General features: G+C 45.7%; 1 protein-coding gene across 8 annotated transcripts; it reads left to right on the forward strand.

Annotated features, from left to right (window-relative positions):
• The first annotated feature begins 11,763 nt into the window (after positions 1-11,763).
• DAB2 (DAB adaptor protein 2) lies at positions 11,764-59,073 on the forward strand. 8 transcript variants are annotated; one of them, XM_088653085.1, is made up of 15 exons: positions 11,764-11,932; positions 32,263-32,453; positions 33,412-33,551; positions 34,496-34,594; positions 36,070-36,201; positions 37,965-38,048; positions 40,182-40,208; positions 40,382-40,429; positions 40,763-40,825; positions 43,260-43,913; positions 44,810-44,960; positions 46,737-47,393; positions 48,155-48,267; positions 49,253-49,327; positions 57,697-59,073. In XM_088653085.1, exons 2-14 carry the CDS (start codon positions 32,357-32,359, stop codon positions 49,316-49,318), a joined length of 2,331 nt encoding a protein of 776 aa, XP_088509211.1. In that variant the 5' UTR covers positions 11,764-11,932; positions 32,263-32,356; the 3' UTR covers positions 49,319-49,327; positions 57,697-59,073. The 8 variants fall into 8 exon arrangements, with proteins under 8 accessions (XP_088509211.1, XP_088509210.1, XP_034956384.3 ...); XM_088653084.1 differs by having other exon boundaries at positions 57,773-59,073; XM_035100493.3 differs by having other exon boundaries at positions 46,737-47,276.
• The last annotated feature ends 1,875 nt before the right edge of the window (positions 59,074-60,948 follow it).

Genomic DNA, 60,948 nt, shown 5'->3' on the forward strand with positions numbered 1-60,948 from the left:
TGTTTTTGGTCTATGAACAACGGTGTTGGAATCTTGGCCTGTTAAAGGATATGCTGATCCAATTGGGAGGAGGGACATTGGGGGGGGGAGGAGAGATTTTTATAGTTTAAGGTTAAGAGCTTTCTGGAGGGAGTAAAAAGAATGGCTAAGGAAATATGTTTAGAGTTTGTTTTTGAATAATTTTGGTGATCAGGTGTTTGGGTGGAAAACTGCCTGTCTCCCCCTTCTTACTCTTGGTACCCAGTGGCAGGGGGTGCCTTGAGGGGAGAGGGAAGGGTGGAGGGAAACCCAGACACAAAAATGGAACCTTTTGACTGCTGGACTCCTCGGGCTACCCCAGTGGCAGGGGGGGGGGCTCAGAGGGGGACAGCATGAAGAAGGAGGAGGATTGTGTTAATATTATAAGAATAAGATTCTGAATTGGATTAGAAAACCCGCCATAACTATGTAAAGAGGTTGGGAAATCCAGGAGGAGGAGAGTCGTGGAAGCCATTAATATTTTTCCTTTTTCCTTTTTTTTTCCTTCCCTTTTTTTCCCCTTTTCATATTTTTGCTTTTTTTTTTCTCTCCTTTTTTCTTTGTTTTTCTTTTTTCCAGTACAGTGAAGAAATAGCTGGGGGATAAGCCAATCCCCAGAGATCCTCCGCCTTTGTCCTCTCAGTGGCAGGGGGGGGGGATGAGGGGGGAGGAAGGAGGGGGGAGGTCAAACCCAGCTTAAAATGGACCCCTTTGTTCCCCAATACCCATGGGGCTCACTGGTGGCAGAGGTGGGCTTGTGGGTGGAGGGAAAATGAAGGGACAGAGTTTATGTTGTATATTTTGTATGTGTTTTCTTTTTCTAAAAATTAATAAAAATTATTCCAAAAAAAAATAAGATGCTCCACTCCTTAAAAAATTATGGAATCTAAGGGATTCCTGAATACTCTCTGACATTTTCCTGTTGGCATGCAATTTGCTCCCATTGAGGCCCTGGTGTGCATTCGGACATGCAGAATATTACGTTAGTTTTCCTAGTTACAATGCTTCTGTTCCATTTTCTAATGTTCCTTTCACACTGAAGTACCTACATTATAGAACTGTGGCTTTCTTTACCAATATACCAGCATGCCACGCTAAGTTTTATCCACACCAGTAGATATAGTCAGTGGCCGAGCAAGCCGATCGGGCGCCTGGGGCGGCGTCCGTTCCCTGTGCCCAGGGGCAGGGCTATCTCCCCATGGGGCGAGGCAAGCCAGGGCATGGCGTTCCGCGGGGCCTCTGAGGAGTCTGCCTGCTTCCTCCCACTTAGCTGCCCTACAGCTGAGGGGCAGGCAGCGGGCAGATTGTTTGGGGCAGCGTGGAGCTTGTGAGCGCCCAAGCCACCGCATCACTCCCAGGAGAGATGCGTGGCTCGGGTGCACTGCAGGTCCCGTGGCGAGTGCCACCTGGCATTTTGACACCCCCCCTCAGTGGTTACACCTGGGGCAGCCTGCCACCCCTGGATACGGTGCTACACAAGAATGAGCCTCATTGGATGACTTTGCCCCACCTTTTCTCCACATAGGCGCTTCGGGTTCCCCATGGTTCCCTCATGAAAATGACAGGAAAGAACCATATACTGCCCCAAATGTTGTCCCTTCACTCCCACAATTTTCCTGGCAAAGGGGTTGCAATTGATTTTTTTTTGGGGGGGGGAATCAAATAACATTGGTTACGAGCACTAAATATGAAAGTACCAATATAATGTAGAACATATTCCAATATAATGTAGAAATTAACGATTACGGAAAATTGAGTAAACTGCCGACATGGTTGACCTGCACTCTGTGTGTGTGTGTGTGTGTGAGAGAGAGAGAGAGAGAGAGAGAGAGAGAGAGAGAAAGAGAGAGAGAGAGAGAGAGAGAGAGAGAGAGAGAATCATGAGGAACCTCAGGCCCCTCTGGCCTTGCTATGTGGCCCTTGGAAGTTTCCCCAGGCCGCTCCTCTCGCTGACCCTGCATTGCTCCTAAGTTTTATTTTACTTGCTGCAATGTATCCTTGAACTCTGGTGGTGTCTTCTTGCATTCCCAGAAGGACGATAAAGAGGAGCACGTGTAGAAACTATACGAAGGTAAAATTTACATTCATTGCTCCGCCCATCGTTGTTCCTGGCCCTGCCCACAATTGGCATATGGCTCCCAGAAGGATTTCCAGAAGCGAATGTGGCCCCCCCAGGCTGAAAAAGTTCCCCCAGACTTTCTATGCATTTTAGGCATTAACAGAATTGATTTGTATTCTGTTACTTTATGTCGTACATCACGCTGACCTCCTTTGGGAGAAAGGGTGACACTTAAATATAATTAATTGCATTATAGCATATAATTGCTTAATTAAATGTACAGTAATTAAATAAATGCATTAAGCAGCAAAGAACTTGCCGTCTGTTACCAACATCAGGGCAGCTCCTTCCTATACTCTTTCCAATGCCTGAGAAAAACATTTCAGTTTAGGCAAATGCAGAATATTGGCATGTGTTTTAATCTGGATTTCAGTTCATCATTTATTTTGATTACTTTTTAAATGTTTCAAATAGCTATTTTTAACTTTGCCTTTCATTGTTTTATTCTTCCTGTAAACCACTTTAAGGTTTCTATTTTAACCAAGCAGTATATGAACCTCGTGAAGTTGATAATGAAAACAAATACAGTACCAATGCAATGTTTTTAAGGTTGCATAGAAATTCGCATTTGCAGCCACATGCTGGTCTCTTTCGGGGGGGGGGGGGACTGCTAGGGTAGTTCGGCCATCAGGTTTCACAGGAAGGGGAACATGCCACCCCGAATAATCTGCAACTTGATGGCACAGCATAGATTCACATCCTGGATTGCAGTGTCTGTCTGTTCTTCAGATTCACTTGCATCACTTCCTCTTTTTCCCCTCACTTGCTTTTTATAGCCTGATCTTTCTGGCTCTCTGGTGGGGCTTAATTTGAGCCAGAGGAAATGGTTTCATAGAATCATAGAATCATAGAGTTGGAGGAGACTACAAGGGCCATCCAGTCCAACCCCCTGCCAAGCAGGAAACACCATCAAAGCATTCTTGACATATGCCTGTCAAGCCTCTGCTTAAAGACCTCCAAAGAAGGAGACTCCACTACACTCCTTGGTAGCAAATTCCACTGCTGAACAGCTCTTACTGTCAGGAAGTTCTTTCTAATATTCAGGTGGAATCTAAAGCACCATAGTTTGAAGCACCATAGCTCAGCCTATATAGGGTGGCCATTTCTGCATTGTTACCTTTTTACAGGAGAAAGAAAAGTGAGGAGGTCTCATTGCACAAGTGGAAATCCTTGCACTGACAGGACATGTTAGCTGGATACAACCCAAAGGCAATTTAATTAAGTCCATTTTTTACTGCCTAGGAAGGGGAGAGGCACTTGAAGGCTTTCTGCCACAAGTGCCAAAACTATTTGGTTGGATTTGGATTTATTTATTATTATTATTATTATTATTATTATTATTATTATTATTATTATCATTATTATCACAACGCCCTTAATCAAAAAATCTCAGCAGGGAGGTAAATAATCAAACCAAGCCAACAAAACAATAACTCCTTTCTTCCCACAGACACCTTTAAAAGGCCATAGAATATTAATCCGCCCAATACTGATTAATGGAATGCTCTCCCCAGGGAGGTTCGCCTGGCACCTATGACTATATAATGAAGGTGCCAGGCAAATCTCCCTGGGGAGAGCATTCTATCAATGGGGAGCCACTACAGATAAGGCTCATTCTCGTGTTGTCACCCTCCTATATGTGACTTGGCTACTCTGTTCCAATACATTTTGGGTCTGGTGGTGGGGCCCTTCTATGTACTTAATGGTCTCATGGCAAGCCAGTCCTGCTGTGCTTTGGAGCCCTGATGGACATGCTGTGGAGTGGACCCCTCCACCTCTTCCCCAAAGTCCTACCCTAAGGGCACCACTGCACTACCTCGGTTTACAAACACAATTGGTTCCAGAAGTCTGTACTTAATCTGAAGTGTACTTAACCTGAAGCGAATTTTCCCATTGAAAGTAATGGAAAGTGGATCAATCTGTTCCAGACGGGTCCGCGGAGTACTCAACCTGAAGCGTACTTAACCCGAAGCATGGGTGTAATTGGTTCTGGAAGTCCGTACTTAACCTGAAGCGTACTTAACCTGAAGCGAACTTTCCCATTGAAATCAATGGAAAGTGGATTAATCTGTTCCAGACGGGTCCGCAGAGTACTCAACCTGAAGCGTACTTAACTCGAGGTATGAGTGTAATTGGTTCCGGAAGTCCATACTTAACCTGAAGCGTACTTAACCTGAAGCGGACTTTCCCATTGAAAGTAATGGAAAGTGGATTAATCTGTTCCAGGCAGGTCCGCGGAGTACTTAACCTGAAGCGAACTTTCCCATTGAAAGGAATGGAAAGTGGATTAACCCGTTCCAGACGGTCCGTGGAGTACTTAAACTAAAACGTACTTAACCTGAAGCGAACTTTCCCATTGAAAGTAATGGAAAGTGGATTAATCTGTTCCAGACGGGTCCGCAGAGTACTCAACCTGAAGCGTACTTAACTCGAGGTATGAGTGTAATTGGTTCCGGAAGTCCGTACTTAACCTGAAGCGTACTTAACCTGAAGCGGACTTTCCCATTGAAAGTAATGGAAAGTGGATTAATCTGTTCCAGGCAGGTCCGCGGAGTACTTAAACTGAAAATACTCAAACCAAGGTGTACTTAAACTGAGGTATGACTGTACACATATTCATTATGACATCTGCATACCTGCCAAGTCATCGGCAGCCGCGCGACACCAGAAGTTGCGTAGACGCAACTTCCGGTGTCGCTTTGCCCATCTATGGGCACAAAAAATGGCCGGTGCTAGTGCCGGAAGTTGCGTCTACGCATGTCTGGAAGTGCACGCATGCAACAGAAAAATGGCTGCTGACAGGAGTCAAAATAAAGGAGATTAATGGGAGATGAGCTGAAATGGGAGACCGCCGGGAAACGGTAAGGAAAAATGGGGGTTTCCTGGGAAATACGGGGTACTTGGCAGCTATGCATCTGCAGAGTGCATCCATATGTGGGATCATTTGTGTCTGTCATAATGAATGAACACTGCTTAGAGATGGAGCAGCTCACACATAAACACACAGATTGCTAGTTATTAGAATAATAGAATTGTACAGTTGGGAGGGACCTAGAGATTGAATCCAACCCCCTGCAATGCAGGAATCTCAACTCAAGCACCCATGACAGATGGCCATCCAAACTCTGCTTAAAAACTTCCAAGGAAGGAGAGTCCATCACCTTCCAAAGGAGTCCATTCCATGATTGAGCAGTTCTTACCTTCTTCCTGATGTTTGGTCGGAATCTTCTTTCTTGTAACTTGAGACCACTGGTTCAGGTCCTACCCTCTGGAGCAAGAGAAAACAAGTTTGCTCCATCTTTCATGTGACAGCCCTTTGGATAGTTGAAGGTGGCTATCATATCACCTCCCAGCCTTCTCATGTCATTGCTGTCCCTGTTATCTATCTATAAAGTAATTCAAACAGTGTGGACCTATCAATTGGTTTAATATTTTACCAGATATACTCCTGCCACTTCATTGCTATGAACCAAGGTGACTCACCTGAGTCCAGGTTTCTGAGTTCAGTTCATTCCAGGGGACTGTGCCATTCTCCATTGCTTACTGCCCTCCCCCATAACTCCTCCCACAAGCTACAGGTACAGTAGTTCTCATTTTCATTACTTAGTAAATAAGCCTTCATCTTCTTCTTCTTTAATCCCCCTAATTTGCTATAATTATCTTAACGCATCTGCCTTAAATGCTCCTTAATTGTATGAAAGACATGCACGGTATCTCTGAAGTGCATGTATCCCATGGCATATACCACTGAAGAATGCTAAACCTGTATCAGATACTCTGCATAACAGGTGATGGGCACAATCCTGTAACATATCGTATAAGGGTTTAATTCTGACAGAATTCAATGGCTCTACAAGTCTGAAGATTAAGTCTGAGGTGACTTGTTAATATTTAGCAAAACAAAAAACTACAAGGGTTTCAAAGCTCCAAACCATTTCCAAAGGAGTTATCCTACTGCTGGATCAGAACAGTGGCACATATTCTGAGAATGATATTGTTTCTAACCCTGGAGAGATCATATAGAGACTTCTTTGGCGATCACTCGTAGCCGAGTAAGATTGTCTTCCATAAACACGGTTTTAACAATGGGTCTGTAAGTGACTGTGAAGGCCAATTCTGGATCCACATGTCCTTCCACAGTGGGGACATTGGTTTCCAGGTAGGAGTTGATCATGTTGTGGATTTGCCAAGCGTGCCGTCCTCTTAGCACATTTCTCCCTTGCATCCTGAGATTGAGTTTCTCCAAAGCCCATGACACCTTTGGTAAAGGCTATTCTCCAACTGGAGCGCTCGCAGGCCAGTGTTTCCCAGTTGTCAGTGTTTATACTACATTTTAAAAGATTTGCCTTGAGACAGTCTTTAAACCTCTTTGGTTTAAAGCATTACACTTTCCATTTTTAAGTTCGAAATAGAGTAGTTGCTTTGGAAGACGATCATCAGGCATCCGCACAGCATGACCAGTCCAATGAAGTTGATGTTGAAGAATAATTGCTTCAACACTAGTGATCTTTGCTTCTTCCAGTACACTGATATTAGTTTGCCTGTCTTCCCAAGTGATGTGTAAAAATTTTCAGAGACACCGTTGATAGAATCTTTCAAGGAGTTGGAGATGGCATTTATAAGAGGTCCATATTTCACAAGCATATAGTAAGGTTGGTAGTACAATAGCTTTGTAAACAAGCATTTTGGTTTCCCTGCGAATGTCCCGGTCCTCAAACACTCTGCACTTCAATTGGGAGAAAGCCGGACTCGCAGAGCTCAGGCGATGCTGGATTTCAGCATCAATGTTGGCCCTTGTGGAAAGGTAACTCCCTAGGTAGGAGAAGTGATCAACATTTTCCAACGTTGCACCACTGAGTTTGGATTTGTGGAGCTACAGAGGGGTTATTTTGTACTTGTTGGTGCTGCACTTTGGTTTTTTGGATGTTGAGTGATAGGCCAAGCTTTTCGTAAGCTTCTGCAAATATATTTAGGATGGTTTGGAGGTCATCCTCTGAGTGTGCCCATATAGAGACAGTATATATATGATAGATATCATACAGACTTCATGATTAGCAGCCCCCGTTTGTTCTTTAAAGCCATCGAAGTTGGTGTCCACCACCGGATCTCATGGCAGCAAATTTCACAATCTGATTACACACAGCATGAAGGACTACTTCCTCTTTGTCAGTCCTGGATGAACCCATTCACCAGATGAACCCAACTTCTAGTATTCTGAGAAAAGAGTGATACAGGCTGCTTTGCAAAGAAGGAAGGTGGGGTTCGAGAATTTATGGCCCTTCAGATGTTGTTGGGCTGCACCTTTCATCCACTCCAGCCAGCATGGCCAACAGTCAAGAATGATGAGGGGTTGTTGTCCAACAACATTTGAAGGGTCACAGGTTCCTCATAACTGGGATAAGGGATACTGAATCTGGGATGGGGGCTTACCAGGGCTTAGCATCAGAACTTTCTGCTTCATGGCTCAGGGGAGTGCCTCTGAGCATGTGTAGAATGTCTTTCTTTTTCAGCAGCAGTGAGGGATTTGTGGCCTTCTAGATATTGCTGGAGTTCAACTCCCATCATCCCCAATCATTGGCTATGTTGGCTGGGATTGATGGGAACTGGAGGTATCTGAAGAAGTGTGCATGCACACGAAAGCTCATACCAAAATAAAAAACGTAGTTGGTCTTTAAGGTGCTGTTGGAAGGAATTTTTTATTTTGTTTCGACTACGTCAGACCCACACGGCTACCTACCTGTAACTAGCACCCAAAGGGTCACAGATTCCCCACCTCTGCCTACATATATTTCTAGTGTTGGGGGCAGAGCAAGAGTTTCTTGTTTAGCCCTGGCTCAGCTTTGGAGGACACCAGCCCTATAACCTATTGTTTTGTGGCTGCTGTGTTAGGAAGATTACTGGATAATAGCCCAGAAAAGTTGATTAATGTTGCATCATTGAGCGCCAATGGGTTAGGCAATTGTGTCCTGATAGCTGGAAATCTCTGTGTTTTTGAATGAGACACCCATCAAGGGTTTGGAGGAGGCAACATCCCTCCAGCTGAGGAGGGGGTCCAGACTCCAGACACAAGGTGTGAAAAGGGTGTTTGCATTTTGGAAGAGAAAGTTAGACACAATGAAAGAGAGAGAGAGGGGGAAAACTCAATACCGCTGCAGGTATTAGCTAGAAGTGAGGGTGCAGTCTTGGAGGGCTGCCCAGGTTCCTCTCTGGGGGATCTCCTGCCTCGAAGGAGTGCCAGTTGCCTCCACTTGTGTTGTACTTGTAGATTAGTTAATAAGACACCATGAGTCTACAGTGCTCTCTCATCCAAAGAAAACCAAGCCCTGCCCTGCCCACTGCTCAGAGAAGTGGGGAACGTGGTACACTTATAGCATGGGTAGGCAAACTAAGGCCCGGGGGCCGGATCCAGCCCAATCGATTTCTAAATCCGGCCCTTGGATGGTCCAGGAATCAGCATGTTTTTACATGAGTAGAATGTGTCCTTTTATTTAAAATGCATCTCTGGGTTATTTGTGGGGCCTGCCTGGTGTTTTTACATGAGTAGAATGTGTGCTTTTAATTAAAATGCATCTCTGAATGGGGCATAGGAATTCATTATATATATATATATATATATATATAGAGAGAGAGAGAGAGAGAGAGAGAGAGAGAGAGAGAGAGAGAGAGAGAGAGAGAGTCTGGCCCCCCACAAGGTCTGAGGGACAGTGGACTGGCCCCCTGCTGAAAAGGTTTGCTGACCCCTGACTTATAGTAATAGGAGCAGTAGTAATGGGACAACTAACCACTCTTGAGACAGTTGAAACCTCTATGTACACGAGCTATGATAGCACTATGTTGAGGGGTTTTGACTTAACCAGGTGTGATGGGGGAAATGCCAACAAGGTGGTTCTGATTACTTCTTCCCTCCTGCAAAGAACCAAAGTAAGAATGGATATTTCTGCAATTTCCAGTGCATGGAACCTAGTGAGAATCAAATCCTATTACACAATCTGTATCCTTGGCTGAATTCCGATGCTATTTTATTTTATTTTGATTAACTAATACATAACAATACTTTTATTACATATTTCATTCGCATTAATGTATATTGTTGTTCACTGCTTTGGGAACCTTGAGTTCAAAAGCGGCATATCAATAAACCACACCACAATGACGATGCACAACATTTGTATGGCACTTTTGACTATTTAAAGTGTTTTACATGCATTTTCTAACAATCCTCAAAACAAGTAAATGTACACGAAGAGGAATTAGAAGTGTGTTAGAAATAGCATGCCATTTAAATGCAAATTTCCCACCTTTAAAAATCCACAAAACGCAGAATGGAATGGACCAATGACTGAGCCCATGACAGGCACGGAACAGAAGCAAGCTGAAAAAACAGCCTTGTAAGGCAGGGATGGGAAAGGCGCAGTTGGTGTCAGATATTTTATTCCCCCCCCCACACACTTTGACAGGTAGGTTGAATAAACTTGAATAAACTATCGGGAGGGCCCAGGTAAGCCCCCCCCCCCATCGATCACAAAACTTGGCATGCACACACCATTTGAATGACAATGCCCATTAACTTTGTAGGGGGCCTGGTCCCCTCAAATGTTTTCTGGGGAATGAAGGGACCTTGGCCCCTAGGAGTTCACTTGCACACACACACACACCCCCAAAAAACCCCAAATATCCCAAACTACAAATGACTTTTAACATTATGACCACAATCCTCAACCCTTTTGGACCTCAATCCTACAAGCATCACTGAACTCCTTTGTTACTCATCTACAGGCCCTTTTAAATCCCATTGAATTTGATGGAATACAATGAAGGATGCTAGGTTGAAGAGTGCAAAGGAAAGAAAGCAAAGTGACTGGGGCCCTGATCCTGAACAGAGCATCTCACAGAGCCAGGTTTTTTGGAAACCATTGAGGCTCCCAGCCTGTCTGTGTGTGTGTGTGTGTGTGTGAAGAAATGCACATGGGGAGGGTGCCAGACTGGGTGAAATAAAGTCTAGTTCTGCCCCTGCATAATCTTCTCAAATGCCCCCTCCCCCTTATAGATTTAAAGGAAATGGCCCACCATACGAGGGAAGGGCCATAGCTCAGTCTATGGTGGAGCACTCGCTTTGCACGTCAAATGTCCCACGTTTGATCCCTGGTGTCTCTGGATAGGGCTGCCCTCTGCCCGAAACCCTGGAGAGACACTGCCAGTCAGTGCAAATGATATGGAGCCAGATGGGCAATACTTAGAATCATAGAAATGTAGGGTTGAAGGGACCATGAGGGGTCATCTAGTTCAGCCCCGTGCAATGCAAGACTCTCAACCCATGCCCCCCCCATCCAATCTGAAACTATACCGGATGGACCCTGCTCAGTTTTGCAAACCTGCTGGCAGTTATATTGCTGTGCCATTGGGGACTCGGTTTGGGCAGCTCCCTGGGCTCCTTTGAATTTGTCCCATTCATAACATCCAGATCCTAGACTCCGCCAAACCCTTCTCCCCCCCCTCCAGCCCCAACTCCCCCTCCCCGCTTGCTCTAACCACTGATCCCTCCAGCCAGGGCCGGATTTAGGTTTGATGAGGCCCTAAGCTACTGAAGGTAATGCCCAGCTGTCCTTCGTCAACAAATAGTTGCTGGAAAAATTCCTTCAGTAGCACCTTAAAGACCAACTAAGTTTTTATTTTGATATGAGCTTTCGTGTGCATGCACACTTCCTTCGATTTCAGAGGCAGACTGGAAAGAGAAGTTGCTGAATTGGAACTCATTACCAAGCTTAAAACCATGGAACCACCTGGGATGAACAAAGACATTGGATTCTTATCTCATTATGCATGATCAAGCTTTCTTTAGTGCCTCAGCCCTTGCTCCCCCCCCCCCGCAGGACCAATTGCAGTCATCAGCAGTCGTTAACAGCCATCAACAGGTTTACCACTCCTACCAGCCCATCACCCATTCCCACCCACCCCCACCCTCTGTCTGGCTCTTCTGTTTCAAGTATATCAAGTGTGCATGCACACGAAAGCTCATACCAAAATAAAAACTTAGTTGGTCTTTAAGGTGCTACTGAAGGAATTTTTTTATTTTGCATTGACTTAGACCAACACGGCTACCTACCTGTAACTAGAAATAGTTGCTGGTTTTTTGTGTGTTAAATATATGCTATATGGTAATTTATGAATCTAATATCTAAAGCTATTTGCACATGTTGCCATGCAACCAGTCCATGCAGAATGTAGGCACCCTATATATATGAATGAGCAAACCAGTGATATTTTAGGGAGCAGGCGGGGCCCATTACTGACATCATAGGAGCTTACACAACACAAAACACTGTTGCTGTACGTTGGTTTTTTGTTTTTTTATCTTATGTTTTGGAAATGTACATCCAGGGCTTTTTTTCTCTTTAATATTTTTGGGGGGCCCAAGAGAGTGGGGCCCTAAGCTATAGCTGGTTTAGCTGGTCAATCCGGCACTGCCTCTAACCACTGACCCCTCCAGCACGCGCGGCGCTGGACTGTTTCTCACCCCCACCTCCTTCCTTTCCGGGACGGAAGGAGTTAAGTTTGGGAGCGCAAGACACGTTGAGGGGGAGTCGCCCGATCCGAGGCAGCAAAAACATCGGCGCGCATTCCTGGGCAGTGCTCAGCTGCCAGCAGCTGATTAAAACCATCTCTCTCGCTGTGAGTGGCTCAGGCCGCCGAAGGCTCGCGCGGGGCTCAATATTTAAGCGGAGCCGCCGCCGCGTCAGGGCGCTTGCCGGCTTCCAGTGGCGGGATCATGTGGGGAGAGGCGCGGCGCTGAAGCTGGTAAGGAACGCGCTTTCGGCAGGGAGGGAGGGAGGCAGGCAGGCTCCGGTTTGCAGCGCCCACGAGAGCGGCTTCTTGGAGGCGTCCGAGTGACATGTCCGCGTTTTGTCTCCCACCCACCCCACCGGAGGTATCGTGGGGAGGCTCCGGAGCTCCGGGATCGACCGGACGAGCTGCCTCGCCAGACAGCCGTGGAGCCTCCGAGGGGTGGCTGCTGGGTCGTGGAGGCTCGGGGGGGGGGGGGCTATTGGGTCTTCTGAGCAGGGTTGACACGCACACGCAATGCAAACACACGCGCAAAAAACGTACCCCGCACACCGAAGGTCTCTAGGTGGCCCTGCCAGACCTGGGAGGCAGGAAACAATGGCTATATTTTGGCCTCTTGAATTTGGAATTTGCTTTCCACTCTCTAATGCTGGGTTGCTTTCTATAAAATAACTACAGTGTTTCCTTAGCTTGCTTTTTTTTAAAAAAAACCTTACAGCCAAGAGTGCTGGCCCTGGGAGCTATTATTACTATTAGTTTAATTTTGCTGCAATTGTATGGTGGAGTAATGGAATGAGTGGGGAGGGTGACAAAGTAGCCAGCTCTAAATGTGTTTTGCCTGTACTGTAGTGTAAATGTAGGAATCCTGCTTGAGGATAATGTCCCTGCCGGAGCTACCCCTTTAAGAGACCAGGACTCTCGGCATTTCTTGGGAAGGGGTGTGGGGAGAGCGGAATCCTAGGAAAATAAACAAGCATTGGAAAGGGGGCTAGGTCAAGGCAGGCAAATGTATACAAAACAATAAATCTTGCCATTGAAATGGCCGTGCTGGAGAGCTTGGTTTGAGCAAGCTGAATAAAATAAGGGAGCAATTAAGCAGCGGGAAGTCGGAGGAAGCATCCCTTGAGACATTGCTATTCAGTTGGCACGGGGGTACCCTCCAGTCTGCACAGCACTATTCAGGGATGAGTGGAGCTAGAGTGCATCTGTTATCCCATGTTGGCTATCTTTTGTTTGCATCTGCAGCGCTCACACTGATTGGTTAGGCTTGAACTGGGCCCTGGAAAATGTCAAGGGTAATGGTTTTTGTGATCCCTGGCTTGTGTCCTAAACGTGGCAGCTTTCCCTAGAGTAGGGCACCTTTCCCAGGTGTCAAATGCTCCTGTGACTTCTTCCTTGCCCAGGTGGAAACAGTGGTCCATTTAAAAGTAAGTAGAGAGACAATAGAAAGTCGTAAGTCCCCAAACCCTGGCTGAATATGTGGTTTAGTGTGTGACTTAACAGCTCGCCCAAGGGCTTATCCCAGGAGTTTGTTGGTATAGGGTGGTTTGGAAAGGCAAGTGAACATTTTTTAAACCTCTGGAGTTCTGGGGTTGTGCTGCCTTTCTTCTCTCCAAATAATTTCCGAGAGGGTAAAATATTGGATTTAATACACAATGCATCTGGAAGAGAATTTGTACAGCAAGAAAATATGTACAGGGGAAAAACACACATTTACAACACTCTGGAAAGCTGAATGAAATAATACTTGAAGCCATTATGGTTTATGGTTGTGGGGAGGGAGATATTGAAAAGTATCTGAAGAATGTAGGATTAATGTGGCCAACAGGTTCATGTCTTGTGTATGAAGAAAGGTTTGCCACTTTCTTGGCCTCCAGGATCAGCAGAGCATATACAATCTTAGTTCCATACCAAGAAACCTCACCTTTCGTGTCCAAAGCCTTGACTGACTTGTTGAGGCACAAGACCAGTAAAACATGTCAACTCTAGAAGCAAAACCCTTATTTATATCAATTTGCTTCACTGAGTTCCTTCAGCTCCGCCAGCAGTCAGGCTATAGGAGAAGAGAGGTGGATCTGCCAGACTCCCCATCTGCTTTGCTGATAGACTAGTGACTTTTGGCAACTTCTCCCCTTGAAATCTTGTGCCAGAGTTGGTTTCCTTCCTTCCTCCCAATCCCTTTTCCTTTTGTAAGCATGGAGAGGGATTGTCATATGATTGACCTTTGATTATTGTGCTTTAAAGGATCAATGTGCTTTAAAGAAATAAAATTGTTGGCCCCAGAAAGCCCCTGATGGAATACCATCAATATCAGCATGTAGACATCTTGGGATTCTCTTTCCAGCACTTCGTTTGAAGCAGGGTGGTGGTGGTGCCATCACACAATTATTGCCCTAAAATAGGAATGCATGTTTCTGCAGAAAAGGAACTACGGTAATGGAAGATGAGGAGCAGGTGAGTTGTATTCACAGGTGTAAGGAGGAGAGCTATGGGTGTGGTAGGCTAATCACCAACTAGCCAAAAGCCATGGCTTCTGTTAATGGGATCAAGTGTAGATGGGCTGAAAAGGAGGGTTTTGTTCTACTTCAAGTGTAACTAATTGGTTGAACCGCCTTTTTTTCTTTTTCTTTTTGCTATACACCTGCTTGTTTGAATGAAAGTAGAGTTTGCAGATGCAGAGGTAGAAGCGTTTCAGACAAAGTTACTGCGACTTGCTTTTTTCCTCCTCCCTCCCAATCCCTATTCCTTTTCTGCTGTATCATTCTTAGATAGTAAACAGGTTGAACTCTTATCATGGAGGCTTCTTTTTTTAAAAAAAAAACCTGCCTTGCAAGCAGAAAAAGTGAGAATGCCTAGACCTTTCTCTCTGCAGGTGTAATGCTTAACTGCGGTTAATAAACATTGTCTTAACAGGACTGCAGAACTTGCAAGCAAGCCTCCGATCTAGGAGTCCAACTTGACTGAAATCCGGAACTTTTATTACCCCTTTAAGCTTAGGGGTGGGCTTAAACTTTCTGTGGCAGATAAGGCAAAGCCATTTTATTAATTAGCTGCCCCTTTCAATGAGCTATATGAGATCTTGTGGAGTCACAGCATTCTTTAAGGTGGGGAAATGCCAAGTCATTCCTTCGGCCACAGCAAGGAGATGAAATGTCAAATGGGAATGCTTAACCTAATATGTTATCTTACCATGCTCTGTGCATCTGGGATGAGCAGAGTTCATCAGCAGGCCAATCTCTGCTTGGAAAAAAACAAACACCCCAGCTCTTATTAAATGTATGTGTGGATGTTGGAAGCATATGCATTAATCAACAGACACCTTCCAAAAGCATGAGGTTTTTGCCTGGTAGTATGCACACGTCTTGACAGTTCATTACTGTAGCCATTAGGGGTGGCGGTGTAGAATTGGCTGACTGGTTGGCTAGATTGGTGCTCCGAGTAGGAAAAGAGCCCCTAATTAAATGTTCTCGAATAATCCTTGCTTGAGGTTGTTTGTTCCAAGTGGGGCATGTCAATCAGCAGTGTTCTAATGGAATTATTTCAGATGGCTGAGGCAGAAGTTGCCTTTGGCAGAAATCTCGTTTTATGGAAGTAAGGGGACCTCTGTATCGTGGCAGGATGCCCCTGATCCTTCTGAGAAGTTGCCTTAACTGGAAATGAGGGTTTTGATCGGATGGCAGCTTGGATTAAGGGTGGGGAGGAGGAACAGAGACTTGCGCTGGGCTGAGACGACTTCCCGGAAAGTATTGAACGGCCCCATATTAATGCGAACTTGACAAGAAGCTCTGCAGAAATAGTGTTACCTGCTGGGAGAAGGTAGCAGATTGTGTGCTATGTATGCCTTGTGCTGCTCCTCTTTAAATATTTCAGAAAACTTGAAATTCTCAGGACTTTACTACTAACCATGTAACAGGGCCAGCTAAGGACAAAACATTGGCATCACTCAGCAGTTCAGAATGCAACTGAGTAATAAAATGGGAGGAGCTATTGAAGCAAAGGATGGTGCTGCTTGCCCTGACTTAGAAGGAAATGCATGCACGTTTTGCTGTATGCTCCAGGATGCACCTACTGATAACCTCAGATGTTCTGTAAAGCTGTCTGATGGCCACGGAAATGGTCTTTGCAAGGAGCTATGGGCGAGAGAATGCACCAGTTAGATCTGTTATGTTGAAGCTGGCTACTAAGTCCAGCCAGTTCCTCTTGCTTGAAAAATGCAACCTGTGCTGTTGATAAAGATAGTACAACTCGTACAGCACGTTGGCGACAAATATTCACACAGTTGTTCAGAAATAATTTTACACCATTTATCAAATTTGTGAGAAAGGGACAATTACTTACAAAGTGCCATGAAAACTTACAAACTCCCTAAAATAAAGTGAACTTGCAATATCAGATTTTACTAGGTTCTTACAAATTCTTTACTCAGTTTTACGTTTGTTTTTTAAAGTTCAAGAAGATTCAAGAAAAATGTAAGTTCAGCGTTGTTCCTGGTAGCTGTGAGGTGCTGATGAACCCGCGTATGAAGTTATAACGAAGAGAGGGTGACAGCATTCTATCCCCATTTCACCCTAGCAGTCCAGGCAGTTCAGAGGCTGCTGTTTCGCCCCTCGTGGGGCTGATTTGTTGGGGTTGGTGAATAGCACACGTCCTGAGCACAGTATTCTGGGCTTCTTCGGTAGTCTAGTCTCGAGCCATTGATGCGTCTACTAGTGTTAACTAATTCAAACGGAATCTTATTAGAATCAACATAATACGCTTCTAGGTATTCAATTAAATGCAAAGTAAATATACAGTCTCCCACTACAGTCTCCCACTATCTACAAAGAATCAAATTTGATGCAAAAGTTCATAAATATGTACTTACAAGCAAGTTCCTCTTGCTTGGCAGGATAATCATTGAAATGAAAGCAGGATAATCATTGAAATGAAAGCTAACCTACAAATTTCACCTGCAGTTGCAGAGCAGTTAACTTAAAAAGGTTAAGGGCCCCTAACAGTTAAGTCCAGCCGCATACGATTCTGGGGTTGCGGCGCTCATCTTGCTTTACAGGCCGAGGGAGCCGGCGTTTGTTTGCAGACAGTTTTTCCAGGTCATGTGGCCAGCATGACTAAGCCGCTTCTGGCACAACGGAACACCGAAACCAGAGCAGCGCACGCAAACGCCATTTAACTTCCTGCCTGAGCAGTACCTATTTATCTACTTGCACTTTTTGGCATGCTTTCGAACTGCTAGGTTGGCAGGAGCTGGGACAAAGCAACAGGAGCTCACCCCGCCGTGGGGATTCGAACCGCCGACCTTCTGATCGGCAAGCCCAAGAGGCTCAGTGGTTTAGACCACAGCACTACCTGCGCCCCTATCAGTTAACTTAGAGGGGTGCTAATATACTGTTGCTTGGCTGGTGCTAATACTCTTGATTGGCTACTGCCAAGATCATCCTGAGATTTGCAAATTCTGTAATGCATTTGGTTCACACAACAACGTTATAATTCTGGGGCCCACATGCCAGCAATGAAGAGACCTTGCATTATTTGATCCAAGGCCAAAGGCGAGAACTTTCTGGCACTGACATAGCAGGCCATGTGACAAAGGCATAGCAAAATTGCAGTGATGCATTCCTTCTGGATTAATACAGGCAAATCCTGCAATTTGGTCAAACCTCGTTATGGCGTTCTAAACATAGCTGCTCACCCCAATCTGGAAACCACCCAGGGTATATTCCCTGGCTCTTGCTGCATAATCCTTATATTTCTTCCCCATTAACTTGCCATAGCTGGGCCTGCAGCTAACAAGGGATGGGGAGAATACTCCCAGTTAGGGTAGGCATAGGTCCTCCTTTTGAGAGAGTGCTCTATTTGAAGGGCTGTGGTCAACATCTAAAAGATGAAGAGCCTTTGGAAGGAATAGCAATGAACTTGGAAGTTTAGCAGCAGCAGTTAGTACCTGGACAGCAGACTTTGGTTGTCCAGAGGAGGGCAACCAAAATGGTCAAAGGCCTGGAAACAATGCCTTATGAGGAACGGCTTAGGGAGCTGGGTATGTTTAGCCTGGAGAAGAGAAGATTAAGGGGTGATATGATAGCCATGTTCAAATATATAAAAGGATGTCATATAGAGGAGGGAGAAAGGTTGTTTTCTGCTGCTCCAGAGAAGCGGACACGGAGCAATGGATTCAAACTACAAGAAAGAAGATTCCACCTAAACATTAGGAAGAACTTCCTGACAGTAAGAGCTGTTCGACAGTGGAATTTGCTGCCAAGAAGTGTGGTGGAGTCTCCTTCTTTGGAGGTCTTTAAGCAGAGGCTTGACAGGCATATGTCAAGAATGCTTTGATGGTGTTTTCTGCTCGGCAGGGGATTGGACTGGATGGCCCTCGTGGTCTATGATTCTATATGCTAGTCTCCTGGTCTCTTTCCTACTGCTGTAAATATATATTGTAGTTCTAAGCTTGTGTGTTATAAACAGACTTTACTACAACCATTTAACCCTAAACATTTTTTTTCCAGGGGGACCATTTTATTAAGGGAAATACATGGCTATATACTGTTGAACTCCCTGATTGATGAGCTTTCTCCATATATAACCTTAGAAGGTTTGTGTTGCTCTGTCAATGATGTTGTTGGATATGACAGCTAAAAATGTGGAACACTTGATAGGAAGCGCTGGCCTCATAATCACCCCATGGAAGTGAAAACAGGACGTGGGAGGTGACCCAAATGGGATTTGTCTAAGTGGTTGGCTGGTTCTTGGTGTTCTTACAACAGAGGAAAGATCTCCTGGTGTCAGGGTGGTTTTTGCAGCCAACGCTGTCACAACTGTTTAGCCTTTTTTTAATGAAATGACTTGACTCTCTTCCACTGGAGTTTTTTTACTTGCTAAAAGGCAGCTGTACTTCCAAGAATGTCTGTCCCATGACTTTGACTGGGATGCGCACACAGTATGCACTTAAAGTACATCTCCAAAGAAATCTGGGACGTGTAGTTTGTTAAGGGTGCTGGGAATTGTAGTGCTGTGAGAGGTAAGCTTCCCAGGATTCTTTGGGGGGAACGCCATGTGCTTTAAACGTGTGGGTGCTTAAGCCGCCTTTGTGTCTAGCAACCTGGGAGCCAGTTCACAGAAGTGCCTTAAAACTGTTAGAAACCATTGGCATCTTTCAATGAGAGCTGACTCCCAGTCACCCAAGTATTCTCATGGTAGCATGATTGGAATTCCTCTGGGTTTGGTGGGATTCTAGGCCTCAAGTTAAAGACCTTTTTTACAGGCAGCTGCAACTGAGTGCAAAATCCAAAGCTGTGCCAGTTGCAACAGACTTTGCCAAGTGTAGTTTTGTGAAACTGCTATGGGATGACTAAACAGTGTGCCAAGTGTGAAGCAACCTAGAACAGCAGCATCTGGCTTTAGTTGTACAGGTTTGCATGTAATATATAGCCGGGTGTTAATTCAGCCTCTTCTAGCGCACAAAAGGAAGATAATGGCCCACCTGTAGCGTTGCTGAGCATGTACATCATCAATGTTTCCCTGCCAATATTTCAGATCAAATATAGGCAAGTACCCATGACCAGGGCCCCTCCCACAATGAGCAGGAGGACCACAAAATGTGCATCAGTTTCCGGGCTGACTTTTGCAGTGCAATGCTGAAAGGTGCCCTTTGCACCCTCTGTTCTTTATCCCTGTACTGCGCCCTAGGTCATCCTGCCCTGGTTCCTGAAGCAAGGAGTGTTGCAAAATGTACCCATAAACCTAACTTCAGTGGATCTGGTTGTCTTCAACAGAGAAGCTTGCACCATGCTGTTGAATTTAAATAGGCTGTTGAAGTGAGTGGCTGGGAAGCACCTAACCCATGTAATGGGGCCTTCTAGGTGGTGGCGCCCGTCCTGTGGAACGCCCTCCCACCAGATGTCAAGGAAATAAACAACTACTGTATCTGACTTTTAGAGGACATCAGAAGGCAGCCCTGTTTAGGGCAGTTTTCAATGTTCGATGTTTTATTGTTTTTAATATTCTGTTGGAAGCTGCCCACAGTGGCTGGGGAGGCCCGACCAGATGGGCGGGGTATAAGTAATTATTATTATTATATACATACATACAGGCATGCACAGCAAGATGGCATTCCCCCATGTGTGTTGTTGTTCTTGTTGAACATTAATAGTCAAGGAACCTTTAACATCTTGAAAAATAGGAAGGGTTAGCAGAAAATAAGCATTTGGAGCATATGGTATCTGCCCAGAAGATTCCCATTAACTGTAGTCTCGTGGCTTCTAGAGAATCACTTGCATTAACTTCAGGCAGAGGATGAGGAAGTTTGTGAGAGTCAAAATTGTATAAAATCTATGTGCTGCAAGGAAGGTTGCATTTGGTAATGATTCAACATAATTTGGCAGGTGCCTTCTAAACCTTTTTAGATCAGTCAGAGCTTTTAACTGCTAGAAAGAACAAGGATGGGAGCAGGAGAAGTTGCCTGAGTAATCCTGGTTTAATGTGAACACCGTGTAATCACCATACCACAAATCTTGCCAGCATGGGCAAGATTACGTTCTTCAACGTAAGAAGTTGCCCTTGCACAGAATCAAACCATTGTTTCATCTAGCCCATTCTTGTATATATTGACTTGCAGTGGCTCTCCAGGATTTCTTAGAGGTTTCCCTCTCAGGCCTGTTTGAAGATGTCAGAGGTTGAATCTGGGAGCTTCTACATGCAAAGCAGATGCTCTTGCCCAAGCATGGGTTTATCACCTCATCTGCTGTTTGAGGAAACAGTGTCATTCAGTTATATAGTGCTTTTAAAGAATACATGTATTCTAACACACCTTTCAAAAATCAAAATGCAGTAAACAGCACTTGAAAGTAAAGCTAAGCTGGTTGAACAACCTTTCCCAACCTCGGGTCCTCGGATGTTGTTGGAGTACAGCTCCCATCATCCCTAGCTAGCAGGACCAGTGGTCAGGCATGATGGAAGTTGTAGTCCAACAACATCCGGGGACCAAGGTTGAGAGGGGCTCTGGTATAGTGTACTGCTTTAGATGGTATCTTAAGTCATACTTGGAGTGGACCTATTGAAATGAATGAGCTTAAGTTACTCATGAGTGAATGTTTAAGTCCATTGATGCAATGGGTCTACTGATACTCAGGATGGTATCATTGGATACCATCCTGAGCCCAAGAACAGGCATCCCCAAACTTCGGCCCTCCAGATGTTTTGGACTACAATTCCCATCATCCCTGACCACTGGTCCTGTTAGCTAGGGATCATGGGAGTTGTAGGCAAAAACATCTGGAGGGCCGCAGTTTGGGGGTGCCTGGCCAAGAATCATGAATAATGTGGCTGATCCCTTGCCTCTTCTGGGAACTTGCTAGGTAGGCTTAGGAAAGCTGTTCTCTTTTGGCCTAAGTCTCCCCCAATTGGGGAATAATAAGGCAATTGGGGGATAATAAGGCAGGTGTGCCTTACAGGAGCCTTTCCCAACCTGGTGCCTCCAACTCATACGATTCCCAACCAACTTGTAGAGAGCAGCAGGTTGGTCAAGGCTGCCTTACAGGATGGCTGTAACTACGGTAGATTACAAAGTGTTTCTGAACCCTTCGATGCACTCAGATCAAATGCTTTTCAGTATTAAATATTGCATATACTAAAAAATCAAATCAAATCAATTTTTGGATAGGAACTTGGAGGAAGGTTTCATTTAAGCTCCCCACCCCCTCCCAAAAAGTAATAAGCTGCTTGTCCCTTTACCTTTATATTAAAGGTAATATACATCTTTCAGAGGATGTATGTTAATAGGCATTCAGGAATAGTGCACAAGAAATACCTTGTGTCTTCATCAGCTTTGCAACTTGCCTCCCCCTTCCCCCTTGAAATAGGTAGCTTCAGGAATGACTGTCCGCCCCCCCCCCCTTTGTCTTGCCTACGCATACCAGGACACTTGGTAGAATAGGCACAATAGATAATGCTGTCTTTGCAAATACTTGACATAATTGCTAGTGCTATATCCTACTCAAGTGGAATGCAACCAAGTAATGCTGAATTTGTGTGCATGGCTGAGCAAAGGAGAAAATTGTCAGCGTTATCTCTAGTGGGAGGTGCAGTTACAGTATTCCTTTCTATTCCAGATCACACTCCTTAGTTGCTGATTCCAGGACATTGCAGGCCAGATGAAAAAAAAACCTCCTTTGTAAAGTAGAGTGAATGGGGAAATCTATCTTAATACTGAAGCCAGACCCTATGTGGGGATGGGTGAAGGAGAAATGTAGTTTCCCCTTGCTTGCTGGCAAATAATAACCTATTTTCTAATAGGTAGTAAAATGCAGGTCTCCCCTTGCTGCTTGATGAAGGGAAATAGGGGTTGAGCACACCCAGAAAATACTAGTTTTTTAGAAGTCTTTCCCATAGTATACATGAAAAGGATCTAGGGCAGTGTTTCTCAACCTTGGGTCCCCAGCTGTTGTTAGACCTACATCCCCCATCACTCTTGACTACTAGTCTTGCTAGCTAGGGATGATGGGAATTGTAGTCCAGCAACAGCTGGGGACCCAAGGTTGAGTTTCAAACACTGATCTAGGGGTTCTCTGTGGAGTGCAAGCTTAACATGAGTCAACAGCAGCAAAACATTCTAATAGTCCCACTCTATTCTGCCTGGTCAGACCATGCCTGAAATACTGTGTCCAGTTCTGGGCATCACAATTTAAGAAGGATATTGACAAGTTGGAACGTATGCATAGGAGGGTGAAGAGGAGGGTCTGGAAACCAAGCCTTATAAGGAACTGTTGATAGAATTGAGAATCTTTAGCCTGGAAAAGAGGAGACAGAGGAGATGTGATAGCGATCTTCAAATATTTCAAGGGCTGTCACATGGAAGAGGGAACAAGCTTGTTTTCTCCTGCTCTGAAAGCTAAGACCCAAACCAATGGCTTCAAATTTCAAGAAAGGAGATTCCGACTAAACACCAGGAAGAACTTTGACAGTAAGAGCAGTTTGAGAGTGGAATGAATTCCCTCAGAAGTTGGTGGACTCTCCTTCCTTGGAGGTTTTTAAGCAGAGGTTGGATGGCCATCTGTCAAGCATGCTTTAGCTGAGATTCCTGCATTGCAGGGGGTTGGACTAGATGACCCTCGGGGTCCCTTCTAACTACAATTCTATGATTCTATGGAATAAAACCCAATAAAATTGGAAGTTCCAATAAAATAAAAGCCAGCTGAATGGCATGGGTTATTTAAAGGGTGATAGCATACTCATTGTATTGCGGCTTTCTGCCCTCCTGCTTGTGGCTGCTTTGCCTTCTTCCATCTTTTAGATAATGTGTAGGTACTTAAAAACCCAGCTTGTGTATCTCAGATACATTTCTTGCATGTAGGAAGGAATTGCCATCCACGAGTATCCAAAATAGCAACACTTAATCTCTTACCTTTTTAAAAGTCTCTAATGCTTTAAATGTACTAATATAAAGATTTTTTAAGATCCTGTTCTGGATAAATGTATGGAAAGCAGATGTGTCTCTGAAAGTGCTTTTGGTTCTTGGAACTTAAAACCTCCTACCCTGTAGTACTTCGTGAATTACAAGTGAGGCCTAGAAGAAGGGCAACTCCACTGGGGCCATTACAAATTTCTGCAAGTATGGTGAAGACTGTAAGCCTGGGTTTGGGGGCCGGCACAGACATTGGGCACAGTGAGGCAGTGTCCTTGGGTAGAAGATGGCTGGGAAGCTGTGGCAAGGTATTGGGAGAACTGTGTGGCATATGGCCTACCTTGCACTGGAGGAGGATGCTGTTCCATTCCTATCACTGAGGGTAAGGCAAGAACTGCCAGTCTTATCCATAGAATGAGGAGGTGCACTTTGTCCTTCACCAGTGGTGGCTGGCATCCACTGCTCAGAAGACAAAGGAGCCCAACAGTAAGCAGAGCCAGAATCAACGATTCTAATTTTCTCCCATTCTCCTCAACACAGAGTTCTACAAGGGCAACATTGAGACTTGGGAGGAGGAAGTCAAGGCCAGCTGCTGGGCTGGTTGTGGTAGGAAAGAAGGCAGGTGGGGGCTGGCTAAGGTTGGTGGGCAGTGCCCCATTTGCCCAAATGGACAACCCACCACCGTCCTTCACATTTGGCTGTGAAACGCCTTGGGCTGAACTCTACCCACATGGCTCATTGATCACCGGTGGTGGGGGAAACCGACGATGGCAACCTGCATAATAAGACATTTTCTCCTCTGTCTAACACAGGCTTCCTCAACCTCGGCCCTCCAGATGTTTTTGGCCTACAACTCCCATGATCCCTAGCTAGCAGGACCAGTGGTCAGGGATGGTGGGAATTGTAGTCTCAAAACATCTGGAGGGCCAAGGTTGGGGAAGCCTGGTCTAATGTAACTTGTGATACCGGTAGTAAAGAACAAGTGCTGATATGAAAGCAGTGGGCAGATGGTCCATAGGGCTATTATTGCTCAGTTAAAGGGCACTTAATCGGCTGGCATGTTATTGACACAGTACATCTAAAAAGAAGGCTGCTCTTCTAGAAGCTGTGTGTGCATGATGGGACGGTGCCCGGGGTTAGCATTGTTGGGCATTTTCAGCCAGAGCAGCGTAGCCCTGCTGCAGTCCCTTGGCTGTTTCTGCCCTCTGTCCAAGTCTCCTCACATTATACATGGGCTTTTCTTAGTCAATTGTTACCTGGATTTATTTTCTCTCTGGACACCACCTGCATTATTTAAGTGGCTTTGCTAACAGTAGCAAGGTTAATGCAACCTAGTTATGTGGAACCTCTGGTCCAGGAATAGCAAACATGGCATCCTCCAGAAGTCGACAAGTTCCATTGACCCCTGCCAGTTGGCCAATGCTCAGAGTTGTAGTCCACAACATCTGGACGGCATCAAATCGGCTACCCCAGCTCCAGCCTAAAGCCAAATACAGGCCTCAGTCTAATCCCTGGCACTCACTACAGACCCACACCAAGCTTCCTTTCTCCAACTCGCTGTTCTTGTTCCATTCCTTCCATGTTCGTATTGGCATCTGTGTTCACTTGTGCAGCATTGGTGAGAGGCAAAGGGGACTGCAGAGGAATGGGGCTGAGCTGGCAATGGAAGATAGCGCTCTTCCTCTGCCACTGGCAGCTTGCTGCATTTTCCCCTGCTGTGCACTGTGAAGACTCAAGGCTGAGTTTTCAGCAGAATTTGTATTTGTAAGTGTCCTAGCAGGTCAAGGCTCTGATATACATGAATGTGCTATTGTGCAGATCCAACTCGGATAGTCATACAAAAATGTAGCTCTTTGGGTATGGTTTTGCAATGTGTGTTCATCTTCCGCTTTGTGGTGCTTCAGCCCTACTCCAAACACAATGAAAATATATATGTACAGTAGTTGGGATTAGGAATAGTGTAAATAACATTCCTTGCTGTGTGTTGAGACTCCTTCGAGCAGTTTTTAAGGGCTGACTGTTGGGTAGGGTGAGCTAGTAGCTTCCACGTCCCCCAAGCAACTTTCTCTTAAGAAGCTGATATGGGAATTATTGGGCTGCTCCCCTTCCTCTTCCAAAGGAAAGAGGGATTTTGGGGGTAGCTTCTGCCTTCAAAAGCTACCGTGCTTTTTATTGAGTCCCAGGCTGTGGGTAGAGTCAGTGTTTCATAGTAGCATCCCTATGGGGAACTAAGATTTGTGCAGACTTTTAAAGGGGCAAACAAGCCCCCACAGTTACAACTTGCTCAAAGTGGTATAGAATTGAGCACATGCTTTCCATATGCGAAAAGGCCACTATTTCAACCTCTGGTATCCCAGGATACCACAGTATTGCTAGAGGCAGGTCCATCGCTTGGCTTTGTATTTGGCAATATCCTCTGTGTGCTTGTGTATCAAGCTTCCTTGAGTGTTTGAATTATCGGGTATGCATCTAAAATAAATGAATAACACTTTCAGGAATGCCACCTTCTGGATCCAGTTTTTTTCCAGACATTTGAGCGCTTATACATATGTCTGTTCCCTTTAGCTGACTGGAGTACTTGCAATGAAAAATTCAGAAGTGCAAATTTTGCAGGACAGCTGTGTGTCTTCTTTGCATGTTGCTCTGCTTTGGGAAGTGTCAATTAGGAAAGTCCACCTTTCCAAATGTAGACTGAAATACAATCAGATTTATCCCCCTCCCTAGGAAGAACATTAAGGTTGTCTCTTTTCTCCAAAAGGGTTTTGAGAAATGTGGGGTTTGGTATATAACTGCATCTCTAAATCCCAATGTATTGAAACCTATTTATCATCTGTGTCTCAGGCAAAAGAGGCTCCTTAGGACATAGAAACCTACTTGTCCTAGACTCGGATAGCTTTGCATCTGGAAACTGGCAAGAAACTACCTGAAAGCTGTTGACTGACCTGCCCAGTTAAAACTGGAAAAACATACTTTAGGCACTCGGCTATTGGTTGGCACTGGTGTATTTTCTTGATCTGCTCACCAAAGGAAGTGCCAAGGCAAATGTTGCATGGCTTTATTTTCCAACGCTGGTACAGCCCATAAGCAATTTGTGCTTGGGATTCATTGGGGGATTCCCGAAAAGTCTTGTGCTACTTCAAAAAGTGTGACGGGCTTGCAGTGTGCTGGGCAGGGCCGTCTTGAGCAGATCGCTCCGCCGCCCGCCCCGCCCTCGCAGGGCGCATTTGGGTTCCGCGCAGCTTTGCCGCGCGGCGCCCTCCTTGCCAGGCCGGCGCCCAGCTTACCAGCCCCCCGCCATGGTGCACTGCGCCACCGGGGGTCTATGTAGAGCCGGCCCTGGTGCTGGGTGAGCTGCAAGCATGCATGGCTGCGAACATGAGCAGGCCTGCTGGTTGTAATTGTACCAAGAAAGGGGAAGCCAAACATACAGACCTACGTAGCAATCATGGCTTTAAGGCTACCTTTGGAGTGATGGGAGGCTGAATCTACAAAATGTAGTCCTGGAAGATCAGTCTTGCTTATATTCTGCTTCACTTCTCCCGTCATAGGAGCATTTGCTCAAATGCCAATGGGCATCCCTTCAAAAGAGGAGATCCTTCAGGACCTTGAGGGAGATGTCGGGTAGAACTAGACAGAACACTGGCTTTGGGTAGTTTTATCACCTAGGCATCTATAGTCGTTTAAAACTGCTAAACGGATGACAATGTTTTAAATGAGCACGCTTAACATAGCTGCATCTGTTTTGAGAAAGAAAACAGTCACAAGACACTGATCTAGAACATGCTATGTTTCTATGCCATGGACCCATGTGATGCCCCCCTGCAACCTACTGAAAATAGCTGGCAGCCTTCTGGCTGCTTCTCCCAGTAGTGTTCACTACAACCTGTAGCTGAAGAAGCAGGTTGGAGGGCAGTAGAAAGTTGTGGGGGCCCTTTCCCTGCTATTCCTCCAAATGTAGAAGCAACCAGTTTAAGTATAAATGAATAACATCTGTGGTCTTTCCTTGACTCATACAACCGTTGGCATGCTTGTGGTCATGAGACAACAGATCAGAATTTGTGCTTAATAGAAGAATGGAGAGTAACAGGATTGAGAACTTGCTCAGGTACAGCTACATTCTAAGGAGTGGTCACATGATGTCAAATCACCTTTTGAACCTCTTGGCTCTGCCTTGTGCCCTGTTAACACATGGCACAAAGCAGAACTGCTTATTAATTAAATTTTTTTAAAAAAACAAAACCATTGTTAAGGTACATCCCAAGAGGATTTAAGTCCCTTTTGTGAACTCCATACCAACACACCTTTTTTTTTTTTTTAAAAAGGCTCTCTCACCTTGGCAATTGTAGTATTTACAAAGGTGTTAAGACAGGTGGTAGTTTTGCATCCCTGCAGCATTCCAGTTGCAAAGATTATGAGGGACTTGGGTGCCATGGCCAACCATCTTGGCAAGCAAATGGGTGCAAAGGTGTGGACCGTATTTAGAATCATAGAATCTTAGAGTTGGAAAAGACCACAAGGGCCATCCAGTCCAACCCCCTGCCAAGCAGGAAACGCCATCAAAGCATTCCTGACATATGGCTGTCAAGCATCTGCTTAAAGACCTCCAAAGAAGGAGACTCCACCACACTCCTTGGCAGCAAATTCCACTGCCGAACAGCTCTTACTGTCAGGAAGTTCTTCCTAATGTTTAGGTGGAATCTTCTTTCTTGTAGTTTGAATCTATTGTTCCGTGTCCGCTTCTCTGGAGCAGCAGAAAACAACCTTTCTCCCTCCTCTATATGACATCCTTTTATATATTTCATAGAATCATAGAGTTGGAAGAGACCACAAGGGCCATCCAGTCCAACCCCCTGCCGAGCAGGAAACACCATCAAAGCATTCTTGACATATGCCTGTCAAGCCTCTGCTTAAAGACCTCCAAGGAAGGAGACTCCACCACACTCCTTGGTCGCAAATTCCACTGGCGAACAGCTCTTACTGTCAGGAAGTTCTTCCTAATGTTTAGGTGGAATCTTCTTTCTTGTAGTTTGAATCCATTGCTCCGTGTCCGCTTCTCTGGAGCAGCAGAAAACAACCTTTCTCCCTCCTCTATATGACATCCTTTTATATATTTGAACATGGCTATCATATCACCCCTTAACCTTCTCTTCTCCAGGCTAAACATACCCAGCTCCATAAGCCATTCCTCATAAGGCATCGTTTCCAGGCCTTTGACCATTTTGGTTGCCCTCCTTTGGACACGTTCCAGCTTGTCAGTATCCTTCTTGAACTGTGGTGCCCAGAACTGGACACAGTATTCCAGGTGAGGTCTGACCAGAGCAGAATACAGTGGTACTATTACTTCCCTTGATCTAGATGCTATACTCCTATTGATGCAGCCCAGAATTGCATTGGCTTTTTTAGCTGCTGCATCACACTGTTGACTCATGTCAGGTTTGTGGTCTACGAAGACTCCCAGATCCTTTTCACATGTACTGCAGGTGTCACCCATCCTGTATTTGTGCCTCTTTCTTTTTTTGCCCAAGTGTAGTACTTTACATTTCTCCCTGTTAAAATTCATCTTGTGTCACCTCAACACAGATCTTCAAGCTGCCTGACCTCTGACCATTCCCCCCTAATCTCATGGTGCCTGCTGGTGCAATGAGTTCCTTCAGCTGAAATTAAAGGCGCCTGAGAGCGCTCTCTAGGAGGGGAACTGTGTTTCTTGGCCTCTATCTACTTGGCTGAAGAGGATCAAAGGAATCTCAATCACTAAAATATTAACTTTGTGAAACGGCAACCTTTGTACCCCTAAACAACCTGGTCAGCATTCCACTTGCTTCAGTTGAGTGATAACAAACAGCAAGCAAGAAGTAAGCATTCCATCTTGAAGAGAGAATGGGTCTCTAGAAAAATAAATGAAGCTGTTTATTTAATTTTATTTGTTTCTACAAATATTTATAGGTGGCTCCCTCATATAAAATATCCACGTGGCATACAACAAAAATTGCACACAGAATCATAGAATCATAGAGTTGGAAGAGACCACAAGGGCCATCCAGTCCAACCCCCTGCCAAGCAGGGAACATCCATCAAAGCATTCTTGACATATGCCTGTCAAGCCTCTGCTTAAAGACCGCCAAAGAAGAAGACTCCACCACACTCCTTGGTAGCAAATTCCACTGGCGAACAGCTCTTACTGTCAGGAAGTTCTTCCTAATGTTTAGGTGGAATCTTCTTTCTTGTAGTTTGAATCCATTGCTCCGTGTCCGCTTCTCTGGAGCAGCAGAAAACATCCTTTCTCCCTCCTCTATAGGACATCCTTTTATATATTTGGCCATGGCTATCATATCACCCCTTAACCTTCTCTTCTCCAGGCTAAACATACCCAGCTCCCTAAGCTGTTCCTCATAAGGCATCGTTTCCAGGCCTTTGACCATTTTAGTAAGATGCCATAACATACCTAATTGTAAAACTGGTGGTGCGTCTTGTTGTTGTTTAGTCGTTTAGTCGTGTCCGACTCTTCGTGACCCCATGGACCATAGCACGCCAGGCGCTCCTGTCTTGCACTGCCTGGTGCGTCTTGGAAGATTTAAAACAAATTGAGTAGGCCTGTTTTTCTAGATTAAAATGGGGGCTGTGGGAAGTAGACTATGGGGCAGGTGGAAGTGTAGCCTTTGTGGTATTCTGGAGCAAGGAGGGGCTTGTACAGATACTGTACTGACAAGTCCAGAATCCCTTCCAAATCCCACACTTAGGCTTGGAATTGGTCCACATCTGCTACACCTCTGTGCAAAAGCACGTGGATGGCACTTCTGCCGCCATTGGTTTTCCTAACCTCGGCATGAATCTGTCTGGTGCTTAAAATAACTGTGTCCCTTACTCAGTATAGCTATGTCGATAGGGTACCTGCCTTGCATCCGATTCCCAGCGCTGTGTAGTAAGAATAGACTGCATAGAAAAAACACTGAATTATATTCTCCGTAACACTTGAGTCTTAAGGTGCAGGGCTTGAAGTGTCTTGTGAAAGCTTTGGATCGTCTGAGGCTGTATGTTACCTGTTGAAACATTTTCCACAAATGGCTGAACAAATGACTCGCTGGTCCACCCAGGCAGTTTTGCTGTATTGCAGTTTTGCTGTTTTGCAACTTCAAGTCTGCAAAGCAGGGCTACTCAAAAGTAAACAGACACCCCAAGACCACAAGCAGATGATGCCCGCATCCCGTGTCCTAAATACTTTGAAATGCAGCCTCAGCTAGAATTTCTATGAGGTCAAGCTCAGCAAAAGCAACTCTGCCAACATCAGCCGGCATTTGAAAGCTGAACCAAATACCTGTAACAGGAATGAAGGCCAGGTCTGGTGCATATGGACATTGCATAGCTAGTAGTGTCCTTCCTGGCTTGAAAACTGTAGATATCCAAAGGCTTGCAGCTGATCAATGCATGTAGAACTAGTCATATGATGGAGCCTTCCCGGTGCTGTACCACTGAAAGCCCAACCCACCTACCACATTCAAATAACACTCCCATAGTGTAAAAACCAGTGGGGGTGGTAGCTAGGGAATAAGAGTTCTCAAGGCGTGTGCAGATGACCATTCCATGTTTTAAAGTGGTGCAGCTCTCCTAGGACTGCATAATATTATTCCCCGCCCATGGCTTCTAAGGAATTGGGATCTGCTGCATTTGTGTACACTACAATTTACAAAGTTTCCCTAAACTGATGGCTAAAGGTAGCATTCTGAAGAGCCCTAGAGAAGCTTAACGAACTCTCTTGCGCAAACCAGAATGAGGTCCCTATATGCAGGAATGTGCAATCTCAGTAGCTGCTTGAAGCATGTGTCTTAGTGACGGGTTTACTGCTGTCTGATCTCCCCTCTGCAACAGATCCCTGTCTTCAATTCACTTGGAGAAAGCCCCCCCCCCAATAAAAACCAGCGGAGTCTCAAAAGTGAACGAAATACAAGATTATAGCTTGCAATGTTTGTGCCTTGGGTAGGTTAGTTGCTCGCTAACAAATCTGTTAGCATGATGTTATTCTGCTAACACAGGCACCCCCAAACTTCGGCCCTCCAGATGTTTTGGACTACAGTTCCCATCATCCCTGACCACTGGTCCTCTTAGCTAGGGATCATGGGAGTTGTAGGCCAAAACATCTGGAGGGCCACAGTTTGGGGGTGCCTGTGCTAACAGTTGGCAACGAACAGGAGCTGGAAGGGCCAGCATCATTGATTCCACCCATGTTCATTCCTATGCAAGCTAATACTAGGCAAAGGCACATGCTTCATTTGTGCAGCATTTGTCTGGAGTTTCCCCCTTCATATCAGCTGCAGACTGTGATCCCTAGTCAATTCACCCAGCGGCAGGATGGCAGGGAGTGTGTAAGAGTCCTTGGTCTGGGTGTGGCGGTCTTAAAGTGCCTTGTCCTTTAGTATTGGTGGGGCTACATTGTACACACATTCCCAGCCTCAACAGGTGTCCCCACTTAATCTAAATCAGGCATCCCCAAACTGCGGCCCTCCAGATGTTTTGGCCTACAACTCCCATGATCCCTAGCTAACAGGACCAGTGGTCGGGGAAGATGGAAATTGTAGTCCAAAACATCTGGAGGGCCGAAGTTTGGGGATGCCTGATCTAAATTCTACCACTACTGTAAACGCTGAATGGGGCCTGCTAAGCTCCCCAGGTTTGTACCCATATCGTGGATGCAACCATCATTCTGGAAAATGAAGGGAGTTTGTTATGCAGCATGCCAGGAACCTTGTAACTGAATCACATCAAGTCTTCATGAATAATTCTTCACTGCGCCCTGAACTTATTGTTGAAGGAACATAAGCTCAGTAGCGGAGAACATAATAATAAAAAATTATATGTTGCCCTTCTGACTGTGTGGCTTCCAGAAAAAATATATTTTAAAAAACCATTTTTTAAAATTTATCTATGTATATGTGTTGTATATATGTATATGTTTTGCATATAATAGGTCCAGTTTCAGTCACTGTCCAATTCCAGTTCAAAAGGCTCAAGTAACAGATAAGGACCGCCTTCTGTAGTGCTGTGCTGAATGAATGAACAAATAGTCCTGATATGAAGCATCATTTTATATTCCTGTTTCTTGAGAATTGTGCCTTGTAACTCTTCAATGCAACGCAGTGGCAACACTGAATTTAATCCCAATTTTTGTCTCCTGAAGGTCAGAGTAGTATGCCTGTCCGCTGCTAGCTGGATTCCAGTCACTTTACCAAGTGCTGCATTCGCTCCTGGAGTTGAGACTGGTGCCTCTCACCATGTCGAACGAAGTGGAAGCAACCAGTGGAAACAGTCCGCCTGCCCAGCAACAGGCACCACCAAAAACACAGCCTTTCAAAAAGGAGAAGAAGAAAGGTAAGGCAGGAGTTGGCACCAGGAGGCAGGACAGCTCTGCAGCTCCGAAGGAGTTGCCATAATTAAGAGCTGCCGAAAACAAGCAGCAGTTGCCGCGGTAAATGCTCGATGACAGGCAATTTAGTCAATTAGTTCTCAACGTTGCAACCTTACGGTCACAAAGCCTGTCCATCATTAGTCCTTTTGATGGGTTAGTACACAAAATCGTGGAGACTCCCACCTGCCCAACTGGTTTTTTATTTAAAGGGGTCATAAACCAGAGCGTTGAAATAAGCAGACAAGCAGGAGTTTGGCAGAAGGCTGCCACCTACGGGCTTTGCCTTGGATTGCACGGTCACGGACGGATCCGTGAGTAAGAAGACAGTGGGCAAGGAATCTGTCGCAAACTCTGCCTCTTTACACCTAAAATGTTTGTGAGTGGATTGACCCTGCTCTTACCCAAGAGCATTCCACTACCAGTGTGGAGATGAAACGGTGGTTACACAATGAATGTTGATATAGCTCGTGGTGAAACATACTTCTATATTAAATTGCATCGTTAGGAATGAACAGCGATGTAGGTTCTGATTTTTTTTATAGCCTGTGCAGGACAAGCCAAGGCACATGATTGTCAATAATTCGGCCATCCTGGGGGCCAGTTGACAGACTGGTCCCACAGGCCAAATATATGATTGCTCTCACAAACGTGATGAACAACACAACACAACACAAGTCAGTAAATAAGGCTTAACTGCTTTATTTACATATAAACAAACTGGGAGTTCTACATCATGGCTCCCTCTCACTGGCATAACAGCCAGTAAAGAGAAAGAACAAAGGAACAACAGTCCCACGTAAACATCCTGTCTACGTCACTTCCACTCTATGGGAATGAAAACACATACAGTCATATGATACACAATAACCCTATGACTGCAGATGGGGAATGAATCCTAACAATGACCATATGGTTTTTCAGGGCCAGAAAAGACAGAAGAATTTCTCTTGGCCAGATTTCAAGGTGATGGTGTCAGATACAAGGCCAAACTGATTGGTATTGATGATGTTCCAGAAGCAAGGGGAGACAAGATGAGCCAGGATTCAATGATGAAGCTGAAGGTGAGTCTGTTGTATTTTCTGCTTCTTCGGTTTTTTTAAGGTGCCAGATCGTGGTTGTAGCTTCATGGGGGCTAGGGATTACGAATGGCATCCTTGCAAAACTGCAGCTCCTATAAGTTATTTTAGCAATGGCAATTATACCACCTTTCCCCAAGTATCTTAAACTAGTGGAGAATGGGTCCAAGCACATACCTGCAGGTTGCTTATAGTGCTGATTCAGATAACAATATAAAGTGGCAAAGTCAAATTTCAGGTTAAGTGCTAGAGCATTATGCTGTAGATGGAACTTGCATGCTGTATTGGGAATCCATGATGAGTTCCATTTAGTTTCTAAGGTGGAATGTCACCACCTTGTGTCAGAACCCCTTTGTTCATTTCCCCCCACAAAATAGCTTCATTAAGATGAATGAGGTTTTTGCTTATGTACTGAAACAGTGCTGGGAAATTCCTGTTTGAGACATGACTGTTCACAACACTGTCCTCCCACTATGTTGTTTGAAGGCCACACATTATGCCTTCATGCAACAAAGGACCCTCTGAATAGCCTCTAGGTGTGGTGGCAATCCCTGGGGGCTGCTTGTCAACAAACACTTTTGAGTTTCTAAGTTTTACTGACCTGGAATGCAAGACAACTGTTGCAAGACGATCCCCCACCCAGCCAATCATGCAATAAATCCTAAAATGTGAGGGAACTGGGGAGCAGTATATAACTGGCATTTTCATAACTCAGATATAGGGAAATTCAGATATGCTGAAATGAAGATTGCATTACCCACTGGTCAGTGGCTATATTGGCTAATGGGGAGTTGGAATGTTGGCTAATGGGGAGATGGGAGGGAAATGGATTCCCCATCCCTTATCTTAAGTGATAGCCGTAAGCTGCAATAAGTTTATATTGACAGTACATCTTGAATACCAAAGTGTCTTTGCTGTTCCATTTGTAGGGAATGGCGGTAGCAGCCCGTTCTCAAGGACAGCACAAACAGAAAATATGGGTGAACATCTCTCTTGCTGGGATCAAAGTCATGGATGAGAAGACGGGGGTAAGTTCTGAGGAGGCCAAGCTGAATCCATTAGGAGAAACTGTCTATTCTCAGAAAGAAAGAAAGAAAGAAAGAAAGAAAGAAAGAAAGAAAGAAAGAAAGAAAGAAAGAAAGAAAGAAAGAAAGAAAGAAAGAAAGAAAAGTGGGGTCAATCTAACCTAAAACTTGTTGGGGTGAAGAAACTTCTAAAAATGTGCTGAACCCAAACAGCAGCTTTCCCATTGGAGACACTTCAAAGAAATTCAGAAACTGGCCCAGGCCAGTTAAGTTATCCATCTAGTTAATTATCCCTCCAGGTGAAGTATCTCATAATGGACCAAACTCTCGTGCCAAACCTCTAGTGTGGGGACTGTTGCAGCTATTCTAGCAAACCTTGACTCATCTCACAGGTCACTTCAGCCCTATCTAGGAAATTCTGGCTGATGAACACCAAGTGAAAATTTTAATTGGGGCATTCTATTTTTCTTGGGCTAAAAGCTACGTAAGAGACAGGCAGCTTCCAGTCCCTACTGGAGTGTGTGTGTGTGTGTGTGTTTGCGTGTGTGTCAATGACTTCTCCTTAGTGATTACTTCTAAGCTGAAGAGTAAACTTTACCATAAAGCGAAAACTATTGTTAATTTGGGTTTTGCCTGCCGCATAGCAAATTGTCACAACTTGTAAGGTTGCGGATAGGCACTGGTTCATGTGATAGGGCTGGGAGAACGGTCTCTCCATCCTTTTTGTTTGTTTAGTCGTTTACTCGTGTCCGACTCTTCATGACCCCATGGAACAGAGCACGCCAGGCACTCCTGTCTTCCACTGCCTCCCGCAGTTTGGTCAAACTCATGTTTGTAGCTTCGAGAACACTGTCCAACCATCTTGGTTCTCTGTCGTCCCCTTCTCCTAGTGCCCTCCATCTTTCCCAACATCAGGGTCTTTTCCAGGGAGTCTTCTCTTCTCATGAGGTGGCCAAAGTATTGGAGCCTCAGCTTCACGATCTGTCCTTCCAGTGAGCACTCAGGGCTGATTTCCTGAACGCCTTGTACAGAGGCTAAAACATTTGAGCTCTATTGATGCTGATTACTTTGTTGAATGGGGAGTGCTGAAGCAAAAGCAAGCTGGACTGGCAGCAGTCTTTATGGGGAAGTCAAACTTCCAGGGCACATCTAAGACAGTAAAACATGAACAAGTCATTTTTATATCAGTGCTCCCTGCTGCACCATAAAACAGGACTTAGAATCATGGGCTTGGAAGAAGGTCGACTTTGGACTTGGGGTGGAGGATTCTTCACTTGTGTAAGAGCAGTTCATTGGGACCAATGACATAAAAGGGTCATGAACGCTGCTGCAGGTCTTCAAACAGAAGATGGATAGGCGGTTGCTGGGGGATGCTCTGCCTCTGGATTGAGCAAAGGGTGGCCTACAAGACCACCAGTGCAAGGTTTACACATTTTCAAGAGTTAAGTCTGGTACCATGTCATCCCCTTTGATTCCAGGTTATTGAGCATGAGCATCCAGTCAACAAAATATCCTTTATAGCCCGGGATGTGACTGACAACCGTGCCTTTGGCTACGTTTGTGGAGGAGAAGGGCAGCACCAGTTCTTCGCCATCAAAACAGCACAGCAGGTAAAACTTTACATCGTGGGGCTCTATCTTGGGACCAGCGGTGCCGATGTACAGCTCTTCAAAATAGCATTCTGGGTGCATGAACATTCGATGCGGCACAGTACAAAATTGCAAATGGAAGCTGTCGCTCTCTACTTAAATTGCAGGATTGACAAAATTTTCACACAGCGTGCGGTTAAAACTGGGGAATTGGTTGCCACAAGTGTTTTGGCCACCAACTTGGATGGCTTTAACAGAAGCTTAGATGTACTGTTAAATTGCTTATCCAAGGCTTGGCATTTGCTACATATCTAATAGGTTGGAGAAATGTTGAGCAAGACCAGTGTGGTGTAGTGGTTAGAGACTAAGACCTGGGAGACCAGGGTTTAAATTCCCACTTGGTCATGAAGCTCATTGGGTAGCCATGGGCCAATCACCAACTCTCAGCCTGTTTGGGCATTTGTTGTTGTTGTTCTAGTCGTTTAGTCGTGTCCGACTTCGTGACCCCATGGACCAGAGCACGCCAGGCACTCCTCTTCCACTGCCTTCCGCAGTTTGGTCAGACTCATGTTGGTAGCTACAAGAACGCTGTCCAACCATCTCGTTCTGTCATCCCCTTCTCCTAGTGCCCTCAATCTTTCCCAACATCAGGGTCTTTTCCAGGGAGTCTTCTCTTCTCATGGGGCTACCTTTGAAGGTGACTTGGAAACTACAACAAATCCAGAATGCGGCAGCTAGACTGGTAATGGGAGCAGCCGCCGAGACCAAATAACACCGGTCTTGAAAGATCTACATTGGCTCCCAGTACGTTTCCGAGCACAATTCAAAGTGTTGGTGCTGACCTTTAAAGCCCTAAATGGCCTTGATCCAGTATACCTGAAGGAGCGTCTCCACCGCCATCCTTCTGCCCGGACACTGAGGTCCAGCACCGAGGGCCTTCTGGCGGTTCCCTCGTTGCGAGAAGCCAAGTTGCAGGGAACTAGGCAGAGGGCCTTCTCGGTGGTGGCGCCTGCCCTGTGGAACGCCCTCCCAACAGATGTCAAAGAGGAAAACAACTACCAGACTTTTAGAAGACATCTGAAGGCAGCCCTGTTCAGGGAGGCTTTTAATGTTTAATAGATTGTTTTTTATTTTTCTGTTGTAAGCCGCCCAGTGGCTGGGGAAACCCAGCCAGATGGGCGGGGTATAAATAATAAATTATTATTATTATTAGGTGGCCAAAGTATTGGAGCCTCAGCTTCAGGATCTGTCCTTCCAGTGAGCACTCAGGGCTGATTTCCTTCAGAATGGATAGGTTTGATCTTCTTGCAGTCCATGGGGACTCTCAAGAGTCTCCTCCAGCACCATAATTCAAAAGCGTCAATTCTTTGGTCATCAGCCTTTTTCATGGTCCAGCTCTCACTGCCAAACATCACTACTGGGGAAACCATAGCTTTAATTATATGGATCTTTGTTGGCAAGGTGATGTCTCTGCTTTTTAAGATGCTGTCTAGGTTTGTCATTGCTTTTCTCCCAAGAAACAGGCATCTTTTAATTTCATGACTGCTGTCACCATCTGCAGTGATCATGGAGCCCAAGAAAGTAAAATCTAGGGAACTCTAAACACAGCAGGGAATTGGAACACTGGGAGAAAATGCCACTAGTATAGTCCTTGAATTCTGTTCCTTGAATTCTATTCCACTCCATTTGGAAATGAGCTGAACTGTGAATTCTGCCACAAAGTGGAAATCTAAGACCTGTCCATTCACTCACTCACTCACTCACTGCCTGTTACTCTCTTCTAGGCTGAACCTCTAGTAGTAGATCTGAAGGATCTATTCCAAGTAATCTATAACATGAAGAAAAAAGAAGAGGGTGACAAGCAAAAGGTAATGCTGCCTGTTAAGTTTTCAGATTTTGGGGCTGCTCAGTAGCCATACCTAAGATAAATGAAACCTGCTATTGATCTAAAGTGGCATTGACTGAACCATGAACTTGGTTGATCTAAGATAAATCCGACACGGCTGGAAGGAGCCTGTCTAAACTTGGCAATACCACTTACTCCCAGATAAGTCCACTATTCAAGTACAGTCAACAAGGTAAATGGGGTAAAAAGGAAAATGAATTCATCTATTTGGGTTGGAAGATTGGGGAAATATTGCCTAACAGAAAGTAGATTAGTTGGGTGTCATTCTAGAGTGAATATTTTGAGCAATTTTTTTATGTAACCAACAGAAAATCAGAAGTCCTTATTTTCCTTCTCTTCTTTTTCTCTTGTCTTCTATTTTTTTGTTTTCCTGTATTCTCTTTGGCTTTGTTTTTCGTTTTTATGTAAATTAGTTTCTTTTATTTTATTGTACTATGAAAAAGCTTTTTTTAAAAAGGTAATGGTGTAATAATAATATGCAAGTGTCTCTGCGTCCAGTCCTTGTGTCCCTGGGTTTGCGCTACTGCACATGTGCCCCGCGGACACAGGGACTGGACGCAGAGACTGGACGCGCACGCATGCACTCTCTCCCCCCCTGCCTCCCATTTACTTGCGGCCGCCAACCGCCGCTCCTGGCCGGACAGCGCCTCACGGCGCTTGCATGGGGCGGCGCTGCACAGAGGAGAAAGAGGCGAGCGGAACGTGTCAGGGGGAAAGGTCGTGGCACAGCCGAGCTGAGGGAGCGTTTCTTTGTTCGGCCGTCCCACTGCCGGGCCACTTTCAGGGGCGGCGATGTCGCCGCCCTCCTCCCGCCTCCTCTGAGAGAGCGACAGAAGGGAATCGGGGCTGCCGCACCCCGCCAGGTCAGAGGAGGAGGAGGAGGAAGCGGCAACGGCGGCTTCCACGCGGGCTCTGTGATTCCACGTGGGCTCCGTGAGGTGGCTGGAAGGCAGCAGCAGCGCTTCTTTAAAAGGGCTGTTGGTTTATTTATTCCCCGCCTTTTTCCCCTGACAAGGACTCAGCTGACCACTTACCCACCACATCCAAGCAGCTGCTTTTATATTTTGTTGTTGTTGTTTCATTAATTTATACACTGCTTTTTTCCCCTGACCATGTGTCCTCCCGACCTGTGGGGTCTGTGTGTGGTTGGAGATGCCTGGAAAGGAGCACCTTTTTTACAGCAATTAATTATTATTACATTACATATTTATTTGTACTCTGTCTTATTCGCTGTCAGGGATTCAGTTGACCAGTTCTCGATGTTTCACCACATATGTTCTAGCACCCGTTAATTTAACGGGCTAAATGATACTAGTGGTGTAATGATGGCCATTGGAGTTTAAATGCATCAGTAGTTAAACACTGAATCACTGCCAGAGCAGCACCCTGTACCATGGATATAATCACACTAAGACTTGAGTTGAGGAAAATAAGAATGCTGCATTTATTTGAGGAAATACATGCTTGATAAAAAAAAAGAGTGGTTCTGACTAAGTTGGAGAATTCAAGGAGCCATGCTTGGTCTTGCATCTCAGCAGAAGAGACCCAAAAGATGCCTGCTGTTCCAGGGCATAGCTGCCAAGTTTTCACTTTTCTCGTGAGGAAGCATATTCAGCATAAGGGAAAATCCCTGTAAAAAAGGGATAACTTGGCAGCTATGTTCCAGGGTGAGGGTGTAAAAAAGGAAGTAGGAAATGAGGTCAGCAACCCTAAAAGTATCAGTCTAGCCTGAAGGAAATTGAGCCACAGGTTAAAGGACAGACTAGGAAGCTTGGAGGTTCCACAGTCTGCTCCTTCTCATGCAGACAGAGTTGCCTGCAGTGCAATCTGAGTTGCATCTCAGCTGTTCCAACATGTAGTATGATATCCCCCCCCCCTTAAGGGAAGGGACCATAGCTTGATACTGAAGAACATACCTTGCACCAAGCAGATCCCATCCATAAGTTGTGCATGCTCTAGTTCAGGTAGCAGGTGATGGGGCAGACATTGGCCTTGGACAGTGGCTGGGCAGCTGCTGTCCATCAGAGTAAACAGATGGACAAATATATAAAGCTTTTCTATAAATGTTGATGGGGTGATGTCTTTTTTCCCCCAGAATGAAGAGACCAATAAACCTGTCGAGGTAAGAAACAAATAAGTCTTTAGGCCTGAAAAACCAAATGCAATTGCCTGTTAGACTTTTAAGTACATTCGCTGCTTACAAACAGTATGAAAATGGAGGAAAGCTTATTCTTATTGAGTATCTGTGTAGCAGAGACCAAAAACCTGACACACTCTCTCTCTCTTTTGTTCCAGAATGGCAGTGATGAAACAGCTACTGAACGAGCCGACAAAATGAAGCTGGTATGTGATTTCTTTTTTCTTCATGGGACCAGGGGGGAATCCATGTGGTTTCCCGATAGTCACCCATCCAGGCTTTGACCAGCTCTGGTTGACTTCAGCAAAATAGTGGCCTCTTCTGCTTTGAGACCACACCCAAGGTCCCTAGAGAGGTTTCACACACACATAGTAGCAGTGAAGCTGGTGCAGATTACTTTCCGTGAGCAAACTGAACTACTACAGAGAAGTAGACCACAGAAACTTGGGCTTCCAAGCATGCTCTTGGTTAGACTCGAATGACCTTGTAGGCTGAGGTGTATGATAGATTTTAATTTTCTGTCCATTTCATTCTTAAAGGGTATGGAGCAGATGGATCTGTTTGGAGACATGTCTACACCTCCTGACCTGAACAGCCCCTCAGTGAGTAGTAAAGACGTGGCTTTGTGCTGTTGGTGAGAGAGCCTTTTAAAAGGACTTAATGGTAGGAGGAATCTTCTAAGAACTGACCTGTCTTGGATGCTTAGGGGTGGTTTCAGATGAGCAGTTGACTACCTATCCATATGATGGAACTTTTCCATATATAAATGGGAACACAGTCCCACCCCCAGAGTAAAGGTTAAGGTACCCCTGACTGTTGGGTCCAGTCGCAGACAGCTCTGGGGTTGCGACGCTCATCTCGCTCTATAGTAATAATAATAATAATAATTTCTTATTTATACCCCGCCCATCTGGCTGGGTTTCCCCAGCCACTCTGGGCGGCTTACAACAGAATATTAAAATACAATAATCTATTAAACATTAAAAGCCTCCCTAAACAGGGCTGCCTTCAGGATGTCTTCTAAAAATCTGGTAGCTGTTTTTTCTCTTTGACATCTGTTGGGAGGGCGTTCCACAGGGCAGGCGCCACCACCGAGAAGGCTCTCTGCCTAGTTCCCTGCAACTTGGCTTCTCGCAACGAGGGAACCGTCAGAAGGCCCTCGGTGCTGGACCTCAGTGTCCGGGCAGAACAATGGGGGTGGAGATGTTCCTTCAGGTATACAGGATCGAGGCCATTTAGGGCTTTAAAGGTCAGCACCAACACTTTGAACTGTGCTTGGAAACGTACTGGGAGCCAATGTAGATCTTTCAAGACAGGTGTTATGTGGTCTCGGCGGCCGCTCCCAGTCACCAGTCTAGCTGCCGCATTCTGGATTAGTTGTAGTTTCTGGGTCACCTTCAAAGGTAGCCCCATGTAGAGCGCATTGCAGTAGTCCAAGCGGGAGATAACCAGAGCATGCACCACTCTGGCGAGACAGTCTGCAGGCAGGTAGGGTCTCAGCCTGCGTACCAGATGGAGCTGATAGACAGCTGCCCTGGACACAGAATTGACCTGCACCTCCATGGACAGCTGTGAGTCCAGAATGACTCCCAGGCTGTGCACCTGGTCCTTCAGAGGCACAGTTACCCCATTCAGGACCAGGGAGTCCTCCACACCTGCCCACCTCCTGTCCCCCACAAACAGCACTTCTGTCTTGTCAGGATTCAACCTATAGGCCGAGGGAGCCAGCATTTGTCCATAGACAGCTTCCAGGTCATGTGGCCAGCATGACTAGCCGCTTCTGGCGAACCAGAGCAGCGCATGGAAACGGCATTTACCTTCCCGCTGTAGCAGTTCCTATTTATCTACTTGCACTTCAACGTGCTTTCGAACTGCTAGGTTATCAGGAGCAGGGGCCGAGCAATGGGAGCTCACTCCGTCACGGGGATTCGAACCGCCGACCTTCTGATGGGCAAGCCCAAGGCTCTGTGGTTTAGACCACAGCGCCACCCGCGTCCCCACCCCCAGAGTAAGGTGCATGAAATTGGGCCCGTTGCCCATTTGTACCTCTTAGGAGTTGCCATGTTGTCAGGATGGCATTGGCTTAGTGGAGGGGTAGCTGAAATGGTACCCTTCAACTCTGACCGTTGGCCATGCTTACTGTGACTGGTGGGGAGTATCTGGAGGGCACCATACGTGTTACCTTGGTTTAGTAGAAGAGAATAATATGCTTTAGAGATTGGCTCAGCCATACTAAATACACTATTCGGGGATTCGAACACTGCCACCAGAATCAAAGCTGTGAATCAATAATCTATTAAACATTAAAAGCTTCTCTGAACAGGGCTGCCTTCAGATGTCTTCTAAAAGTCTGGTAGTTTTCCTCTTTGACATCAAGCTGGATCAGCAAGCTTGCATTGGGACAGAGAATATATGCAAAAGTACAATATGATTCTCTAAGATATTCCAAGCAAGGGTTGAGAAGGAAACTAGAAGCAAGAAGCACTGATAATCCTGCTTGGATTTAAGTGACCACAATTGCCTCCATGTTCAGGTTTCCTAGTCAGATGCCTTTGGGAAGATTGCAACTCTTGGGCGCAAGTACTTGTGGTTTTTCCAGACAGGCCACCATGGCATTAGGGGTCCTATCCATGAGGAGGAGGAAGTTGATATCTGGGGCTACCCCCTGGGCTGAACCTAAATTCAAAGGTAGGCCCATGGGGGTTGGCCAAGAGCAGACTCTGGTTAGTGGTTTCCATTTGCTCTAATGGACCAGACTCCACTCAGCATTGTGTAAACATTCTCCCTTTACCACAACTTCAGAATTGATGCTCCTGATCTTCAAATCTCCTGGTTGATTGTTCAATAAGTGCACAAAATTCACTATAGGATTACCTATCAAATGCGGGGACACAATGTGTGTTTCTTATTTTAAGAATTGCTGGAGTTCATTGTCATTCTGCTTGCTCTGTGATTTTTAATAAGCACATGAGACTCTCTTGCACATTGTCTACAGTGTCTCTTCTGCTAATCAGTCTTCTCTCTCAAACCTAATAGGAGGAGGATAAAGAGATCCTGTTAGTGGATTTAAATTCTGAAATTGAGGCCCCTCCGACTTCTCTCAAAGAGGAGGATATTTTCTTGAATGACATCACGCCTCCCCTACCACTGTCCAAGCTGCAGCCACCTTTCTTGCCTGACAATGCTTTCTCTGCAAATCTCAGCTTCTTCCCCACCCCAAATCCCGACCCTTTCAGGGATGACCCTTTCACGCATCCCGACCAATTGGCGCAGCCCCCAATTGATTCTTCTCTGAAGCCTCCCAGCCAGAAGATGGGAAGTGTTGTGACTAGCCCCATGGGGAGCGGTGGTATGAATGGGGATGTAGACTACTTTGGGCAAGAGTTTGACCAGATCTCCAACCGAACTGGCAAGCAGGAAATGCCGGCCAGCCAGTGGCTGCTTGAGAGTAAGCCTGTCCAACTAGCTGCGAGGACTCCAAATGGGGTGCCGGAGAGAGAACAGAACGGCTTCCCTGCCGCCGCATCCCCAGTAAATGTCTTTCTGGAGAGCTCTTCCAAAGGATTACCGGTGCAAAACGGATTACGGCTAGACTCCGATAGCAACGGCCAATTGATGTCGCATGACTCTATCACGATTAGCCCACCTCCCCAAAGCACCAAGCCAGGAAGAGGAAGGAGGACTGTAAAGGTGAACAAAAGTGCATGCACAGAGTGGTGACATGCATGTTTTCCTTCTTGGACTAGGTGAAGGGATTTCCCTCCCCCTTCTTCAACAAAACCTCTGCTGGCAGAGAACTAGCTTGCCTTCGGTCCTCTTATAAGCTGTCGGCCATAGCCATAGCAAACCTTAAACCCTGTGGCTTGGCTTTCTGTGTACATCAATCATTCTTTCTAATCCTAACTTTCCTCTCTCCTCCTAATGCTGCCATGTCTCTGTAGCTCCGGTAAGTAAGACGCTTAAACTCCTAATGCATGTGTTGAATGTAGTTTTGGGGAGATCACTGGTGTAGTTCAGGAACAAGGTGTCGAGGCGTTGCATCGGCCTTGCAATATAAAATACCTCTATTTGGCGGCAGCCCTTCTTGGTTGCTATTGTACAGAACTGACAGAGAATACTGTCGATCAAAGGGGGGTAACTTGTTGCCCTCCAGATGCCGCTCGACTACAAAACCCATTGTCCCTGACCCTGGGCCTGATGGGTGTTGGAGTCTAAAACAGTGTTTCCCAACCTTGTGCCTCCAGATGTTTTGGGACTACAACTCCCATCATCCCTAGCTAGCAAGACCAGTGGTCAGGAATGATGGGAATTGTAGTCCGAAAACAGCTGGAGGCACAAGGTTGGGAAACACTGGTCTAAAACATCCAACAGGTTCTCCATCGCTGCTGTAGATGGAAGCCCACACTCGCCTTTATTGAGAATCAATTTAACCATAGCCTTAGATGCACACTATAGGATTCTTCAGCCTATGGGGCAGTTTGGGGGAGGGGTTGTAGTGCTTGTAATAGCAATCTGGGCAATGTTTAACTTCCTGTACATATATAACCATTGTGCCTGATGTGTCTTCCCCACCAACACATTTCCAGGGTTCAGCCAGTAGTGACCTGTTTGGCTCAGGCATCTTTGCTCCTGCAACAAACACTCTGACAACTGCAGCGCCGTCTCCACCTGCCCAGACCAACCCTCTAGACCTCTTCAACACTAGCGCTCCTGCAGCAGCACCCATGCCTGTACTAGGTTAGTAAAGCCTCTTCTTTCCTTGAGGCAGGGATGGGGAAATCCTGTCCTCGGACTACAAGTCCCACGAGCACCAGTCTGTGTGGCCACCAGTGGGTTGGGGACAATGTGGGGTTGTGGTCCCAACATCTGGAAGGCCATAGGTTTCCCCACCCGTGGTTTAAGCTTCTTAGGTGATACACTTTATAAGCTGAGTTGTAGAATTTCTGAAGGTTAAAAAAAAAAACCCCAAAAACTATCATAATTCTAGGGCATGATTTAAGTCCTGTAGAGACACTTGGGGGCAGACGTACTGGTAAGCTCACAGAAAACTGGGCTCAGGGAGTGTGCTATCCGCCAACCCCAACAAATTGGCCCCACTGGGGGCGAAACAGCAGCCTCTCAACTGCCTGGACTGCCAGGGCAAAACGGGGATAGAACGCTGGCACCCTGTCTTCTTTATACAGTGGTGCCTCAACTTACAAAGGTGCCTTCGGAACGGATTAAATTCGTAAGTCGAAAAATTCGTAAGTCGAAAAGCACCATTGGAAACGCGATTTCCCATAGGAATACATTGGAAACGGAAAAATTCGTAAGTCGAAGCAACCCTATCTAAAACCGCCGCGGTTTCCCCTCGGATGTCGAGACATTTGTAAGCGCGCGGTCATTACCTCCATTCGTAAGTCGAAAAATTCAGTTGTCGAGTCGTTCGTAAGTCGAGGTACCACTGTAACTTCATACGTAGGTTCATCAGCACCTCACAGCTACCAGGAACATCATTGAACTTCTTGAATCTTCTTGAACTTATTTAAAAAAACGAAAAAATGAAAAACCGAGTCAAGAATTTGTAAGACCTTAGTAAAATCTGATATTGCAAGTTCACTTTATTTTAGGAAGTTTGTAAGTTTTCATGGCACTTCGTAAGTGTCTCTTTCTCACAAATTTGATAAATGGTGTAAAATTATTTGTGAACAACTGTGTGAATATTTGTCGCCAACATGCTGTACTATTGTCTGTAATTGCATTAGGGCAAAGTAACTGCCTGTTGGTTCCAGAAGATACAGCTACTATTGGTTCATTTAAGCTGCTGTATTTGGATCCTCTGTCTTATTCGTTTCCTCCAAAAGGCAGCACTGTGATTGTCTGATATTGTTCCCCCCAAAATGTATCCCTTTCTAGCTAGTCCCCTGTCCCTATAAATGTAGCTTTCCTCTCCTCAGAGCTGTCTTGTTTGCTTTAATAAAGAAGTGTTACTAGAGAACTGTCTCCAGCATATTATGTCAAGAGAGCTGAAATCACGAACCCAACGTCACAACAGTAGTAGTAATTTCTTATACCCCACCCATCTGGCCGGGTCTGCCCAGCCATTCTGGGTGGCTCCCAGAAGAATATTAAAAACAAAATAAAACATCAAACATCAAATACTTCCCTAAACAGGGCTACCTTCAGAGATGTCTTATAAAAGTCAGTTGTTTATTTCCTTGGCATCTGATGGGAGGGTGTTCCACAGGGCGGGTGCCACTACCAAGAAGGCCCTCTGCCTGGTTCCCTGTAACCTCACTTCTCGCAGGGAGGGAACCGCCAGAAGGCCTTCGGCGCTGGACCTCAGTCTGAACGATGGGCATGGAGACGCTCCTTCAGTTATACTGGGCTGAGGCTGTTTAGGGCTTTAAAGGTCAGCACCAAGACTTTGAATTGTGCTTGGAAACGTGTTTTTTTTTTCAACTAGGGGTGTTTGTGGAGTTGCCTGATGAGAGAGCAGCATAATCTATTGATGTGTGGCCTTTTTCTCCCCAGGTGGCCTGCCCGCAACTGCTTCTCCAACACCAGCGTGGGGTCCCCAGCCTGCGATCTTCAACCAGCCGCCTTCAGCCTTTCCTGGATCTGTTCTGGGTGTTCAGCCAGCAAGCTTCCCTCAGCCTCTTGGCTTTGACGCTGCTCCACAAGCTCCCAGCTGGAGTCAGCCGCCTTTGTCCTTGGGAGCCCCGATCCAGGCTCCAGCTCCCGACCTCTGGGGTCAGCCTGTACGGGTTCCTCCTCCTCCTAATGCGTGGGTCCAGCCCTCCAGCGCCGGGAACCCTTTCCAGCCCGCCATATTCCCACCTCCGCTCGCAGCCCAGGGCCCCTCTCTGTTGCCTGCTCGAAGTCCTCCTCAGTTGCCTCCCAGAACTGCACCTCAGAAGGAGTTGCCCAAGAAGGAAAGTGACGCCTTCACTGCCTTGGATCCGCTCGGCGATAAGGAAATAAAGGATGTGAAAGCCATGTTTAAAGACTTCCAGCTGGCAAAGCTGCCCGCCGTGCCTGCGAGGAGGGCAGAGCAGCAGCAGCAACAACAAGGTCTGTCGGAAGCTTCTGGAGCCTTTGCCAGTTATTTCACTAACAAAGTAGGGGTTCCTCAAGAGTTGGCTGACCACGATGACTTTGAAGCTAGCTGGCTGGCTACAAAAACTGGTGGTAAATCTGCTATATTCCTTGAGGGAACCTTAAAGTGGTGACCTTTCTCCCCCGCTCGCAGAAGGCGCATACAGTGGAACTTTGGTTGTCGAACGTAATCCGTTCCCGAAGACAGTTCTACTTCTGAAACATTTGACAACCGAGGCACAAAAGGCTGTCGGCAATTTCCATGGAGAAAATTGCAAAACACGCAGTGGAAGCCATTTGGCTTCAGAGGCGCGTTTAAAAAACGGAAGCGTTCGATTTTCGGTATTTGGCTTCCAAAACGTTTGGCTTCCGAAATGCTCGAAAACCGAGGTTCCACTGTATTTTAGTGGACATGATGCATATTTTTAAGTAGTCTCTGGGGCAGGTGGATGTGTGCTTTAACCTGGGGTGGGCAGATGGTTAGGGTCTTCTTTTGGGGCCCGTGGGCACATTTGGAAACTAGAGGAACAATTGTGGGTGCCATGCTACACCACAATGAAGTAGGAAGCTTGCTTCAGTGACTAATGTCAGGGTGATGATGGTAAGAGGACTTTATGGGCCCCAGAGAAGGCCTCTGTGGGCATAGTCCAGCTGCTTAAGAAGCCTTGCCTCTGAATTCTGTCCATGTGTAAACTAAATGGTGATGTCTAGTGATATACCTGCAATGGGTGCCCTCAGCAGAAAATCGCAGCGCTTGGTGCCAAGTTTGGCTGTGTTTGCTGTGTTATGTGAAATGGGTGGCTTACTGTGTCTTTCAAGTGGTGGTTTAAAAATAAGCCTGTTCTGTATTGCAGTGCCGCCAAATCCTGTTCTCAGGCCAAACGCTGTGCCACCTGCCAGGCCTGCTGAAGACTTGTTTGAAAACCCTTTCAAGACAGACCCTTTCGCTGTTCCATCGCTAAACTCGGTAAGTGGCAGAGCAAACTCCACTTCTATCTATCCGTGGCTGTAAATGTGTTGGCCGTAAATTATGGACCACTTCTTTCGCCAGAGTTGAAGCACCCCTGGGGTCCTATTGCCTTCTAATGAAAGCTGGCATTGTCCCCGGTTAACGCTCCCAAGTGCAGGTGGCTGGATAACTGTAAAATTGTCCATCTTGGCCCCTTACTATTCGAACATGACTGCATGATCAAAAGTGTTTATAGGGTAGCTTAAAGCTGGCGATCTGTACAGATAAGAGTGTGTTAATGCCAGCCCTATGGCTTATTCATTGAAGGCTCCATGCATTTATTTTTTAAAAGAGGACGGGGGTCATGCTAGGACAGGGCCTATCAAGCACCCTTCGACCTGTGGTTAGAATGGAAAGCACACTCAAGCAACATGCTTGTTAGCTATCAGCCTACCAACTGCACTGATCCTTGACCAAAATAATTGGCAGGGGTTGTATGTTTGCATAATTCAGCAACACTTTGCTGTAAGACCAAAACACCATAGTATATGGTGCCACATTAGAAGCACTGTGCATTCTTTTCCCTCCACCCCACCCCCCTCTCTCTCTCTGTGTGTGTGTACACACACACACACACACACAATAATGCAATACCCAATCAGGCCCTTCACCTTGGAGGGTGTGGGAGTATAGTTTCTGAAGGTGCCTTGAACGGAACTGTTGCCTGCATCGCCCGTCACCTGCAAGAGATCTGTACTCTAGATATTTCAGTTGGCGATGGGGGTTGATGTCCCAACCACAACTCTCACTTAAGAAGCATGAGCTGCCTCTGAACAAGCTGCTGCAACCTTACTGGATGTGAGAAGCTTAGATCCTGTAGACCAAATAAGATAATTGGCCAACTCGACCCAGCTAGCAAGCATAGGATATTCAAGTATTTGCAGCTTGCCTGCAAAAAATACTTCCCAATTATGCATAAATAAAGCAGTCTCCTTCTTTCTAGACTGCCGTGCAGCACCAGCTGGCTTCTGCTCCGTTTGGCGATCCTTTTGGAAACCCGTTTGCGTAAGCTTGATAGGTAAGTGTCTCTTAGAGGCGTGGCAGTTGACCCTGAACCTGACACAATCTAAAAAGGCAAAACGGGGGTCATGCTAGGACAGGGGTAGGCGACCTAAGACCCGTGGGCCAGATGTGGCCCAATAGCTTTCTCAATCCGGCCTGCAGACGGTTCGGGAATCGGCGTGTTTTTTACATGAGTAGAATGTGTGCTTTTATTTAAAATGCATCTCTGGGTTATTTGTGGGGCATAGGAATTCATTCATTTTTCTCTTCAAAATATAGTCCGGCCCACCACATGTGAGGGATGGTGGACCGGCCCACAGCTGAAAAGGGTTGCTGACCCCTGTGCTAGGAGGTAAAAGAGGCAACTGTGTGGAGAATCAATGTGGTTTTGTGGTTGGAGTGTTGAGCTTAGGACCTGGGAGACCAGGATTCAAACCACCACTCAAGCCATGAAGTCATCTCCAGGGTAACTATCTGTTAACCTGACCTACCTCATAAGGTTGATGTGAGGATAAAATGGAGAGTGGGATGATGCCTGCATGCCACCTTGAGCTCCTTGTAGAAAAGGTGGGATCTTAATGTACTAATAAATAAATAAAAATTGTTCCGACTGGCTTGAGCCGAAGGGCCAAACTACAGTTACACTAATACAGCCTTCCCAAACCTATTACCTACATTCCAGTTGTGTTGGACTACAACTCCCATCAGCCCAGGCAAGCACAGATGGGAGTTGTAGTCCAAAATACCTTTCTTTCTTTTTTTGCAAAGTGTGGGGTGCTATATACAGGTGAAACTCGGAAAATTAGAATATCGTCAAAAAGTGCCTTTATTTCAGTAATGCAACGTAATTATAATTTAATTATAATTAAATTGTAATTAATTATAATTAATTGACCCGCCTAACCAAATAATTACAATTACAACAAAGATTTGACATATCTTGCTTTGCATGTCATGCATCTATCTCCTATATTGGTTTCACCTTTTAAGTTGCATTACTGAAATAAATGCACTTTTCGACGATATTCTAATTTTCCGAGTTTCACCTGTAAGCACATTCCTCTTCCACCAGATGCTGCCAATCTGGATTGTAGCTCCCATGCCTGGGAGTTTCTCACACTGGATAAAATTACAGCTTGCCGCTGCAAAAGCAGGTACAGGGGTCCCAATCAAAAGCAAATGCTTAAAGCCCCTTACCCCACAATGTGGTTCTCATGCTGGCTAGTTATGAAAGCAACCTTTTTTTACTTAAATTCTGTTAAGCTGCCCTTCAGTGAGAGTTATGGAGTAGTGTAGAAAAGTATGAAAAATAATAATTCACACAATGTATTGATAGCTTAAAGCTGGCAGACTTAAACATGGTGAACTACAAGAAATAATAAAATAAAACCATAACAACTAAAATAAGACTAGAACGAACAAAAATAATCTAAAACCTAAAATTCCAAGAATACCTAAGCCAAATAGACACTGCTTTGTAAAGGCCTTCTCTGTTGCAGGAAACAGAAGCTTATGTTTCCTAGAAAGTGTTCTTGGAGCAAGGATTCTCCAGAAGATCTTAAAACACAGACAGGCTAGTGTGAAGAGCTGCTCCTTCAGTAATTTGGTGTTGTGTCATTTAGGGCTTTGTAAATGTTGGGGCCATGAGCTCCTTACATTGCACACAGATGTGAACAGGCTTGGAGTGCAGCGACTGAGGAAGGAGCAGAAGGTGAGCTGAGCTTGGGAGACACTCTGTAGGTTTTGTGGTTTTGTGGTTTTGTCTTTTGGGGCTGTGTGTGAGTAAGTTTGTGTGCTTATTTGTTTTCTTACTTGTTTGTGTGCTTGTGCTGGTTTTCTAGGGCTGCTGCCTCTTGGATTTGGGTGACTGTCCAGGCTTGTGTGGGTGTTTGTTTCTGGCTGTGACCTTGTTTGTTTCTGGCTGTGACCTTTCACCTAGAAGTGTGAGTCAGGAAGTTCAGGTGATTAGCTGTGGGCGGAGCTAGTCAGAGCTTGGAGTGCAGCGACTGAGGAAGGAGCAGAAGGTGAGCTGAGCTTGGGAGACACTCTGTAGGTTTTGTGGTTTTGTCTTTTGGGGCTGTGTGTGAGTAAGTTTGTGTGCTTATTTGTTTTCTTACTTGTTTGTGTGCTTGTGCTGGTTTTCTAGGGCTGCTGCCTCTTGGATTTGGGTGACTGTCCAGGCTTGTGTGGGTGTTTGTTTCTGGCTGTGACCTTGTTTGTTTCTGGCTGTGACCTTTCACCTAGAAGTGTGAGTCAGGAAGTTCAGGTGATTAGCTGTGGGCGGAGCTAGTCAGAGCTTGGAGTGCAGCAACTGAGGAAGGAGCAGAAGGTGAGCTGAGCTTGGGAGACACTCTGTAGGTTTTGTGGTTTTGTCTTTTGGGGCTGTGTGTGAGTAAGTTTGTGTGCTTATTTGTTTTCTTACTTGTTTGTGTGCTTGTGCTGGTTTTCTAGGGCTGCTGCCTCTTGGATCTGCCTCTTGGATCTGGGTGACCCATCTTTTTGACCTAGGGCAGCAAATCTCATACGTTTGTTAGGGGGGACCTAGGCCTCTTCCTCTTTCCCCCTTGACCTCAAGGTTTTCAAGATGGAGGTGGAGGGAACAACCATTGTCACCTGCAATTCCTGTGCAATGTTTGTTTTCTTGCCAAAGGATGTGGGTAGCTACACCTGCAACAATTGCAAGTTGGTTGCCCTACTGGAAAACAAGGTTGCCCTTCTGGAAGAGAAGGTGCAGCAGCTTCAGGGGCGTGTATCTACGCTCCAGAGAATTAAAGAGCTGGAGCTTTTCTTGGATGCAGCAGAGCACACTGTCTGCACCAAGGAGGAGACAGGGGATCTCCCTGAGGAGGAGGTCAGTTCCCCAACACAGCAGCCAGATGTATGGAGGAACGTGACTCATAGAAGTAGAAGGCCCAGGGATCGCTCTGAGTGCTTAGAATTACACAACCGTTTTGAAGTGCTCATGGAAGACGAGGAACAGACTCCACCTGAGGATCTCTCCCTCATCACAGTTGATGAGGAATATGAAGACGAGCAACCAAGTCAGTCCTCTGGAAATATGCAGGTAACCTTGGAAGGGACAGCACATAGAAGAATCCCAACCAAGCCTATGAAGAGGCGTGTAGTGGTGATTGGGGATTCCCTACTGAGGGGTACAGAAGCAGTGATCTGTGGGCCTGACAAGATGTCTCGAGAGGTGTGCTGTCTACCTGGGGCCAAGATCAAAGATGTAACAGAACGGCTGCAAGGAATCATAAAACCCACCGACAAATACCCCTTCCTTTTGGTGCATGTGGGAACCAATGACACTGCAAGCCATAGCTTACAGAAGATCAAAAATGATTATGAGGCTCTGGGCAGGAAGTTGAAGCAATTAGATGCACAAATTGTCATCTCTTCTGTCCTCCCAGTTGAACGACATGGCCCAGGGAGAGAGGGAAAAATAGGGGAAGTGAACAACTGGCTTCGCAAATGGTGCAAACAGGAACGGTTTGGATTCCTAGATCACGGTCTGCAGTTTCTTGAAGATGGACTTCTGGCAAGTGATGGACTGCACCTCACAAAAGTTGGGAGGAATGTTTTTGCCACAAAACTCAAAAACCTCATCAGGAGGGCTTTAAACTGACTTATGTGGGGGAGGGAGACAGTGGTCCTGAAGGTAGGAGTCTATCAAATGCTGAAGATGATCATCCAAATGTCAAGGACCAAATGGAGCAAGCAGCATGCAGACCTAGTGGTGGGACGAAAATATCCTTAAATAAGAGACATGGGGGAATGATCAATGGTCTTCAATGTCTGTATACTAATGCACAGAGCATGGGAAATAAACAAGATGAACTTGAGCTCTTGGTACAGCAAACTAAATATGACATAATAGGCATCACTGAAACCTGGTGGGATGAGTCTCATGACTGGAATGTAGTAATAGAGGGATACAATCTATTTAAGAGAAATAGACCAAACAGGAAAGGAGGAGGAGTAGCTTTATATGTTAGGGATATGTATACCTGTGAAGAGATCCAGGATTTAAAACTTCAAAGCCAAATTGAGAGTATCTGGGTCAAAATTAAGGGAGAGAAAAACAACAGTGATCTCATTGTGGGAGTTTACTATAGATCCCCAAGCCAAACTGAGGACACAGATGATGCCTTCCTGGAACAGATGGCCAAGCATTCCAAAGGAAGTGAGATAGTAGTAATGGGGGATTTCAACTATCCTGATATTTGTTGGATGTCAAACTCAGCCAAGAGCATAAGGTCGAACAGATTCCTCACTGGCCTTGCAGACAACTTCATTGTCCAGAAAGTGGGAGAAGCAACAAGAGGATCAGCCATTTTAGATCTGGTCCTAACCAATAGTGATGACTTGGTTAGTGGGGTAGAAGTGGCAGGATCATTAGGTGGGAGTGACCATGCTCTTCTGGAGTTTATTATCCAGCGGAAAGGAGCAACCAAGCATACTAAGGTCCAAATTCTAGACTTTAAGAAAGCCGACTTCAGAAAACTTAGGGAAACGCTGGGTGAAATCCCATGGACAGTAATACTAAAAGGGAAGGGAGTTCATGATGGTTGGGAGTTTGTTAAAAGGGAGATATTAAAAGCACAACTTCAGGCAATACCAATGAGACGGAAACATGGAAGGTGCCTAAAGAAGCCAGGCTGGCTATCTAAAGAACTTTTGACTGAGTTAAGATTTAAAAGGGATATGTACAAAAAATGGAAAAGGGGGGAAATCTCCAGAGAGGAATTCAAACATATAGCCAGCACGTGTAGAGACAAAGTCAGAAAAGCTAAAGCACAGAATGAACTCAGGCTCGCCAGAGAGGTTAAAAGCAACAAAAAGGGCTTTTATGGGTATGTCCGTAGCAAAAGGAAAAACAAGGAAACAGTGGGGTCACTCAGAGGAGAAGATGGTGAAATGCAAACAGGGGACAGAGAAAGGGCAGAACTCCTCAATGCCTTCTTTGCCTCTGTCTTCTCCAAGAAAGAAAACAACGCCCGACCTGAAGAATATGGAGCAGATGATTCAGCAGGGGAAACACAGCCCAGAATAAGTAAGGAGGTAGTACAAGAATACTTGGCTAGTTTAGATGTATTCAAGTCTCCAGGGCCAGATGAACTACATCCAAGAGTATTAAAAGAACTGGCAGAGGTGATTTCAGAACCACTGGCAATAATCTTTGAAAATTCCTGGAGAACAGGCGAAGTTCCAGCAGACTGGAGGAGGGCAAATGTTGTCCCTATTTTCAAAAAGGGGAAAAGAGAGGACCCAAACAATTACCGCCCAGTCAGCCTGACATCAATACCAGGAAAGATTCTAGAGCAGATCATTAAGCAAACAGTCTGTGAGCACCTAGAAAGAAACTCTGTGATCACTAAAAGTCAGCATGGGTTCCTGAAAAATAAGTCATGTCAGACTAATCTGATCTCATTTTTTGACAGAATTACAAGCCTGGTAGATGAAGGGAACGCTGTGGATGTAGCCTATCTTGATTTCAGCAAGGCCTTTGACAAGGTGCCCCATGATATTCTTGTAAAGAAGCTGGTAAAATGTGGGCTAGACAATGCTACCATTCAGTGGATTTGTAGCTGGATTACTGACCGAACCCAAAGGGTGCTCATCAATGGCTCCTCCTCATCCTGGAGAGTAGTGACTAGTGGGGTGCCACAGGGTTCTGTCTTGGGCCCAGTCTTGTTCAACATCTTTATCAATGACTTGGATGATGGGCTTGAGGGAATCCTGAGCAAGTTTGCAGATGACACCAAGTTGGGAGGGGTGGCTAACACCCCAGAGGACAGGATCACACTTCAGAATGACCTTAACAGATTAGACAACTGGGCCAAAGCAAACAAGATGAATTTTAACAAGGAGAAATGTAAAGTACTACATTTGGGCAAAAAAAATGAAAGGCACAAATACAGGATGGGAGACACCTGGCTTGAGAGCAGTACATGTGAAAAGGATCTAGGAGTTTTGGTTGACCACAAACTTGACATGAGTCAGCAGTGTGATGCAGCAGCTAAAAAAGCCAATGCAATTCTGGGCTGCATCAATAGGAGTATAGCATCTAGATCAAGGGAAGTAATAGTACCACTGTATTCTGCTCTGGTCAGACCTCACCTGGAGTATTGTGTCCAGTTCTGGGCACCACAGTTCAAGAAGGATACTGATAAGCTGGAACGTGTCCAGAAGAGGGCAACCAAAATGGTCAAAGGCCTGGAAACGATGCCTTATGAGGAACGGCTTAGGGAGCTGGGTATGTTTAGCCTGGAGAAGAGAAGGTTAAGGGGTGATATGATAACCATGTTCAAATATATAAAAGGATGTCATATAAAGGAGGGAGAAAGGTTGTTTTCTGCTGCTCCAGAGAAGCGGACACGGAGCAACGGATTCAAACTACAAGAAAGAAGATTCCACCTAAACATTAGGAAGAACTTCCTGACAGTAAGAGCTGTTCGGCAGTGGAATTTGCTGCCAAGGAGTGTGGTGGAGTCTCCTTCTTTGGAGGTCTTTAAGCAGAAGCTTGACAGCCATCTGTCAGGAATGCTTTGATGGTGTTTCCTGCTTGGCAGGGGGTTGGACTGGATGGCCCTTGTGGTCTCTTCCAACTCTATGATTCTATGATTCTATGATTCTATGAAAGTCACAACTCTGGCTGTACCAATGGACATTCTAGTGGTTGAGTCCTGCACTAAGGGGCAGTCCCAAAGCTTTACAGAAAACCAGCTGTGATGTCATTGGAGCATGGAGCTGTGGTTTAGGTTACGCCATCCACAAATGGTGGTAGCAGGCAAGCCGGTTCAGCTCGTAAAGGATCAAGAAGCACCCAGAACAAAATACGCATACTGCATTGGTGGGGAGTAAGCCTTGCCCAGAGTGGGATGGACACCAGTTTTGGCCCTTAATGTTGGCTCAGTAGGGATATGGTGCTAAGTAAGGAGATGGCTATTAGCTCAGAAGATCTGCTTCACATGTGAATGATCTTTGGGTAGGCCTGGAAAAGATTCTTTCCTGGAAACCTAGAGGGCAGCTGCCAGACAGTGTAGAATATACTGCACTATCTGGACTAATGGTGGTATTATTTATACATACATACATACATACATACATACATACATACATACATACATACCCCGCCCATCTGGCTGGGTTTCCCCAGCCACTCTGGGCGGCTCCCAACAGAATATTAAAAACATAAAACTTCCTGATACAGGGCTGCCTTCAGATGTCTTCTAAAAGTCAGATAGTTGTTTATTTCCTCGACATCTGATGGAAGGGCGTTCCACAGGGCGGGTGCCACTACCAAGAAGGCCCTCTGCCTCTTTCCCTGTAACCTCACTTCTCACAGAATGATGGGGGTGGAGACCATACCTGCCAAGTCTCCCGCTGAAAAATGCAGGATCAGCAGCGGTGCAGCACCGGACGTTGCGTAGAAGCCACTTCCGGGCCGCTCTTCCCATGTGTGGGCACTGGAAATCGGGCAGAGCGGCACCGGAAGTCACTTCTACGCATGCCCGGTGGCCATCTTGGTGGTGGCCACATGGCGGCAACCACCACCAAGATGGCCGCCACCATGCGGCCACCACCAAGATAGCTGCCGGGCATGCATAGAAGCGACTTCCGGTGCCGCTCTGCCCGATTTCCGGTGCCCACACATGGGAAGAGCGGCACCCAAAATGGAGGCTCCCTGGCAGGTAGGAAATCTGGGGAAAATTTCCAGGATTTTTCTCCATTTGGGAGAACAGCGGGAAATGGATTAAAATCTGGGGGTTTCCCACGAAAACGGGATACTTGGCAGCTAAGGGTGGAGACGCTCCTTCAGGTATACTGGGCCGAGGCCATTTAGGGCTTTGAAGATCAGCACCAACATTTTGAATTGTGCTCGGAAGCATACTGGGAGCCAATGTAGGTCTTTCAGGACTGGAGTTATATGGTCTTGGCGGCCACTCCCAGTCATGCTGCTTAAGTATCTTCCTACATACCAGTTACAGTCCTAACAGCATTCAGTGCTATCTTCATACCAGCCATTTACAGTTACAGGTAGGTAGCCGTGTTGGTCTGAGTCGAAGCAAAATAAAAAAACTCCTTCAGTAGCACCTTAAAGACCAACTAAGTTTATATTTTGGTATGAGCTTTCGTGTGCATGCACACTTCTTCAGATACACTAGAAACAGAAGTGTCAGACCCTATATATATACAGAGGGTGGTGGGGGTGGGTGGGAATGGGTGATGGGCTGAACTATATTCTGAACCACATGGTCCAAAAGGAACCCCAGCAAAAAATAGTGATGGTAAAGACTAAATATTTGCATGATGATAATGCTATATTGCCTCCCATTAGCACATCCCATTATTAACCCATTACTTTTCAATGGTTCCACACAGCAAACCCCAAGAGAGCAAGTTCCATGTGACTCAGCCCAGTGGTGCTAACCATCTCCCCCTCGTTCTCTTGACCCAGGAATGAATGCAAACCAGCACAGGAATAGCTGGACTGCCCATGGTGCAAGGATGTGATGAATAACTGGATACCCTCCCCTGTTACTGTCTTCACTCTGCATGCATTATCTGCCTCATTCTTCGCCATCCACGTTTGGAATGCAGTTCGGTGCAATGAGTCCTTGGATTGTAGCCACCGGAAGCCGAGGAAGGAATCTGCTAGAGACCAAACTGGAACGGGTGGCGAACTTCAGCCCAAGTGGATTTAAGTAACTGAACACTGTGGTGTGTCTCCTAGGCCTTCACCCAACTTCACTTTTTGTCAAGGCTTGGATGCCCTTGGCTGTAAATGGGGCTTTCTACTGAACTTCCTTCTAGGATGAGAAACTGCACAGACTAGTATTCACCTCCACACAAGGGGAAAGAACCGTGATATGAATTCGCAGCACTGAGTCACCTAGAACATAAAATGGTCTCTTGTACGTCTCCCAGCCTTAACTGCAAGCTTTAAAAACTGGACAGAGCTCAATTTCACACCCTCTCTGCTTTCCAGCAATGTCAAAGTGAAAGCATGTTTGAATTGTTATGAAGAATCGTTCAATACCACCTTTGACTTGTAATGGGAAGGTTCCAAAAGTGTAATGACTGACTCTTAATGTCCATGCAGGTTGGCTGTGGTCATAGTCGAGAGACACACAGGCAACACATTGGAAGTGATTTTTTTAAATGCATCTAGTGTGTTGACTGTTGTGACCCTCTAGCAAGATTCTCCAAATCAGGGTTGAAAAAAGGATGGATGCAGAAATAGATGGGTGTCCTTTAAAGAAGGGGGCGGGTCCTGTGAATGTACTATCACTTGTGAAAATCGAAAAAGCAACTGTACTTGGAGCAAAGCAAAAATTGCAATCATGCCAATCAAGGTATAGTATAGCTAGAACTCTATGCAGAGTGACAATGCATTAAAACGAGGGGCGTAATAACAAACCGAGCAGAACTGATGCAAGAGCATTGTGTGTGTGTCTCCTTTACAGCGTTTATCAGTGCAAACTTGAAAATGGTATCCATGTTTAAATGGCTAGATAAATGCATAATGGGAGATCTGCTTTCTAGTAAACACTGTGCCTGTAGTGACCCCTTCTGCCGGGTGAGTTATGCAAATCTGCTCTGTACATATCCTACTGCACTTTCCCTATAATGAAAAACAAAGCTATCAATTTATGTGTTTGTCTCCGACTGGAAATGTAGGAATTTTTTTGGATTGTGTTACATTGTAAAAAGTAGTCAAATACTCTGACAATTAAATGTAACTTCATTTCAAAAGCGGCCTCTGCCTCAAGGGAGTTTGGTGGAAACTTTTAACACGGTTTTCCAGAAGCACGACTCTTTTGCTTTCATATGATAGACTCAGGTTGCCCGAGTAAAACTGCTAAGCCATTGAACAGGTGTGTAAAAGCATTTGTAACTAGAAGCTTAGGGCCCTTGAATCGCCTAGAATGGAGACCCACATTGATAGAGTACTGCTTCCCTCAGTGCACTGGTCTGCAACTTAGGCGGGCGCAGCGTGTCAAATCATAAGCCAATTTTCTGGGACCAGGGCACATTTGGAACATTTGGAAAAATTGTGGGTGCCAGCCATAAAGTGGCTGCTCTAGTGAAATGCCACTACACAAAATGGCCATCCCACTTTACCATGTCAAAACTTGGAACATGCGTCTTCTGGGATGCACTCCTGGGTGAGTCACATGACCTGTGCCATGATCCCACTCCCCCTTCCAAAAAAAAGCACTTTTTCAGGGCGAGAGCAGGGTGTGAGAGCACGGCACCAAAAATCGCCTCCATGATCTTGTGAGAAAAGGGGGATGTCCTGTTTTTTCCAGGACATTTGGCGGGTATGTGCTCCTCACTAGCCACCTGCCCAGTTAGGGTGGGAGTGCACCTACATCGGCCACTGCCATTCGTGGGGGAAGCTCCTTGCATCTCTCTGTTGCTAAAGAATGGGTGGGACACTGAGCTAAGCCACCTAGAGCAAAATATACATTGGGGGGCTTACTTTCGTCAGAATTTAATATACACTTCCAGAGTTAACACCAAATTCACTACTTCTGGTAAATGAGTCACCATAGCTGCTAGGGGGCCTTGAAAATTTGGGCCCCAGGCCTTTTAGATTCGTCTCGCCATGTACTATCTGAAACCAAAGGAGTGCATTAGTTGCCATATGTGAAATATATTGGCATTATTTTTAACTCTCCTACCCCACTGTTAGGGGTTCGTTCCCAGCTCCTGCCCACCTAGCAATTCAAAAGCACGTCAGAGTGCAAGTAGATAAATAGGTACTGTTCCGGCGGGAAGGTAAACAGCGTTTTTGTGCACTGCTCTGGTTCACCAGAAGCAGCTTAGTCATGCTGGCCACATGACCCGGAAGCTGTAGGCCAGCTCCCTCGGCCAGTAAAGCGAGATGAGCGCCGCAACCCCAGAGTCGGTCACGACTCGACCTAATGGTCAGAGGTCCCTTTACCTTTACCTTTATCCCACTATTGGGGTCCAAAGAACATTGGATGCAGTCCACAGGATGCTGGGAAATAGTCTGTATGCGGGCTTAATTGACAGCAGCAATATGTCGCTATTGAAAATATGACTCTCAACTAGGTTCTTGCTGCTGCCTCAAACTTGGGGTAAAGGCTTGCAACATAGCTGGTGGTACAACAGTTAATATTTGGCTTTGACACCCGTGTGTTATGTGCACCAAGATTGTAGTCCATCAACAACTGGAGGGCACCAGGTTGGCAAAGGTCGGTCTACACAGCTTTGCATACAAAGATCCCTGGCATCTCCTTGGGGAAAAGGGCTGCCCTCTGAAACCACGGACAGCTACCGCCAGTCAATGGAGATAATATAATGCTGGATAGATTTAATAGTCTAGCCTGGTAGAAATTGGCTTCCTATGCACTGCCAGACTGGTAGTAATTCACTGGGCTCTCAGCTAAGGGATCTACTATCTGATCCTTTCAACTGGAGATATTGGCAATTGCATTTTGATTGTGTGTGTGTGTAAACCAGATTTAACCCACGGCTGTGCCAAAGTTCTTTCCCACTATGGCTGTGGGAATCACAAGCTTCTCTTTTTGAAGCATGTTTCCTGAGTACCCTGCACTGTTAGGGCAGGTGAGGAGGGAATCCCCTTCTGCCCCAAAAGCTTCG

The sequence above is a fragment of the Zootoca vivipara genome, chromosome 10, assembly GCF_965207765.1.
Source record: "Zootoca vivipara chromosome 10, rZooViv2.hap1.1, whole genome shotgun sequence".
Lineage (NCBI taxonomy): Eukaryota > Metazoa > Chordata > Lepidosauria > Squamata > Lacertidae > Zootoca > Zootoca vivipara.

Bases quoted from the DNA above. Each gene is read 5' to 3' on its own strand.
- DAB2 (XM_088653085.1), top strand. From the start codon at position 32,357: ATGTCGAACGAAGTGGAAGCAACCAGTGGAAACAGTCCGCCTGCCCAG. The intron at 34,595-36,069 runs GTAAGTTCTGAG...CTTTGATTCCAG, and splicing joins TCATGGATGAGAAGACGGGG to GTTATTGAGCATGAGCATCC. The intron at 43,914-44,809 runs GTGAACAAAAGT...ACACATTTCCAG, and splicing joins GAGGAAGGAGGACTGTAAAG to GGTTCAGCCAGTAGTGACCT.